Source organism: Delphinus delphis, chromosome 11 (assembly GCF_949987515.2).
Source record: "Delphinus delphis chromosome 11, mDelDel1.2, whole genome shotgun sequence".
Classification (NCBI taxonomy): Eukaryota; Metazoa; Chordata; class Mammalia; order Artiodactyla; family Delphinidae; genus Delphinus; species Delphinus delphis.
The window spans coordinates 95,749,364-95,819,654 of NC_082693.1; the positions used below are offsets into that span (position 1 = coordinate 95,749,364).

Below are 70,291 nucleotides of genomic sequence, written 5' to 3' on the forward strand. Positions count from 1 at the left end.
TTTTTTTTTTTTTTTTTTGCGGTACGCGGGCCTCTCACTATAGTGGCCTCTCCCGCTGTGGAGCACAGGCTCCGGACGCGCAGGCTCAGCGGCCATGGCTCACGGGCCCAGCCGCTCCGCGGCATGTGGGATCTTCCCGGACCGGGGCACGAACCCGTGTCCCCTGCATCGGCAGGCGGACTCCCAACCACTGCGCCACCAGGGAAGCCCCAGACTGACTTTTCCTGTTTGTGGGTTTGTATACATGTTGCCTCTCCTCTCCATACCCTATCACCCTGCCCCCAATTTTGACTGCAGCCGCAACTATTTTTTTTTTTATCAGTAAGTCTTTTTACAATGCAGTTGCCTAGCAGACTGAATGCAGTTTAAATCCTCCAGATACCTCCTTTCAGGTCCATTTCTCTCTGTAAAGTGCTTGTCTTAGAAAATCTGGGAAGAATCTGAGTTTGCTCTTTATATCAACTAATTAGTATATACAGGCTCACCCTCCTATATGGTTACAGCTATCCTGAGCTGCTGACTGACTTCAGGCCACAGTACAAAGGAGACTTGTGCCAAAGAGGCTCAGGGAAGGAAGAGCTGAGTGACACTGTAGTCAGAATGCTGTTCTCCATCATCTCCCAGTGGACACTCACTGCTGCATCCTGTTACTCAGATGGTCGTAGAACCCAAGGAGGCCACTAGCCATCCTCCATTTGGTAAAGGAGGAAACTGGGGTTTTGGAGGTTTACAGGACTTCCTCAAAGCCACAGCAAGTATGTGATAAAAGGAAGGCTCTGGAGTGAAATTGATAAGTGGTTTCTTAATATGATAAAATATATATACTTTGTTCCTAAAGCTAGAATCTAACTTAATGGGTAAATACTAAGGGCATTTCCATAAGATCAGCAATAAACCAAAGAGGCCCTCTACTATTCCACACTGTACTGGAGGCATCAGGCAAAGCAGTGAGAGAAGAGAAATCAATAAGAGGTACAAGAATTGGGGAGAAAAGGAGTAAATCTATCACTTGCAGGTGATATGACTGTGTACCTGGAAAGCCCTAAAAGTATTTTGCATTTGTCTTCATTGTTACATTTCTGGAGTTGTTCATTTCTTGGTGTAAATCCAGGCTTTTATCTGGTATCATACACCTTCTACCTGAAAAACCTCCCCTGATGTTTCTTCTAGCACAAGCCTGCTGGGAATTCATTCTCTTGGCTTTTGTTTTTCTAAAAACATCTGTATTTTTGCCTTAATTTTTGAAAGATATTTTCACTGGGTATAGCCTTTTTAAAAATATATATTTTAAAAATATTTATTTATTTATTTGGCTGCGTCAGGTCTCAGTTGTGGCATGCTGGATCTTCCTTGAGGAATGCGGGATCTTTCGTTGCAGTACTCGGGCTTCTCTGTAGTTGCAGCGCACAGGCTCAGTAGCTGCAGCGCGGGCTTAGTTGCCCTGCACCACATGGGATGTTAGTTCCCCAACCAGGGATCGAACCCGCGTCACCTGCATTGGAAGGCGGATTCTTAACCACTGGACCACCAGGGAAGTCCCTGGGTATAGCCTTTGGAGTTGACAATATTTTCTTTCAGCTCTTTAAAGATGCAATTCTTATCTTTGTTCCTCTGAATGTAATGTATCTTTTTCTCTGGCTGCCTTCAAGATTCTCACTTTACCTTTGGTTTTCAGAAGTTTTAATATAATATGTCTAGATTAAAAAAAAAAAAAAAAAGGAAGGCTCTGGAATCATGCCTCCACTTCTCTACCCAATCCCCCACCTGTTGGCATCCAAGCCTTGGAAGGACTTGCCACCAACTGGTCTTGTAAGATGACAGCAGCTACCCTTGGTGCTTGTAATAGCCAAGGGTCCCACCTCCAGCTAGCTCAGGTCCTAGAAAATGTGCCAGCTACACTGTGCCACACGGGGCCACAGCCGAAGGGACGTGGGATATTACTGCCTCTGGGGTGGGTAGTGGAAACTAAGAGGAAGAACTTACCAGCTGTTTAAACCCTGTTGCATTCACCCTTCAAACACTCTGGTGGCTCTGGTTCAGTGACCCCCCGTTAGTTGGTTCCCATCTTTCAGGTTTTCTGAACATGCAAATGAACTGCGCAGTAAATCCCCCCACAGGCAAAGCCACGATTTCCTCAGCAGGTGGACGCGGAACGCTCAATGACCTAGAATAATCGACGCTTTGCAACAAGCACTTTTTCTTCCTACTCACTATCGCTGCGCTTTAAGAGGAGAAAGGAGTAACCGCTCTCGCACGGTTACAAAGAGACACTTGGAAACATGCTGCTGGGGGCCGCTCTGTCACCAGGAAAGACAACGGAATACGTTTTAAATGTCTTTTCCCCTTGCTCTGTCAAGCAAAAGCATCGGAACCCTTCTGGGAATTCACCGGCCCAGGAAAGAAAATGAGGCCCCGCGGTTGGCGCCACTTGCGCGCCCTCCGCTCAGCCCCCGCCGAAGGTCGGTGGCCGCCGCCCGAGGTCGCAGGGGCGGGGTCGCCAGCGCGGGCTCCCAGCGGTCGTGTAGTTGGGACGCGCTCGCTAAACGCAGTCGTTCTCTGCAATGGCTCACGGCCCTTTCTGTTTTGAAGGCGCCTCTGTTCATTCCCATTGAACCGCCTTCTGCAGAGGGCGACCCCGATTGCAAAGTCCCCAAGCGCTGTTTTCCTCTTTTTCTGTCCCCACTGGACAGACCCTTAAGGCTCCGCGTACGTTTGGTGCCCAACAGAGGACCTGGCGCGCGTCGACCCCCGCTAATGCTTGAGGGATGGATCCCTACCTACCCTGTCGCCAACGTGCGATCCCAAAGGAACACCCATTTCTCAGGCTTTAAAAAATTCCTCTTGAAAAAAAAATTTAAAGTCACCAAAGATTCTAGCCAGTAGGAACTTCAAAGATGGAGAGCTTGAAATTACTTGCTCCGAACGTCTTGCTGAACCAGCAGAGTCCTTCTGACCATTGATCTGCAAACCTGCTGGGTCAGGAATCAATGCTGGTCCTGGTGCTGGTGACAATGGTGTGTGACAATGTGGCCAATTTGGCCCACTTGAGGGAAAGGCCAATCCGAATCAGTGGAAGTTCTGAATTAGACAAAGTGTAATAAAATTTAAGCATTTTAAATGACTGATTTACAATCTTATTTATAAATTATTCATGCATACTATAAAGAAAGGGTTTATTAAGGTAAATTTGGGGCAGGCCCCTATCAGTCATACTTGAATGAAATAATGTTTTGACTCTTGCTGTAAATACAATTGAGGACCAAAGTAAATCATTTCAACTTTTGTCACTACCCAGGAGGAATGAAGATTCAGTATTTATCACCAAACAAGACACCCAAGTAAAGAAAGTTTTTCTTTCGTTAACTAAACTTATAAAACAGTATAATAAAATCAACAATACTTAAATAAAAGTATAATAAAATATCTGCGAAAAACATGACCAAATGATCATTTTTTTAAAAAATCAATATTTGCTATTTAGGAGCCAACATATCCTTACCCAGAATATAAGGTTCCTAATACCAGAAAAATCATTTTAACCATGATCTTTGACCATCTTTGCAGCTAGGACTTTAAGAATGTTTAGATCTGGACCTAACTTGTGTTATTCAGAGTTCTGTAGGAAGGTTCACTAGGCAAAAATCAACTCTGAGTTAATGGGAAGTCCCTGGCGGTCCAGTGGTTAAGACTCTGCTCTTCCACTGCAGGGGGCGCGAGTTTGATTCCCTAGTTGGGGAATTAAGATCCCGCATGCCAGGTGGCCAAAAAAATTTCAAAAAAAATTTAAATCCTGAATTAAGACCAAGACTGAGCTTGGACTCCCCCCTCGAGTTGCAAAATATTTATTAAATACCTTTAAGCGAAAAAAATATATTTTTTTGGCTGCACTGTTCAGCTTGTGGAATCTTATTTCCCCCACGAGGGACTGAACCTGGGTCCTTGGCAGTGAGAGCACGGAGTCCTAACCACTAGACCAGCAGGGAATTCCCATAAGGGAAAATCATTAAGTCCACTAAACTATGCATCACAGACAACCTCTGTGGGGCATATGTTTCTGTTTTTTTAATTTAAAACATATTCATACACACAAAAAACATTTTCCAGAATCCTTGTGCCTAATAATTGTGTGCTTACAGAAAATGTGGGCCAAATGGCTTAAAATTATTACCTTCAAGAGACATTTCAGGGGACTTCCCTGATGGTCCAGTGGGTAAGACTCCGCACTCCCAATGCAGGGGGCCTGGGTTCCATCCCTAGTCAGGGAACTAGATCCCGCATGCATGCCACAACTAAGAGTCCACATGCCACAACCAAGAAGTCCATATGCTGCAAGTAAAGATCCCTCATGCCGCAACCAAGACCCAGAGGAGTCAAAATAAACAAACAAACAAAAAAAAATTTTTAAGACATTTTGGATAAAGATTATGGAATAATTCATCCCTCAATACCTAACTTCCCCATGGTGTGTTTTTTGTCCCTTTTATTTTCTATTTGCAAGCTTCTTTGGTCAACACCCACTTTATAGACAAAAGAACTGGAGCACAGAGGCCACACACTGAACCAGTGACAGAATTGATCACAGACACATGAGCTGTCCTCTTCCACCAGAAGCCACGGTCCTCGAGGGCTCCACACCCACCCACTTGTCTATCTGTAGGACTGAGTATTTTAGAGATGCATAGAGTTGAACAATTCAGTATTGAAGTGCAAACTTGTTTTAAAAGGCTGCCTACAGTTCCAATAAGTTTTTAAAATCTGATTTGATGTTTAATATAAAATAAATATTGAATATCAACCATATATTGAGGTTTTAATGAAAAATATAATCCAGAAACCAGAAGTCAGGTTTACAGGTGCCTAAAGGACATACAAAGTGTTGAGATGATAAATGATGCCCATGCGTGAGATCCATACTACAAGATTCAGCATGCAATTCATTTATCAGGTGATCTTTTGTGCTGTTTCTATTTCCTTGCATTTTAGGGTTTGGACCCTAAACCTATAATTTTAGAAAAAGTACTGCTAACAATTTTTTAAATCGGGAATACATAATAATATCTCATAGAACTACTATTCCATGAAATAGTTTGGGAAATGGTGTTTTCATATAAATCCAACCAGTTTTAAGAGGATGAAAAAAATTTTTTTTGAGGATGAAAATTTTTTCCTTTACCTCCAAAATTTTAAAAAATCAAATCAAGAATACAATGGCTGGGCTTCCCTGGTGGTGCAGTGGTTAAGTAATCCACCTGCCAGTGCAGGGGACACGGGTTCGATCCCTGGTCCAGGAAGATCCCACATGCCGTGGAGCAACTGAGCCCGTGCACCACAACTACTGAGCCTGTGCTCTAGAGCCCACATGCTACAACTACTGAAGCATGCATGCCCTAGAACCCGTGCTCCGCAACAAGAGAAGCCACCGCAATGAGAAGCCTGCGCACCGCAACGAAGAGTAGCCCCCACTCGCCGCAATTAGAGAAAGCCCGCACGCAGCAATGAAGACCCAATGCAGCCAAAAATAAAAAATTAATTAATTTAAAAAAGAAGAATACAATGGGCATAGTCTAGAAGAAAAACCTACAAGCTGAAGTCAGGAGGTCCTGGGAAAATCATTTCATTTCTCCAGGTCTTAATCTCTTGTTCCCCAAGGTCCAGGGTTCAGCTTACACCAGACTCTGTGACCTGGCCCTACACCTCATGCCATGGGCCTCCTACGCAGCTATCAATACAAGGCTGCTCCACAAGGGCTCAACATATTTTTGCTAAATGAATCAATGACCCTATAAAAACACATACAAATTACGATGGTATGGCGGTGTTGTGAGGAAAATTGAACAGCCATCTCCCTATAAAGCACTGTCATTAAAGAGGACATTTATCGGGCTTTTAAATTAATTCGGCTTTCCCATCTTTTATCTACGCATTAATATATTTTTGTAATATCCTATTTGGGGCTCACTTGCAGAGTTTGCCAGGAGAAACAGAGAGAGGAATAGTGGGAGGTGAAAAACCCATACTGCTTTCTGTGTGCTTCTACTGACACCAAAGGTTTATCGTGAAACTGACACTCTGAGCCCAATCTCGCTTGCCACAAAGACTGTCGAGTATATACCTGCTCTGGTTGTCCAAGAAAGGCACACGAGGAGCTGTCTGTAGTAGGAAAACGAGGTATACCTACTGACTGAGTCTTTTTTTTTTTTTTTTTTTTGGCTGCGTTGCGTCTTCGTTGCTGTGCGCGGGCTTTCTCTAGTTGTGTCGAGCGGGGGCTACTCTTTGTTGCGGTGTGTGGGCTTCTCATTGCGGTGGCTTCTCTTGTGGAGCACGGGCTCTAGGGCACTTGGGCTTCAGTAGTTGTGGCGTGCAGGCTCAGTAGTTGCGGTGTGGCATGTGGGATCTTAGTTACCCAACCAGGGATCGAACCCACATCCCTTGCATTGGAAGGCAGATTCTTAACCACTGGACCACCAGGGAAGTCCCCAAAAGTATTTCTTGATCAATGTAAACATTCTAAAAATCACTGAAAAGGGTATAAAGTACATTGTCTATATCATTGGGGAAAAGTATGTTGTACTTCCTATTTTACACATATTTCTACCTAATTTTTAAAAGGCTTTCAGGAACCAAATCTTCTGACTCAGATTTTGACTGAAGTCTGAACTCCCAGAGTCACAACACTGGCACAGTACAGTCCCCTGTGACACGAACAGGATTAATTGTAAAGTTTCCAGAACCGAGGCGCACCCTGCTGAGGAGGCCCTTCACCCCTCATGCTATAATGCAATATTCAGTTATCTTCCACGTTGAAATACAAATCCTTCCTACAGGATATTTTGCCCCAGTATCACATCATTAGTGATGACAGCCCTATTGTATATTCAAGCTCACCATGAGCCATAGAACAGTGTGCGCCTTTGTGTGAATTACCTTGTTCAGCAATGACTTATCCCCGCTCTGCGATGAGGAACCGAGGCTCGGAGAGGTGAAGTAACAGTCCAGAGTCACACAGCAGGGACTGCCTGGACCAGTATTCAAACCCAGGCCATCAGCTTCCTGAGCCTGAGCGCATACCCTTTGCTGCACCTCCTCACAAAATTAGTCTTGAGAAAGTTACTGCACCATTTTTTGTTTTTATTTTTATAAATTTATTTATTTATTTTTGGCTGCATTGGGTCTTTGTTGCTGTGCGCGGGCTTTCTCTAGTTGGCGGCGAGCAGGGGCCATTCTTCGTTGCAGCGCGCGGGCCTCTCACTGCAGTGGCTTCTCTTGTTGCGGAGCACAGGCTCTAGGGTGCACAGGCTTCAGTAGTTGTGGCGCACGGGCTCAGTAGTTGTGGCTCGCGTCCTCTAGAGCACAGGCTCAGTAGTTGTGGCGCACGGGCTTAGCTGCTCTGCGGCATGTGGTATCTTCCCGGACCAGGGCTCGAACCTGTGTCCCCTGCATTGGCAGGCGGATTCTTAACCACTGCACCACTAGGGAAGTCCCATGCACCATTTTAAAGTGGGGAACCGGAGGCAGAAAGGGCCAACAGCAACTCTCACAGGCATCCAGGTGGCAGGAAGTCAGCAGCATTCAGCAGACACATTTGGGGCTGTCCTGAGCCAGGGGCCCCTAACTTTTTGTGTCCAAGACTTCAGTGAGGGCTCTGGCACACTCTCCACAAACATGCACAAGATGCACACACACAAAACTTCACATAGTCCGTGGGATCATCTAAAGTGCATGGGATCCCAATTAGGAATACGCCTTGCTCCCCTCCCCAATCCTAAAGGAATTTCTGTTTATCTGAAGTTTTAGAATTTTTGATTTACTAATTCCAATAACTGAAATGTCGGGAAAAATAAATCACTTTTTTTCTTCAAGACCAAATGTCGGGACTTGCCTGCTGACACAGACTTCCCTGGTGACACAGCTAAGCCCCTGCGGTGCCACAACTGCTGAGCCTGCGCTCTAGAGCCCTCGAGCCACAACTACTGAAGCCCACGTGCCTAGAGCCTGTGTTCCGCAACAAAGAGAAGCCACCACAATGAGAAGCCCGCGCACCGCAACGAAGAGTAGCCCCCGCTCGCCGCAACTAGAGAAAGCCCGCATGCAGCAGCGAAAACCCAACGCAGCCAAAAATAAATAAATAAATTTATTTTTAAAAAAAGACCAAATGTCCCACACATCCTTGCCTCCTTCTATTTCCCCCCTCTATCTCCCCTGCCAATAAATCTGTCTAAAGCCCACCGGTTAGTTGTGGCATGCATATGGGATCTAGTTCCCTGAACTGGGATCGAACCCAGGCCCCCTGCAGTGGGAGCACTGAGTCTTATCCACTGTGGCACAAAGGGAGTCCCCACTTGCGACTTTAGAATCCATTGTAAGGATGCTGGCTTTAACGGAGGGAAAGGAGGAGCCATTGCAAGGTAGGGACAGGGCATCACTCCGGCTGCTGTGTTGAGAATAGATTTTAGGAAACAAAAGGTTATATAGGGTGAGGCACTCTGGCAGTATTTCAGATGCGAGATGAGGGTGGCTCCAACTGTCTGGCAGCAATAGAGGTGGTGAGGAGAGACGGATTCTGCATTTATTTTAACGCAGAGCCAACGGCATCTCGTGATAGATGGGTTCTGGGGTGAAAGAAGAAGAGAAAGAAAGGATGATTGTAAGGGTTTGGGCCTGAGTGACAGGGGCTGGAGTTGCACTCAACAGAGAGAGCGGGACTGAAAGGCAAGATGAGACATGCGGATTGGGATGGCCCGAGACAGATGTGGACACAGGGATGCTGAGAAGGCAGCGGGGTGCCCGAGAGGAGAGGTTCCAGCCAGAGATAGAAAGGTGGGAGCTGTCAGCCATCACCAAAGCCATGAGAAATTACTGCCAAAGGAGAGAAAAGGTAAAATTTAAAAATTAATTTCTGGTTCATTTATAAATGTTCACTCAAAGAAACAGAAGATCCTAAGTATATTAATTCGGATTTTTACAGAAAATCAAGTTATCACATATAAATTTAGTACAAGCTACAGTGGAGTAGATGACACTTTCAGCTCTTTGTTGGGCCTCTTTCCCTTGATGCTACTCCTGTCGGTTTTTTAAAAGCGTAAAACATTACATGACATCTTAGGTTGTGTCAGCTGTCGGGGTTATGTGTCTATTTTATTCAGCTCAGGATTATGCTGGCCTTTCCAAATGGCCAAAAAGCTTGTAAACTTTTTGACGTCAAATCAGGGAAGGTGCATATAATCTATTTTAAGATAAAAATTAGGTTCTGAATATGTGACTAGTATCTTATTTCAGAACTGCCACTGCTGCATCATTTAATAGTTTTCACCCATGATCTGATCTGATGCTGGAAACACCCATGAGGTGCGTTAGGAAAGCACCCTCCCCGATGGCTGAGGATCACGGAATGCCTGACAATCTTCCAGGCTCTGAATGTGAAGCCTGTGGATTCCAGGACCTGCCCAGGCTCCAGTCAGACCCTCTGGCTCCAGGCCCAGTTCTCACTCTACTTCTCATGGCTCTTCTTGATTAAAAAAGGAGAAACCCATCAACTTGAGGAGAGTCAGAAAACATGGAGCAAAGGGAAGCATAAAGAGAAAAGAGAAAACATTCCCAGATAAGTAAGCATGAAGGCAGCAACAAAACAAGGGCAAGACAGTAGCTCTTAAACTCCCACTATTCACTTAAGACCCCAAATTCAACCATCAGTATTGCAGTTTGGCACATACTAAAAAGATTCTACATTTTAAAGGGTAAAATTCATCCCCTGTCCTACTGCGCAGTAATCCAGAGCCCTTGACCAGATGAGACCAGCTGCTGTCGAGTTTCTTCAAGTGCGAGGAATCACGTGGGACCTGGCCACGCCTTCAGCTTCCAGGAAGCCTTCGTATCGGTGTCCTTGACCCCATTTCCCTCTCCTTAAAAATTAGCCTCCATTTTTACCTCTGAGGAATACTAGTTTATGAATATATAAATAGCCAAGAAGCCTCTATGACCTATTTTAAGACTCCAGAGAGAGCAGCCTCCACCTTTGAACTATTCTCCTACTCACCTCAAAGCTGGATGCTATCTTAGAATGGATCCCCAACTAGAAGGGGAAGAAAGGCTGTAATTTCTTACGTGGTTACTTGGTCAGACACAGAGGCGCGTCACAGGAGCTGGATTTGGAATGTGTCCTCACAAGAGTCAGAAGACCTGGGTTATGGTCCTGGGTCTGCCCTTCATTAGCAGGGTGACCTTGGAAAAGCCCTTCATCCCCATCAGATGGTGATGTGGTTTTGCTGGCCTGTCTCAAAAGGATGCTGTGATCCAATGAGAAAATTCACTCACTCAGTAAATATTTGGTAAATCATGCATGAAGAAATGTGGTGTAAATTGTAAAATGCTAACAATGAAAGATATTGTTACTTTTCAACAGAAGGCAATGAACATCGTATTCTATTGGTATACAAGATCCCAAATGCCCATGGCAACCCTCTGAGCTGTCAGTGGAGGAGGGAACAGTTATGAACAAAATCCTACTCGTGACTTTAGGTGCATACTCGCCAGTCTTTTTGTTTTTGTTTTGTTTTTTCTATTAGTATTTAATGCATGCCTACTTTTTTTAAAAATTAATTAATTTATTTAGGCTGTGTTGGGTCTTCATTTCTGTGCGAGGGCTTTCTCTAGTTGCGGCGAGCGGGGGCCACTCTTCATCGCAGTGCGCGGGGCTCTCACTGTCGCGGCCTCTCTTGTTACAGAGCACAGGCTCCAGACGCGCAGGCTCAGTAGCTGTGGCTCACGGGCCCAGTTGCTCCGCGGCATGTGGGATCTTCCCAGACCAGGGCTCGAACCCGTGTCTTCTGCATTGGCAGGCAGATTCTCAACCACTGCACCACCAGGGGAGCCCATGCCTACTTTTTTATATAAATTTATTTTTATTTATTTTTGGCTGCGTTGGGTCTTTGTTGCTGCCCACGGGCTTTCTCTAGTTGCAGCGAGCGGGGGCTTCTCTTCATTGCACGGGCTTCTCATTGCGGTGGCTTCTCTTGTTGCGGAGCACAGGCTCTAGGCACGCGAGCTTCAGTAGTTGCGGCTCGTGGGCTCAGTAGTTGTGGCTCGCGGGCTCTAGAGCGCAGGCTCTGTAGTCGTGGCTCATGGGCTTAGTTGTTCCATGGCATGTGGTATCTTCCGGTACCAGGACTCAAACCGGTGTCCCCTGAACTGGCAGGCGGATTCTTAACCACCGCGCCACCGGGGAAGCCTTGGGGGGCTGTTTAGATGGGATGGCGCAGGAGCAATAAGGGCAAGCGCCCTCGGGGCCCTGGAGGTCTCGGTGGGGAGCTGGACTTAATTCTGAGTGGCTGGGAAGCCGGTGAAGGATTCTGAGGTGAGGCGTAGCCTGGTCTCACTTACATTTTAAAGGGATCATTCCATTTGCTCTGGGGACTGTTTCCCTAGTGCAGGGGCGGGAGGGGGTCGAGATCAGGATGGGCTTTGGGGTGGGGGGAGGAAGAAACGGACCGACTCTGGATTAATTCTGAAGATAAAGCCAGTGGGATTTGCTGATGAACTAGAACACTTTTACCCATTTTTAAACTTCCTGCTACTACCTTATCTGCCGTGCCAGGTCCTACTGGTTCTACTGCATATGCCTCACTCCAGTCAAGGCCCATTTTTCTGCCCAAATGTAAGTGGTCAGGGCAGCCCCTGTTGGCCGCACTGGCCTCCTGCCCTAACCCAGCAGCGCCGAGCAAACTGTACAGGCAAACCCGAGCCCGAGATCCCACTGCGAGGGTTCACGCGCATTCACTGTGTGTGTGCTGTGGCCTTATCTAAAAGCCTAGATGGACGGCAACAACGTGAACGCCCATCCACAGATAAATTATGGTACATCCATGCTCCGAAAACTGACAAAATTGTTAAAAAGAACGTGGTAGATATATACGTGCTGACAGCAGAGATGTCTGCAACATAGATATTTTCAGTAAAAGTAAATTGCATAAAAATATGTACGCTTTCCCTTTTTATTTAAGAAGACATGATCTATATGTTTGCATGAGCATAGAACAGAGAGCTGGGGAGGACACGTACCCCATTGTGAACGGTTACTCCCCCCAGGTGTGGGAGGAGAGAGGTCCAGAGGGAGGACCGTATGGATCTCTGCACTGTTTTACTTTTTTACAGTTATTAAGTGTTGTTTTTATAAGAAAAAATGAGATCTTTTCCCCAAAGGTCCTGTCCGGCTCTTGCAGGAACTAGTGGACCATCTCTGCCCGTTCCCACCCCCTCCATCTCTCGGTCTCATCTCTCCCAATACCTTGCCCCCCTAGTCCTGCCAGGCAGTGCCTTCCAGGCTGTTTCTGGCTCTCAGCGTTTGGCTTCGCTCCCTGGACTCCATTAAAGCCTCTTTTCCATCTGGCAGTGCCCACAACCCACCATCTGGGGATGGCCCACACTCCCGGATCCTACCCAGCCTGCCTATAACCCGACCACTAAATGCTCCTGGGCCCCCTTCTCTAACCTGGCCCCCATGCCCCTGCCCTGGAATGTCTAAAACACTGATACGCTTTGAATCACTTCTCTGCTGGGAAACTTCCAAGGTTTCCACTGCCTATGAAATAAAACCCAAACGCTCTGGCATGGCAATAAAGGCCCTTCACAAAACTTGGCCCAATTTCTCTGCCCGCTTCGGGCCAGTCTCCTGCTTCCTGTTACCCAAGCTCAAGCCACAGCAAACCGGTCAAGGTTCCGAATACGCCAGGCCCTGTAGGCCTTGTTGTCCTTATGCCTTTGCTCAAGGAGCCTGGAATCAGCTCCCCACTGGTCCTTCTCCTCCACCCCCTTCAACTGACCCCAGGCAAACAAATACTTAACTGTCAAAGCCTCTGTCAAATTCCCCTCCTCCTGGAAGCATTCTCAATCCTACCTCCGTCCTGCAGAAATAGTTAATCCCTGCCTGCTCTGTATTCTGTAGCATTTTGTACGTACGAGGTCTGTCATAGCCTACTCCAGGAGTTGACTCCAGGAGTCAACGAAACGGGGCCCGTGGGCCAAATCTAGCCTGCCACTGATTTTTGTATGGCCTGCAAACTAGGTGTATCTTTTACATTGTTAAGCAGTGAGCAAAAATCAAAAGGAGAATACTTCATGACACATGAAAATTATCTGAAATTTAAATTTCAGTCCATAAGTAAATTTGATTGGAACACAGCAACACTAGTGTACTTAGTTAGCTAGGGTCCACGGGTGCTTTTCACGCTACAGTGACAGAGTTGAATAGACTGTATGACCACAAAGTCTAAAATATTTACTATCTGGCTTTTTATAGAAAAAGTTTGCCAACCCCTGGGCTACTCTTTTTTTTGTTGTTTTAATTTTTGGCTGCCTCAGGTCTTAGTTGTGGCATGCAGGATCTCTTGTTGCCGCGCGCAGGCTCTTGTTGCCGCTCGCGGACTTCTCTCTCATTGAGGTGTGTGGGCTCAGTAGTTGTGGCGTGTGGGCTTAGTTGCCCCACGGCATGTGGGATCTTAGTTCCCCGACCAGGGATTGAACCCACATCCCCTGCACTGGAAGGCAGATTCTTTACCACTGGACCACCAGGGAAGTCCCTGGGCTACTCTATGTTTGTATTTATATAGATGTCAATTTTCAACAAGACAGTAAACCCACAAAAACAAGAATTTATTGTATTTCTCTGTTTATTTGTAGCCCTTAATACTGTATCCAGCATGTAGCAGAATTTCAATATTTAGTGAACAAACGCATTGCTGTGTTCTTGAAAGGGAGAATGTACTGGGTTCCTAATTCACAGAGGGAATGTCACCATGAAAGAAAGATCAATGCCAGGTGCCATTGGGATTGGAGGTTAGCATTTTTTTCATGAGGTAGAGAGAGAATAAAACGTGTCACAAGTTCAATTCCACTTACAATTCCTACTGATTAAGGACAAAAACTGAGATGTTAATAAACACTTAAAAGTTGCTTTTCAGGAAAAATTCCCGGGCTGTATTGATTCCACTGATTTTATTATCCTAACGCAGGCTCTTTTAGTAGGGGCCGTATTTACCTACGACTTTGTTTAAAATACACAGGGCTAGGACTTCCCTGGTGGCACAGTGGTTAAGAATCCTCCTGCCGGGGCTTCCCTGGTGGCGCAGTGGTTGGGAATCCACCTGCCAATGCAGGGGACATGGGTTCGAGCCCTGGTCTGGGAAGATCCCACATGCCACGGAGCAACTAAGCCCGTGAGCCACAACTACTGGGCCCATGTGCTGCAACTACTGAAGCCCATGCGCCTAGAGCCTGTGCTCCACAACAAGAGAAGCCACTGCAATGAGAAGCCCACACACCGCAACGAAGACCCAACACAGCCAAAAATAAATAAATGAATAAATTAAAAAAAAAAAAAAAGAATCCTCCTGCCAACGCAGGGGACACAGGCTGGAGCCCCTAGCTGGGGAAGAGCCCACATGCCACGAAGCAACTGAGCCCGCGCACCACAACTACTGAAGCCCGCACGCCTAGAGCCCGCACTCCGCAACAAGAGAAGCCACCGCAGTGAGAAGCCCGCGCACTGCAACGAAGAGTAGCCCCCGCTCTCCGCAACTAGAGAAAACCCATGCGCAGCAACGAAGACCCACTGCAGCCAAAAATTAATTAATTAATTAATTAATTTAAAAAAGAAAAGATACACAGGGCCTCTCCATTTCCTCTCTTATCACATCTAAAGACATGATTAGTTTCCAAAGTCCACCATAATTTGGTCCCGCCCTACCCATCCAACCCCAAATCGGAATTCTCTCCCCACAGGCAAGGCTGGCTCTCCAGTCTCCCCAGGCACCTGTCTCCTGCCAAGGCCACCTATCAAACTCTAAGCATCCTTGAAGACTTACCTCAAGCCCACTCCTCCTTCCCTGAAGATTCTGACTCCTCTAGGTTTCCAGGACGTGTATTAAAAACAAAGCAATTACCTCTGCTAGACCTTTTGGCACTTGATAGAGCTTGGAAAGCTAGTAGCCATAATGGAACTGTATATTCTCTGTGAAAGAAAACTTCATCTCACCCCGCTTGTGTATCCCACATGAGGTGAGACCCTCAGCAAATGCTTAAAGGTTTACTGAGTTGGTGGGGGTCAAAAGATGAGTAGCCAAGATTAGACAAGAACCCAAAGCTGTAATGAATGGAGAGCTAAAGTTAATTCTATAATGGAAAATACACATAGGATGCTAATGGCAAGTCAGTGGGATCAGCAAGGGGTTTAGGGAATAGGTACCTGTGAAATCATCAGTGAATGCTGGAGAACTTTTTAAGATACAGAAATAGGACAGATATTGCACACTAAAGGTACAAAAGCACATAGTCATCCTTGGTCCTTCCCAAGACTTCTCTAGGCCTGGGTGTGGGAGGTGAGAAAAAGTTGGATTAAACTAGTTAACAGTTATTAAGGGCTTTACATGGACTCATTAGCTTAAATTTCACAACAACCCTATGAGATTATCATCCCATTTTACAGATGCAGACAAAGAGACACAGAGTCATCTGGCACTGATAACTTACATGTCACAACCATGTAGGTTATCAGTGTCAGAACCAGGATTGAAACGCAAGCATCAGGCCATGGCATCTTAGGTAATAAACATACTATATCACATACTATATCAAAACTGTGCTAAGTATTACGTATTTTATAAAATTATTTATATAAAAATAAAGTTAAATTAAATATAAGTATTTTCTTTAATCCTACAATAAGTTTTAAGTATGTAGCTCAATTTTTTAAAACACTTATGCATTTTAAATCAGTAATGCCAAAATATAAACATTCAAATGAAATGTATGCAGCTTACAATAACTTGACACATTCTTAAACTTAAAATACATCACACCAAGAAGCTTAAAAAGCAGTTAAAATTGCAACCTTTGAACATTATATGTCAGTTTTCACACAGTAAAACAGAGGAGTTTTGACTGTGTACATTAATTGCATTTCCAATAGGCTAAAGAAGCATTAAGAAGTTTTCTATCTATAGTCTCTTTTCTCACTGAATAAATTTTTCATGCTATTTTTATCTACCATTTATTTTGTGTAGGACGCCGAGCCAGGCACCCTACTGGCATTATCTCATTGATTAAATGATTCAGTGCACAAAGTTCTAAGACCCATGCTGGGCATAGCTAGTGCTCAATAAATGTTGGCCATTATGATCTCACTTAATCTTCACATGCCGCGTCATTCCTAACGAGGGAAGGAGTATTGTGCTCCACCACAAATCTGGACACTGTGTTCAGTCCAGAGTGACCCATCTAGTACGCGGCAGAGCCCAGCCGAGGTCAGGTTTGTCCCTTCTTGCACTGCCACTTCTCACTTCGTACTTGATTTCAGAACATTCTTGGAAAGGATTTGGTGGCTTGTCAAAAAATATAGTCCATTTCAGACACATGGCATAACGTAGATTACATGTGGACTGGAGACTACTGACTCATTCCCTGTGGGAATTGGAGGAGATCCGTGGAAGAGGGAACACAGGGTGCAGAGACTGCCAGAAGAACAAATGAGACCTGGTCCTACCCTGAACACAGCTTCTGAGAGGGCTCTGCCTCTGTGCCAGGCAGAGGACTGATGCTGAGGTGCTGACTGCCCTGGGGAGCTAACTGACTAGCAGCAAAACAGCCCAAAGACAAAGAGAAAATAGCTGCAAACGGGGATGAATGACGAAAGCAAACAGGGTGCTGAGCTGGGGACCAGAGTTACAACTTTAGATGTTCAGGTAGCAGTTTCTTATACTTTTCCTACCAAATGTTTTATAATCAAATGCTATGGACAAGGGAAGCTATATACTCTCCTTCTTCCCTATCCACCTGGCACTTTCCATAATGGTAAACTGAATGGATACCTTTTCTTTTCTTTTTTTTTTTTGACTTCATAGGACAAAATTCTACTCTTGGGTGACAAGTGCCAGAGTATCAAGAAAGTTTTGTACGTGCCTTGACAACGAAACGTCTAGAACGGGGCAGGGAGGGGGGGAGGCGGCGGTGGCGGCGCATTTGCTAGATTAAATACCTTTTTTTTTTTTTTTCATGTTTGCTTTCAGGATCCTCCAACTGGGAGTTTCTGGGGCAAAGGGTAGATGCCCAGACATTCTTCTTTGGAGCTGTCTCCACAGACAGCGATTGATAAGAGGCAAAGGAAAACACAAAGACCTCAAGGCAGATTTAGACACTGAGTAGGTGTGTGCTGCCCCATGAATTAGTAATGAACTACAAACCTCCCAGGATGAACCGAACAGATGAGGGCTTTTTTTTTTTTTTTTTTTTTTTGGTGTTATAAACTTCAGTTACTCTCCAACTATGTATCTAAAGCATAAGGCTCCAAAAAAACAAAAAAAAAGCATAAAGCTCCCTTGGGTAAAGCCCACAGCATTTGCCTCATTGTCTTAGTAAAATCCCAAGTGAGGAAAGCAGAGTTTTATTTCAACTGAAGACATTATTTGACCTGAAAACAGTTTTGAGAAACAGCTATATAAACAATATCCAATCTATTTCCAAGCTGAAGGCAGGGGGTAGCGTAGTGGGTGCTGGGAGTGGTTGGGTGGCTATTTCCACATATACTTGGTCTAAAACTTAGGACTATGAATTCTTCCAATAGGAGCTGGTCTCCCACTGTCTCCAAGGATATGAAGACATATATGCAATGTATAAAGATGGCATTTGGGATGCTTAATTTACATATTCTTTGTGAGCATTATTATTATAATTATTATGTATCATTGTACAGTTTCATGTTTGAAGATGGATGAAAAAAGCTAGAGAGAGAAGAGACAGAAAATACATGATATGAAGATAGGTTAAAGACTTTCATTATTTAACCTGGAGGAAAGAAGGTTGAAGCGCATACAATTAATAATTGTCTTCAATTATTTGGAAATTTATCATGTAGAAGTTGATAAATTGCCCTCCATTTCCAAAAGCAACAAGAGATGGTGTGCTAAAAGTGTAACAGAAAGTGTTTAAGTTAGAACTTCGGAAAAATAAATGTTATGAGACCAAGGAAGAAGGTGAAATCTATTTCTTTCTAGCCCTGTATCGATGGACCAATAAGTACGTTCTTCTAAATGATGCAGGTACGGTGGGTCTTATCACTCAATCGGTTACATTCGGAAGCCCTTTCTGTCTTACACTACTTTGATAAACCGTACTCTATCAACCGCTAGCCCAACGTGGGCACAGTTCTAGAATACTCCGAGGTCCCAGAATGTCCCTGGTACCATCGATTCAACCTAAAACAAACTGACGATCCTTACAATTCCTGCCTGGTGAATCAGAAGTATTCTCCAATACTGGTTCTGAGTTGACCCCGAAGGTCCTCCCGGCAGTTTAAGAAGCAACGTTCAAAGAATCAAATCACAAACGAATCAACAATTTGTAAAAACATTATTCTGTTTTCTGTACATATCTGAAACCCCATTCCCAAGTGCCAAATCTAACTTTTCAGTGACTGTCCAATTAAAAGCGCCCTAAGACTTTGTACGGCGGCAGCAGGAGATGTGCTTTAGAATCTTTGACCCCGAAGTGGTCCTTGAACCAAAAACGTCTAGAGAACCCCACCGGAGTGTATGTGTATTCCTCTCCATTTTCTCACACAGGGGTCGGAAGGAAGACCCTTCCTCCCTTTTCTCTTTAAATTAAGGCCAGATCAGTAGCAGCCTAAGCGCGAAGGGACTGCAGGCCTTGGTAGGAAGCTGCTGGACGCTCTCGCGGCGCCTGCCCGGGTCCCCGCGTCCGCCCGGGGAGGACGCGGGCAAGGGCTGCAATAAGGAGGGAGGCCGCCAGGGCGCGCTCCAGTCCCGCCCGGGAAGCGCCGCACGGCTTCCTGGGGGTTGACCCGCGCACGAGGTCCTCACCGCCCGAGGTCCGCGCGGCGCTGCGTGTTTGGCGTCCCGCGGCGGCCGGGGCCTCCGTGGACCGTCCAGTGCCCCCTCATGCGTCTCCCCCTTTCTGCTCGCGCTCACCCTAAACCCCGCAGCGCCCACCTGCGTCCTCGCACCGGCCGGGTGCCGGTGCGGCCCGAGCCGCTCTCGAGGGGTCGAATTCCGGGTCTGCAGGAGGCGGGTCTTCTTCGAACTCTATGTCCCGGTAAGGATGAAATGCCTCTCTCCCCTTCCATTCGGCCTGTCACCCCACTGCCCTCAATTAAGGAAGCTTTCTTTCTCCAAAAAAGTGTCGCGTAAGTCGCGGCCGGGATGGAGACTCGCCCCGCCCCCGAAGGGGTTCTAGAAGGAAGGAGAACGGGGGTGGGGGGGGCGGTGAGGACCCCACACACAAACACACACTCGCTCTCTCCCTCCCTCCTGCACCCCTTCACCCCACCCCCCAGCCACGCAGGCAGACCCCGGCCCCAGAACGGCTCCTCTGGCCCCCACCCGCCCCCGCTCCCCTCCCCCACGGTACCCGCCCGCGCCCCGCCTTCCCCGCGCCCCTTGCGCACCTGGAAGCAAATTCACGCCTGGAAACCATCCAAAGGGCGGGAGGCGGCTGGTGCTGGGTGGTGAGAGAATCAAATTGAAACGAACCTCTCAGTCGTTGGAAAAGCATTTCCCCACCCGCCTGTCCCGACCTGCAGGATTGGTTAAAATACTTCTGTTTACTCAGTGGCAATACGAGAGGTTTGGATGAAATTTTTTTCTGGAGCCCATCTGAGGGCCTCTGAGCGTCTATACCGCCTTCAGCCTGGAGACTTTTCCAGATTTTAAATGGGGACTGAGCTGCTGTCTCACCAGAGGAGGAAATTCCTTGAGACCAGGAACAGGAACCCAAGGGAAAGCACCGTGGTAAAAATGCAGCTGGTGGGAATTAATGCACATGTGTGTCGCCTACTGCAGGCATCAGAGATGGGACCTGGTCTAGGGCACTGTGATGGTGAGATGGGTAAGGGAAGGAGCCCCGCACCTTGTGGGCCCTCAGTCCTTGTTGAAAGAGAGAAGCCGGCTGGGCTGGGGGAAGCACCTCACATCTCCGCCCTAGGACGGTGGGGGGACCTGATGGGCTGTGTGAGGGAGGTTCAGAAAAAGGATGAAGTGCCAAGGCCAGACTTTACCTCCCTTGCAAAGTTTTCCCCCGGCCTACTCTGCTATGCTGGAGGCTGAAATGATTACCACCCTGACCTCCCTCAAACTATGTTCCATTTAGTAAACATTAATCTAGGAAGACACAACACTAGAGCCAGCAAGGAAGCAGAGATGCTTATTGGGAGGAACTACGGCATCGTCATAGCAACCATCAGTTATACCACCAGTCCCTTTCAACTGTAAGCCTCTTATCTTAGGTTGGGTGCCCTGGGAAACAAAGCTGGAGTCTCTTATTCGTGCATGCAGACAGCTTATTGGGCAGCCTCTGAGTAAATCAGAGAAGCTGCGCTGGACAAAAGTTGAACTTCGATGCAGCTGGGAGCCTGACCCAATTCCATAGGGAGCTCAGAAGCTGGGATGGTCCTTCAGAGTTGTCCTGAATCAAGGTAGGGGGCCAGCCCTTTGTACCCCTGCATGGACCAGTCGTTGGTGGTGGACTGCGCTAGGGAGGTCATATCCTTGGTCATGGCTGGTCCCTTCAGTAAAGGGCAAGTCTCAGGGAAGAACTCAGCTGTGAGCTGTCACAGCCGATGGCTGGAGGAATGGCACCCCGGCCCTCGGAGGATCTGGCTGGCACACCACAGCACCCCCTCCACGCCTTGAGGGCATCCTGTTTCATTCTCTGCTGCTCTACGCACATCTGATTTTTTTTTTTCCCCCACCGCTTAGGTTGCAGGGATAGATGATGGTCATACTACAGCTCCTAATTTTTTAAAAAAATGTGTTCCATTCTGAAGAGAGGCCTAGAGTAAGGCTGGAATATCAAACCCAATTCCAGATTTGCGGGACAACTTGGCCCAACTTGGATCAGGTTGCCCACCCCAGTAACTGGTTAGGGACCCGGGTTCGATCCCTGGTCAGGGAACTAAGATCCCACATGCCACGGGGCAACTGAGCCCACGTGCCGTGACTACTGAGCCTGTGCACTCTGGAGCCCTCACGCCACAACTAGAGAGAAGCCTGTGCGCTGCAACGAAAGATCCCGTGTGCCGCAACTAAGACCTGATGCAGCCAAATAAATAAATAAATATCTTTTAAAAAATAAAATAATGTAGTGTAGGCAGAGTTGACCCTTGTCACAGTTATTGAGCAAAAAGAAAGAAAGAAAAGCCCACTTATTCTGTTATATGGTAGGAGTTGAAGAATTCTAGTCTGTGTTGCTCTGGTTGCTTAATCAACTAGGAAGAACCTACCCCCTTTTACTGTAGAGACCATGGCGGGCAGGATGCAGGATTCAGGGCAAGGACGTTCCCTGAAGCTGACTGGGGGGTGCTAACACGTTAGAACTAGGAGACACGGAGACCATACACTGCTTCATTTTACAGCAAGAAAACGTGTTGCATACATGACTTGGAGCCAGAAGAACTAAACGCAGTTGGGCTCCCTGTTCTGTGCTCCTTTCATAACTCAGGGAAGCTTTGGGTCCTGGGCTCCTCTGTCTGACTCTGGCAATAACTACATTGACAATCTGTCAGCCCTCCTCACTCCTGTCCCTCTCCCCGAGCTCCCCCCTGTGGCTTGAGGATAATGATATTGCCTATTATTGAATACTGACCGAGTGCCATGCATCGGGCTAGGAGCTTTCTCTGCGTTTTCTAGTCTACCCTGTGAATCAGGTGTTAGGGATCTACTGGATTGCTTCTCTTCTCTTCCCCTGCCTCTTATAAGACAATCGATTTAATAAAAGGTAATCCATACTATGAATTTTTATAACAAGGATTTATTCATTTTGTGATTAAAAAGGTAAAGCAGTTATCCATATGTGTGACCATACGTGAGCCCAAGCTGTAACGACATTTTAAGGAAGGAAGGACACCCTAGAATGCAGTTCCCTTAATTGTAACCTTTGAAAAAAAGAGAAGCCCAAAGTGAGAGAATCTCTGACTGCCTGTCAGGATCGTATTTCCTGGGCAACAGCAAAGGTCTGTGGGTTATGCAGTCCTAGGCAACTCAAGGGTCTATGGCTAATGCCCAGGTGGCAGCAAGGGTCTCTGGGTAATGCCCGGGAGGCAGCAAGGGTCTCTGGGTAATGCCCAGGCGGCAGCAAGGGTCTATGGGTAATGCCCGGGTGGCAGCAAGGGTCTCTGTGTCATTTAGTCCTGGAAAGCGCAAGGGTCTTTGGGGCATGTGTTTCTGGGTAACAGCCAGTGTCTGTAGGTAACGCAGTCTGTCGCTGGGATGTGACGTGAATGACATGGTTTTACTTAAACACCCAGAACATGTTTCTGGTGCATTTGGCTACACCCCCTCTTCCTCGTGGAAGGACTCTGTTTGGGTCAGCCCCTCACCCACTTTGCACTTGCTCATTGTCAGGATGGGTAACGGGAAGCCCTTCTGGAGGCTCACACCACGTGGACTTCACCGTAGAGGCCCAGGCGGCTATCATCCTGTCCCAAAATGTCCGTGACCAGGCTCCAAAACCAGAGATGCCTATGTATCGTGTTGTGTATAATTTTTGGTTATTAATTTACTTTTAAACATTCAGTAATTCTCATCCCAGCATTCTTCCGCCTTTGTTTCATTTACGGGGGTACCGTGTTCTTGTGCCAGCCGGGGCCTCACGTCAGAAATCTGAACCTCAGCCTTGTGGAGCCTCGTGCCCTAAGCTTCCCAATCCTTCCTCATTCACGTTTACCTCAGCCCCAGAGGTGCTCGCCTCTGCTGGGTTGCTACCTCAGTTACGCCTTCTCTTTTATTCCACCCAGTAGTTAACCATCTTTTACCTCGTTAATAATTCTTTGTATTGAAATTTTCCCTGTTCAAATCACTTGTATGATTTTTGCCCCCTGCCTGGACCCTGACAGATAGATACTGGTAGAAATTCCCTGTTTGACTCACAGACTTAGAGAACAAACTTATGGTTACCAGAGGGGAAGGGATAGTCAGGGAGTTTGGGATTGACGTGTATACACTGCTTTATTTATTTATTTTTGGCTGCATTGGGTCTTCATTGCTGTGCGCGGGCTTTCTCTAGTTGTGGCGAGGGAGGGCTCCTCTTCATTGCAGTGCAAGGGCTTCTCATTGCAGTGGCTTCTCTTGTTGCTCAGCACGGGCTCTAGGCGCATGGGCTTCAGTGGTTGTGGCACGCAGGCATCAGTAGTTGTGGCATGCAGGCTTCAGTAGTTGTGGCTCGCGGGCTCTAGCGCTCAGGCTCAGTAGTTGTGGCGCCTGGGCTTAGTTGCTCCACGGCACGTGGGATCTTCCTGGACCAGGGCTCGAACCCGTGTCCCCCGCATTAGCAGGTGGATTCTTAACCACTGCGCCACCAGGGAAGTCCCTACATTGCTATATTTAAAACGGTTAACCAACAAGGACCTACTGTATAGCACAGGGAACTCTGCTCAATGTTATGTGGCAGCCTGGATGGGAGGGGAGTTTGGGGGAGAATGGATACATGTATATGTATGGCCGAGTCCTTTTGCTATGCACCTGAAACTATCACAACATTGCTAATCAGCTATACTCTAATATAAAATAAAATGGTTTTTTTTAAAAAAAAAGCCTGTTTGAAGTAGGTTCAAGACAGCTGGGCAGAGAGGGGGCAAGTCAGCGGGAGGAGACATCTCTGAAGGAATTTTGATATGAAGCTGAATTGAGAAATGGGGCCAAAGTTGAAAGGGGATTGGGGGGGGTTGTTTTGTTTTGTTTTGCTTATTTAACATTTTATTATGGAAAATTTCAAACGTATACCAAAGTAGAGAGCATACACCCCATATATAAAAAGAGTATAACAAACCCCCATATACCCACGTTATGGGTTGAAATGTGTCCCCCCAAAAATATGTTGGCATTCTAATCCTCAGTACCTGTGAATGTGACCTTATTTGGAAATAAGGCCTTTACAGAGATAATCAAGCTAAAATGAAGTCCTAAGTGTGGGTCCTAATCCAATATGACAGGTGTCCTCATCAAAAGGGGAAATCTGGACACAGAGACAGGCACACACAGAAGAAAGAAGATGTGAAGACACAGAAATCACCATGTGAAGATGGAGGCAGAGATCGGAGTGATGTATCTACAAGCCCAGGAACACCAGAGATCGCCAGCAACCCCCAAAGCTGAGAGAGAGGCCTGAAGAGATTCTCCCTCAGGACCAGCCTTGCTGACACCTTGATCTTGGACTTCTAGCCTCTAGAACTGTGAGACAATAAATGTCTGTTGTTTAAGTCCCCCAGTTTGTGGTACTTTGTCCCGGTGGTACTTTTGTACCCAGGTGGGTTGGGTACAACCCATCACCAAATTTCCTCTCCACCCACACCCACTTCTCCTTCTCAGATGCTTTAAAGGCAACAGTAAGGGGGAGGAGACATCCCAAATGGAAGGCCATCCTGGGCCAGGGCCTATGCTGGGGTGGGGATGGGTGCCATGGTGGTCCCAGGAGCCCTCTGGAAGGAACATGCAGAGGAACTGCAAGCATTCAGTTGTTTTAGTGATGGGGAGACAGGCTTGGACGGGCCTTTCCTTGTGGAGTGCAGTCCTCTCCACTGCAGAGGCCAGGCCGAGCCTTACTAACTTTTCCCTGAGCCTTTGCACCACTCACTCCAGACAGGTGGCCGGGATGTATGAATACATAATTATAACACAAGTATACAAATTCAACAAAGATGCTTCCTCTTCCTTCTCCATTCCAATCTCTAGACAAACCCTAATCAGTTTCAGTTGGCAGGGATGTCACTTCACCCTTTTTTGTGACACTTGTCTTTCCTCTTCTACTGTTTTGATTTGAGCTTTACTACATTTTCTTTGAAATACTCCCAGGTGCCTATGTACCTTGTCCTGCCCTTGAGATGGAGCCTGGCCTTGTTGCCTTCCCACCTCACCTTCTGTTCACTCCTCAATGCACTGTATCAGGATACTGACCCCATCTCACCAGTGAACCGAGTGATAACCATCCCCTAACCTTACACTCCCATGAGCACAGCTCCAGCTTCAGCTTGTGCTGTTCTCTCTGCAGTGCTTGATTCTGTTGACCACTCCCTTCTTTTTTTTTTTTTTTTTTTGGCTCTGTAGATTAGACCACTCCCTTCTTGACAGTCTCCTCCTTTGGCTTCCCGGAGATGGCACACTTCTATGGGTGGCAGACCACTTCTCCTCCCAAGGGTCTGACTGCACTGCGTAAGACTCCCTTTGTGGGCCCCCCTCCCCTTGCCTGTCCAGGAAATGCCAGGGCTCCTCAGGATCTCCCAGACCTTTCCCCTTCCTGCACTGCACGCCCTCCAAGTAGACCTCATTCATCTCCATGGCATCACCTGCCAGCTGTAGGCCCATGGTTCCAATTCTATATCTCCGTCGTTAAAGACACTAAACATTGTATTTTAAATTGTATGTCATATATAGAAGAGTATGTAAGATATCTGTAACACTTTGAAGATTTATGAAAATAAGGCAAACACTTATATAACCACCAAACAGTTTTGGAGCTAGAACATTGCCATCATTTTAGATGGTCCCTATGTGTCTCTCCCTGATCACATTCCCAAGACTAATATTCCTCCCCTTGTTATACCTTATAGTTTACCACTATGTATTAATCCGTAAGCTATATTTTTTAGATATTCCACTTCTATTGAACCAAGCTTCCTCAGGTAACAATTGTAAATTCTGGGGAAAAATATAAAAAACAATGACCTGAAGGCACCAGAAAGCAACGGAAACAAAAAGATACTGGATGGGGGTTGACACGTGGAAAAGAAAGGAACCGAGTGAGTTTCCCACTTCTTAAAATAGATTTAGGCTAAAAGCAGGCCCCAATCCTCACAGCTAAAAGAGGTATACAGACAGCTAAAACCTGAATAGAGCCCCACAGTCTTCCTAGTTTGAAAACTGAAAAACAGATTGTGGCAAAAGCTGGCAAGTTAAGTAGGGGAGTTCCAAAGGAGAGAACGAGAGTTGAGGAGCCCCAAAATCTGTATATATATCCTGTCCAGACCTCTGATTGACCACTGAATTATGTAGGCATGGGGTAGACTCCAAGAAGCCCAGCTGAGGCTAAAAGAGCAACACTGAAATTTGAGCTGCTTTTTACTAAAAGGGAGACCAAATTTGCAGAAGGAGTTCAACCAAGTTAATTGCTAAAATAGATAAATCAATATTCTGTGGAAGAGCTGTATCCAGACTCTATATCATGTATTATTCACAATAACCAGAACAGAATCCAAATTACTCAACATATAAACAGGAAAATGTGACCAAGAGAAAAAAAAAAAAAAGCAATGGAAACTGACCCCAAGAGAACCCAGATGTTGGAATTAGCAAAGATATTTAAAGTAGTTGTTATAAGTGTGCTTAAGGACATAAAAGAAAATACACTAATGACTACTGGAAAGACAGTAAATTTGAGCAGAGTAATAGAAGCTAGAAAGAAGACCCAAATGGAAATTCTAGAACTGAAAAGTACAATATCTGAAATTTAAAATTCATTGAATGGGCTTAGCTACAGATTGAAGATGACAGAAGAAATAAAGAACCTGAAGACAGATCAATAAAAATTATCCAATCTGAAAAACAGAAAAAGATTGAACAATATATATGTATTAGTTTCCTATCACTGCTGTAACAAACTTAGTGGCTTAAAAACAACACAAATGTATTATCTCAGAGTTCTGTAGGTCAGAAGCCTGACACAGGTCTCACTGAGCTGAAAATCGATGTGTCCACAGAGCTGTGTTTCTTTCTGAGGCTCTAGAGGAGAATCCATTGCTGGCCCTTTCCAGCGTCTCGAGGCCACCCACATTGCTCGGCTCATGACCGCTTCCTCCTTCTTCTAAGCCAGCAACATTTCACATCGCTGTGCCTTTCTTCTGTAATCACATGTTCCGCTCTGACTTTTCTATTTTGCCCCCTTTTCTGCTTTCAAGGACCTTTGTGATTTCTTTGAGCCCACTTAGATAATCCACATTAATCTCCCCATCTCAAGGTCCTTATTATTGCATCTGCAAGGTCTCTTTTGCCACGTGAAGTAACACATTCACAGGTTCCAGGTATTAGGACACGAGCGTCTTTGGGAGGCTTTTTTCTGCCTACTACAATGTACTTTATAGTTTTTCTCCTTTTTGAACTCCTTGTAAAGTGTATTACACTGTCATTCTCTCTCTTTTTTAAAAAAAAATAAGTTTATTTATTTTTGGCTGCGTTGGGTCTTCGTTGCTGTGCAGGCTTTCTCTAGTTATGTCGAGCATGCGCTGCTCTTCGTTGCGGTGCACGGGCTTCTCATTGCGGTGGCTTCTCGTTGCGGGGCACGGACTGTAGGCACGCAGGCTTCAGTAGTTGCAGCATGTGGACTCAGTAGTTGTGGCGTACAGGCTTAGTTGCTCTGCGGCATGTGGGATCTTCCTGGACCAGGGCTCGAACCCGTGTCCCCTGCATTGGCAGGCGGATTCTTAACCACTGCGCCACCAGGGAAGTCCCTGTCATTCTCTTTTGTGTACTGCTGCTTTCACTCACCATGATGTTTGTAACTTGCATGTCTGGTAATGTGTGTAGCGCTCATTCATTTTTTTGTCATTGCTATATCGTAGTCCATCGAATTTCATATACCACAATTTATTCATCTTTGTTGATGGACATTTAGATCATTCATCTTTTGGCTTTCACAAGCAATACTACTTGTACATATATCTTAATGCATATGTATACCATTTTCTCTACGTTTTATACCTAAAAGATAAACTGTTGGGTCATAGAGTATCAATCTTCAACTTTAATAGCTGATGTCAAACTGCTTTTCAAAGTGCCTCAATTTATACACACACACACACACCCCACCCCTGCCACCAGCAGCTTCAGTTGCTCCACATCCTACCCAATACTTGGTATTATCAAACTTTAAAAATGTTGCCAGACTTCCCTGGTGGTGCAGTGGCTAAGAATATGCCTGCCAATGCAGGGGACACGTGTTCGAGCCCTGGCCCAGGAAGATCCCACATGCCACGGAGCAACTAAGCCCATGCGCCACAACTACTGAGGCTGTGCTCTAGAGCCCGCGAGCCACAGCTACTGAGCCCTCGCACCACAACTACTGAAGCCCACGCGCCTAGAGCCCGTGCTCTGCAATAAGAGAAGCCACCTCACTGAGAAGCACGCATACCGCAACGAAGAGTAGCCCCCACTCGCCGCAACTAGAGAAAGCCCGCGTGCAGCAACAAGGACCCAACGCAGCCAAAAATAAATAAATAAATTGATAAAATTAAAAAAAAAATTTTTTTGCTGATCTGGTGGGTATGTAATCACAGCAACCAGTGTCTAGTTAAGTCAACAGAAAAACTAGGTATTTCAACAGAAGGAATTTAATGAGGGAAATTGTTTACAAAAATGTTGATACAGAAGGAAGGGCAAACTAAGAAAGATTGCAAGATTAGTAATTGCAAGAAGCTGACACAGCTCCTAGGGCTGATGCAACAGGAGGAAGGTTGACACATCCTCCAACACTGGCTGCTCAGAACTGATAGAGGCGCACTTGACATTCTCTGGGAACACAGAAGGGGCTCCTCCTATGATGCTGTTCCTGCAGTTCTGCAAGGACAGTCACTATTTCTGGTACATTCACTGTAGCTTGTGAGAGCACCTCTTTGTAGCCGATGGCTCAATCCCGTATCCACCCGGTCACCCTGGTCAGAATCCTTGGAGCCATCCTGATGCCCTCCTCTTCCAGTCTCTTCCCCACTCCTCAGCCACCCCAAACCCTGTCTGTTCTACCTTCCAAATCTCTCTAACCTGGGCTGTCTCCTCTCTCCTGTCATCGCGGACTGCAGGGACTCCTGACACATCTCTCTACTCCAGCTCCCAGCACTGGGTCTGGCGAAAAGTGCCTGCCCACAAAATGTTTCTTTGATGATCTGAAAACAGAAGGGTTGGGGGCAGATGAACCATAAGATCCCCTCCAGTTAGACATTCTGGGATAAAGAGAGAAAGCGGCTTCCCTTTCTAACCTGAGTCAACAGGAGGACAGTGGTGGCCACACTGATGGTGCAGCTGGACCAGTTGTTGAGCTACTGAGATGTTCTCACACCTGCTAGTGAGGAGCCTCCACGAGCCCCTCCAGGGACGCCCTGCAGACCTCCCCAGCACTGAGGGGTTAAGGTGGACCCCAGCCTGGCGAGTGCTTAAACATTTGAACATCGCTCTGGAAGGGTGAGTCTGGGAGGAGAGTTAGTTTCACTGAGTCAAGATCTGTTGGTTTGGGTGAACTCTATTCTGTGACTTTTAAAATTAATTAATTGATTGATTAATTAATTATACAGTAGGTCCTTGGTTATCTATTTTAAATATAGCAGTGTGTCTTTTGTGACTTTTTGTTTTGTTTTGTTTTAATAGAGGTATAACTGACATTCAATAATAGTTTTAGTTTCAGGTGTATAACATAGCGATTCAACGTGTGTACACATTGTGAAGTGGTCACTACAATAAGCTTAGTTACCATGTGTCACCTTACAAAGTTAATACAATATTACTGACTATATTCCCCATGCTGTACATTGTATCCCTGTAATTTTATTTTATTAACATCTTTATTGGAGTATAATTGCTTTACAATGGTGTGTTAGTTTCTGCTGTATAACAAAGTGAATCAGCTATACATATACATATATCCCCATATCCCCTCCCTCGCACCCTCCCTATCCCACCCCTCTAGGTGGTCACAAAGCACCGAGCTGATCTCCCTGTGCTATGCAGCTGCTTCCCACTAGCTATCTATTTTACATTTGGTAGTGGATATATGTCATTTTGTGACTTTTAAAGTCTAAATGAAATGAGGTGAAAACCCAGACTCCCTGGGCAAAAGGGAAGCTGTGGGTATTCTCAGAAGGGGCTTGCTATTTAGCCCCTCAAAGAAGGGGCTTAGGCTTAGTTGCTCCGTAGCATGTGGGATCTTCCCGGACCAGGGCTTCCCTGGTGGCGCAGCGGTTGAGAGTCCGCCTGCCGATTCAGGGGACACAGGTTCGTGCCCCGGTCCGGGAGGGTCCCGCATCCCGCGGAGCGGCTGGGCCCATGAGCCATGGCCGCTGAGCCTGCGCCTCCGGAGCCTGTGCTCCGCAACGGGAGAGGCCACGACAGTGAGAGGCCCGCGTACTGCAAAAAATAAAAATAAAAAAAATAATGTTTCCTTGCCTTGTTTGTGGCAAGGAAACAGAGAGCAGAGTCAATTCCCTCCATCTCATCAGTCACCTTGGGGCTCTAAGGAAACAGGTCAGGCCCTGCCTCAGGGCAGGAAGGGGAGGGGAGGAGGGAACAGCTGGCTTGGCAGACGGTGCTTAGGCCTCTGTGCTTCAGGCCAGTAGGATAGGGCAGGCTGGCAGCCAACTCAGCCTAAGGACAGCAGGGCAGACGCAGCTCTTGTGACTACACGTAGTGGAGTGACAGAGTGTATTACCCGCCCTGAGCTCAGGTTTCAGCAAAGGCTTTTAATAGCTCCGGAGGGTTTGCCAAGCTGCCCTGGACTATGTCACTTACTCTGAAGCTACTTGCCCAGGGCCAGGCACACCACAGGGACCCAGCATTTCTGTCCATCCCCACCTTCAGGCATTCAAGTACCCCTCGCCGAGACCCCGGGCACACCAGCCCCTCAGTCCGACCAGGTTGGGCCAACACCCGTCACTGTTTCAGTTGGCTCTGGCTATACCCTATGTCCCCTAAGTTACAACCAGCATCCCTGAATCCGTGCCCAAACCAAAGAGGATCTGCTGCCCTGAAGCCTCAGGAGTGTGCGGGCGCTCCCTCCACGCAGAGCCCCGTCTTCAGGGGGTGGAGGGGGGAACTGCCCTGAGCCCATGAGGGTCACCCTCTGTCAGGGCCCCCGTGACAGGGTGTGTATTTGTGTAGAGTAGGGAACTCCCTAACGTTTTTTTCTAACGGTGTGAAACTACCTGACCCACAGGGGACTGAAAATGAGATATGCGCAACGTCCCACACAGAGACTGACCCACAAAACTGGAGACCAGAGGCCCACTCTCCGGGCACTCTAAGGAACTAAAAAGAAAAATACAATTTTTGAGGTGCACTGGTTTTCCAAGGTTATGTATCATTCCTTATTCTTTCATTTATTAATTCATTTAACAAACAAACTTCCAAGCTCCTTTCACGTGCCATAGCTGTTCCAGTAAACCTACTGCTGTGTAACCATCCACCCAAGACTTAATGACAAAGGCCTTTCTGCGGATGACTCAAATCTACAAGTGAAATAAGAAAAGATGGCTGATTTGACTACATAAAAATTTAAAAACTTCTGTGTGGCAACAGATTCAAATGACAAGCATTTAGGAAAAAAATATGCAGCTCATATCACAAAAAAAGAACTAATCTCTCAAATAATTAAGAGTTCTAAGAAATGGGGGGGTGGGAATAGCAAAAATAGAGACAGCACATTCTAAAAACACAAATGGCCCTTAAGTTCGTAAAGAGATCAAGCCCATTAACCCAAAAAGAGAACTTCTAATTATAAGTACCCTGTGATACAATTTCTCATCTATCAGACTGACATAAATTCAAAAGCTGGATACTGGCCCCCTCTGTCAAGGCCACAGGGGAGTAGGCAGGCTTGTCCAGCACAGGTAGAGGGCAGAATGAGACAGTCTGGCGATGTGGAAGCATCCAGCAACATCACGGTTGTGTTAGCCTTTGCTCCAGTTCTCCCTCCTCTGGGAGATTAACTTACAGTGATCCCTGACCGCGGTATACTATGCAGCATTGCTGTGAAGCAAAAAAATGGGAAACATTTCTTTTGAGAGTCAATTTTCTCTCCGTAAGGGAGAGATAAATAAAACTGTGGCTTATTCACACAGTTGAAGACTACATAAGTATAAAAATAGCATGAGGAAACATGTTTTTTTTTTAATGAATGTGGACAAAGCTCAAGGATATACTGCTAAGGCACAGAATAGTGGGTATAGCAAGCTAGTGCCAGAAAAGTGGGAAGATTTGCCCACACGTACATTACAAACAAAAAACAAAAAACCCCACGGGGCTTCCCTGGTGGCACAGTGGTTGAGAGTCCGCCTGCCGATGCAGGGGACACGGGTTCGTGCCCCGGTCCGGGAAGATCCCACATGCCGCGGAGCCTGCGCGTCCGGAGCCTGTGCTCCGCAACGGGAGAGGCCACAACAGTGAGAGGCCCGCGTGCCGCAAAAAAAAAAAAAACCCACGAAGAATACTAAGAAATTAATAGAAGTTTCCTGAAGTGAGTGGTGGGAGTGGGTTGGCCAGGGATGGGGTGAAAACAAGATACCCCACTGCACACCTTCTTGTGTGTTTCTTCTTTGAACTACATGAGTGTGTTATCTCTTTAAAAAATTAAATATGCATAACTCAATGAGAAGGAAATATACCATGTCGAGTTATATGGGACACAGCTAAAATCGTCTTTAGAAGTTTAAAGCTTTAAATACATTGAATAGGATACAAGGGGGAAACTTTTTTTTTAGTTAAAGAAAGTTGGAACAGAGCAAAACAAGCTTGTTAATAATGGCTGTGCATTTCACAGTGCAACACACAGGCTATATTATATTTAATCAAATTAAACTATAAGTCAAGTTTCTTGTCAGGGTTGTTTTTTTTTTAATGAAACTCTTAAGTGTTGGTATAATTTTAACTCACAGAAAAAGTTGCAGAGGTACTACAGAATTTCCTCTACGCCCTTCACCTAGTTTCCTGTGATGTTAATGCCTTGCATAACCATGATACAAAGCTAGAAATTAACATTGGTACATTACTGTGAACTAAACTCTAGATTTTAGATTTTTCCAAGAATGTCCCTTTCCTGTTCCAGGATCCAATCCAGGATACCACACTGCATTTAGTATCAAGGATTGCTTTTATTTCATAAACTTAGCCGAGGGACTTTCCTCTTGCTGATGAAGGAGGAACTCCTGGGCACATTTCTGGCTCTCACTTATTAATCCCTTCCCACCTCTCTGGATGTGGTCACTATTTTAACCGGAGGAACACAGCAAGGTAGTAAGGACGTAAGACCTTAAGACTTACTCCCTGACTTCCCGCACTGTGTGCTGCTGCTTTCGCGAGCCCAGAGGGACAGGCTGGGAGGGAATGTTCTTTGTAATTCTTAGCCAATTCAATCGGCAGAAGTTGACTGAGCCTCAACTGTGTGCAAGGCACTCTGGTAGATGCTAAGGGGGAAAACAGAGTTGAGTAAGACCTTTTCCTAATTTTAGGAGCTGACCCACCCAAGAAGTGGACCCAGTTGAATACAACACCAGACAGGGGGTCAGAGGCAGCATACCAGCAGCAAAAACAAGAGATGGGGAGATGCATCCCACCTGAGAGGACTGAAGAGGGCTTCCTGGAGCAGGTGACTTTCGAACCATGCCTTGAAAGAAGGGTAGGGTTTCAAGGGTTGGCAAAGGGGAACGGAATTCTGGACCGAAGAAATGGTGTAAGCAAAGGTGCAGCAGCGTGAAAATGTGGGCACATGCAGAGAACCAGTAGCCCGGGATTCCTGGTGCTGGATATGTGTGTTAAAAGGAGGGAGACTGACCTCAGGGAGGGCCTCCAGTGCTGGGCGGGAGATCCACCTCCCTCCAGAGGGTAGTGATGCCAAAGGTCAGAGCTGCAGCCATGCTGTAGGGTGAGCTGGTGGCAATGGGATACGTGGGGTGGAGCAGGGGGCCTGGGGGAAGGGATTTCTCTTGTCTTCCTGGGGTGATGGGCACCCAGCCCGGGGGGGGTCAGTGGAATGGAAGGGGGCAGAGGCAGGCAGGGAAAGGCCGCGGTGGGATCACGGTCAGGATGTGAATGTGAGGATGAGGAAGGAGGCGGAGGTGGGTGACTGAGGCGAGCCTGAGGGACAGATGAGGTAGCGGATATGGTCTGTTCTGAAGGGGCCGGTTGGGCTGAGGGAATTTGAGGTCAAATGTGCTAGAAGTCCCCACTCAGAGGTCAGGCTGGAGCCTGGTGCCAGGTATAAATGTGGCATCGTCCATGAAGAGGTGGCAGTGTGTCCCCAGGGCAGAGGAGGAAGGAGCCTCTTCACAGGGGCCATGTCCCCATTACTTCTGTCAGCTAAAAAAATATATTCACAACCTAAAAGTTGAGAGTTATGTTTTATTCGGTGGGAATTTTTTAGGACTTCAAGCCTGGGAGGCAGCATCTCAAGTAACCCTGAGAGAACTGCTCCGAGGAGGTGAGGGGTGGGGGGACCCAGGATAGATGGGAGTTTTGCAACAAAGGGCAGGTAGTCTGAACATCAAAAGATTATTGTTAATTAAAGAAAACCAGGGACTTCCCTGGTGTTCCAGTGGCTAGGGCTCCGCGCTCCCAATGCAGGGGGCCCGGGTTTGATCCCAGGTCGGGGAACTAGATCCCGCATGCTGCAAGGAAGATCACACATGACGCAACTTGAAAAAAAAAAAAAAAGATCCCGCATGCTGCAAGGAAGATCCCACATGTGGCAACGCAGATCCCTCGTGCTGCAACTAAGACGCAGCGCAGCCAAATAAATACATAAATATTAAAAAAAAATAAAATAAAAAATAAAATCAGATATCTCAAGTTAAGGAATTCAGTACTTTTCTGTGTATGGGAAGATGCAAGAGTCTGGGCTCACTGAAATTATTCCTTTGATACACAACCTCAGCTATCTGGGGCCAGTATCCCGTGTTTTCACATCCTGAGTTTCCTCAGGGCTCACCGTAGGGAGTGGCTGCAGTCTGATGGCTGCTAGATGGCAGGTGTTCTTTCCTTCCTAAGTCTGCTTAGGACTCTCCAGCTCACCACTGGCTGTGGCTGCAACTGCTGATGAACTGTGACATCCTTTGTTCACTGATATGGCGGTCAATATTCCATTGATCACTTCTGTCACCTCAGGATCTGTGACCCCCTGCATAACTTGTCAAGGAAGCCAAAGCATTTCTGGAACTCATGGACACCACTGTGCATGTAACCACCTAGAGATGGTCTCGTCAACCCCAGCTCCCAGCCTCCCCAGACCCCCACCATTCAGTAAGGTCCAAACTCCTTAGCTCCACACTCAGACCCATCCTCACCCTTATCCACATTTTCCAGCCACCAACTTTCCCTGCATTGTGACCCGCCCCCCAGCATGTCCACCAGCCCTGTCTTCAGGACCAGGGTCTCTGATCACCTCCCCCCCCCCCCGCCCCCGGCACACACACACCCCAGGGAGAATTTACTGTACAGCTCTCTCTCCAGCCCTCAGCCGGCTGGATTCTGGTTCCAGTTAGGAGCTCTGCTGGACTGTGACCCCTCAGGGACCACATGGATTCTCTCCTAGGCCTTCCAACTAGCAAATGGTGCTGAGTGAATAGGAAATATTTTCCCTTACTTGTCCTAGACTAGCCACTTTCAGAGACTCAAAGGATGCACACTACAGTGCCTTTATTATAGGATTTAGCACCCCAAACACCCCCTTGGGGTACGTGATCCTCTCCAGGCTCAATGTCATCGTCTATAACCCTTCCTCACCTGGGGGGTTCCTCATGTTCCCAATTTATACATTCATTCCTTCACCCATACAACAACTATTAAGGCTGGCTCATGCCAGGCAGGGTGAGGACCCCAGGACACAGTGAGAATACGGTGGACGCAGCCCCTCCTTCCAGGAGGACATTAAACCACTAAAAGAGAGTCACCCCACCTTTAGGCCTACGGTACTGGTCAGTGAGGACCCACGGGGTGCCCCGCTCGCTGGGGCAGCTCCTGGGCCTTCGCCAGCTCCTGGTCCCGCGCAGGGGCAGGGGTGGCCATGTGGACTGTCCAAGGGTCGCGGTTCCACCACCCACGTGTCAAGCAGGGCCGGCTCTGCTCCCTGCGACGCGGCCCCGGGTGTAGCCCGAGATATTGAAGGTCGTTTGGCCACAGCCCCCGGGTTCCCCAGCGGCTCGGCTCACAGCCTGCGCCGGGCGGGCGGGGACGGCTTTCTCCGTGCGGGCGGCGGCGGGAGCTGAAGGTCAAATCCGACCACCTTCGGGATCCAGCCAGCCCGCCGGAAGTCCTGCGGGCGGGGCGGGCGGGGCGGGGCGGGGGTCTGGCCGCTGAAGGGCGGAACCCGGAACTCTGGCGTCCCTAGGCTCCGGCGCGACATAGCTGGATGGAGAGACGGCCGCCTTGAGACCGCGGGACGCGAGCGATGGGTGAAGGTTCCCAGTCCGGGGCCCCCGAGACCGGAGTGTGATGGGGGAGGCCACGTGGGCGCTTCCATCCGCCCACCCACTTACTTGGGACCGCGGTGGGGGGGTGCTCGCCGCCCTCCTGGCGGTAGCAAGTCCTGCGTCCGCAGCCTCTGGAGCAGGCCGAGCCACACCGGCGGTGGGGGGCGCGGGGGGACGGGGGGGCGGGGACCTGGCCTCACTTGACCTCCCAGGGTTCCGGGAGCCCCAGGTCAGAGAGGCAAATTCGCGGGCGTCTGGGGGTAGGCAGGTCTCAGGCCCGGCCGGGAGAGCCTGAAGGGCGAAAATGTTAGCCCTGGGCGACGGAGGAAGCAGCCCTGACTTGAGCAGGCCGGAGACAGTGTAGTGCCCGGTGGTCGGGACTGGGGCCTGGGGTCGTGCCGCCCGCGCTAAATCCTCGCTCCGCCCCATTCTCTCTGTGTGACCTGGAGAATGGCCTGCACCTCCCTGTGCCTCAGTTTCTGGGTTTGCGAAGGGACAGAAAAGGAAACTGAGGGTTGAGAGGTTTTACTAACTTGCTCAAGGTCACACAGCCAGCAAGTGGCAGAGCCCAGGCCTAGCTAACCCCCCAACCTATTCTAGAAAGTTCTGCTGTGAAGCCCTCCCAAGGTTTTCCTCACCCAGTGGACCCCGCTTAGCTTTCCTCATCTGGCTCTCTCCCCATAACCCCCGGGGGCAGCGCAGGCAGCTGAGCCCCCTGGGTACTGCCAATGCTCTGGACACCTTGGGTGTGGATGAGGGGCTCCGGAAGTTCAGGCTCCATGAATGGTCACTCTGTGTTTCAGGTCTAATCTCAGAGCTGAAGCTCGCTATGCCCTGGGGCCACATTGCTGCCAAAGCCTGGGGCTCCCATAAGAGCCCCCCAGTTCTCTGCCTTCACGGGTGGCTGGACAATGCCAACTCCTTTGACAGACTCATCCCTCTTCTCCCGAAAGGTGGGCGTGAGGCTGAATGGAAGCCAAGGGGTGAGGCAGTGGGACTGCAGGAGAATCAGGAAGGGGAGGTGGCTGACCTAGACGCCTTCCCCTACCCTTTCCCTCTGTCTCAGACTTTTATTACGTTGCCATGGATTTCGGGGGTCATGGGCTGTCATCCCATTATAGCCCAGGTTTCCCGTATGACCACCAAAACTTTGTGAGTGAGGTCCGAAGGGTCGCAGCAGGTGAGTAAGAGACAGAGCCTGTATGTTCATCTCTGTGTGTTGTGGGGGTGTGTGTGTGGGGGGGTGCTCTGGGACATGCCCTCATCCTTGGAGTTGGTTGTGGTGGCCAGGAAGCAACGCTGGCTTGGGCGTGACTTGAGGTCTGGCCCCAGTTCTGCCAGGAATTCATGGGTGACTTTGGGAAAGCTGGAGAGAGCTGGCAAGAAGAGCACACTTCTTCCTGCGAGTTCCACCCCTGCTGTGGAACTGGGACTCCTTTAAGTGGGTTTCCTGAGTGGGGCATCCCAGATGCTGGGGAGGGATTTCCAGAGCACAGCGACTGCAGGACAGAGGGTGCGGGGAGGCTGGGCCCATCCAGACCTGGCTCCGTGTGTTTTCAGCCCTGAAATGGAACCGTTTTTCCCTCCTGGGCCACAGTTTTGGTGAGTACGCTTTGGCCAAGACCTGACTGGTCTTGGGCTGTGGGGCTGTGAGGAAGGGAGGGGAGTTGGTACACAGGTATCTTTCCCTTGCACTTCTGGAACCGCAAGGGGAGATGGAGGGGGTTCATCAGACATTGACCCTTGGGCACCATGCCCTCTGGCCTCAGGTAGCTCCCCAAGGACACGTGGCCCCGTAGATAGCAGTCCCCGGATCTGACGAGGGAAACAGGGTCATGTCTGATGCAGGGACCCCGTGGCCCCAGAGAGGGAGCCTCAAGTTTGATAGTGAATGCAGAGCCCGGCCTGCTGGTGGGGGCCAGGAGCCTGGCCCCTGGCTCGGGGCTGGCTCGACCCCTGGGAAGGAGTTTTAGAAGGACTTTGAGAGCTGGGGAATATCAGCTAACTACTCTTTCGTCCCCCCAGGTGGCACTGTGGGTGGAATGGTGAGTAGCTTACAGTGACCGTCCCTGCTCGTGCTCCAGGTGGGTGGGGAGAGCAGGACGACGAAGGGGAACTTGCCTGGAGAGGGGGGTGCCTCCTCGCATCGGGGGTTCCAGGCGCGTTTTAGTGACTGTGCCAGCTTCCTTTGTAGGCCCGTGATAATCACTGTTGTGAGGGCATTCCTGATGGAGTTAAGTGTTCCAACAGTGCCCGTCTCCTCCGTCACAGAGAACCCTGGAGTCCAGCCCCAGGGTCGGGAGCTTGATGCTGAATGCAGATGGGAGTAGGGGAGAGAAGGGTGCCCTGAAGGGACAGGAGATTCTTGCTGGCCTCTTGGGCAGCACCCTTTCCCCAGCCTAAAACACCGGTGTCCCCACAGGAAAGTGAGTCCCTTTCCCTGCCTACTCTCCCCTTCATCTTTCCCCTTTTGTGTCACATTATAGTTTTCCTGTATCTTCCCTGAGATGGTGGATAAACTTGTCTTGCTGGAATCCTCGCCATTTATCCTGGAAACTAACGTAAGGACAGGGCTTTTCATGCATGCTGTCGCTGGGGAAGACCTGGGTCCGGTCCCAGGTAGTGCCCTCAGCCCTGCCTCCCTCAGTGGGGCGGGAGGAGGTGGCAGAGGGTAGACAAAGGGCCTTAGGCCCCCCCCCCCCAGAGGACAGGGTTATGCTACTTACACCCTAGGAGTGGGCAAGGAACAGGGCGTGTGGGCCTGGGTCATCCTTGGGAACCCTGTGTGTGGCCTGGAGTCTGCAGGATGCCAGGTGGGTCACGAGGCGGCAGGGGTGAGAGAGGGTAGAAGCAGTGGGCTGAGGAAGCTCTGGGGGCGCACGGTTGGGTGCGCCCACCTGCACTTGTGCTCAGTCAAGTACCTTTGAGCTGTGCACACACTGCACAACTGCACACAGTAGACCTGAGTGTGGACCCGTGGGAAAAGTGCTGACCCCTCTCGCCACCACCACCAATGACAACAACCAGAGCTAACTCTGCATCTGAGGGCTGGCTCTGCCGTTTCCCTGCTCTGTGACCCTAGGCAGGTCACTTTGCCTCTCTGGGCCTCAGTTTCCTCACCTGTAAAATGAGGAGGTTGGAGTAGAGGACTGTGGAGGTGCCCTCCAGCTATGACAGGTGGTCATTCTGTTCCCGAGGGCTCAGCCTCACATGGGTCCTTCATCAGTTTCAGTTTTCTTGTCCATAAAATGATCACAGATTCCATAAGGGCAAGAACCATAGCTGTCTCTTTACCACCACTTGCCGAGTCCCGGCACACAGTAAGTGCTTGATAAACGTGCGTTGCATGAGCAGAGAGCTCGTAGGTTACTGTGAGGATTCACTGAGACAGCGGTGGCTGCCACTCTTGCTTCTTTACCGGTTTCACCCACTGAGTTGACACACACAGTGCCCCCAGGGGCTTCCTCCATCTTCAACCTGATCCGTCCAGCTGTCCCGGGCCTCAGGCAGGGCTGGGATGGCTGTGACCGAGGCAGTCACAGGGCTAACTGGCAAGGACTGATCCCATGCCGCCGCCCGCTGGGTCAGAATGCATCTTGGGCCAGGCGGGTGTGCAGCTGAGGGGCTCTTGAGGGTGGAGGGTGGGGCTGGGCGAGGGAGCAGGCCCCTTTGCGTGCGTGCAGCTGGGAGCCCCACCCTGCCCACCCAGCAGAACCCATGAATCCTTAGGAACTGGAGAACATGCTGAGCTACAAGCGGAAAGCCATAGAGAACATGCTGCAGGTGGAGGCCTCCAAGAAGCCCTCCCAAGTGGTCAGCCCGGAGGAGATGCTGCAGGGGTGGGTGCCGGCGGGTGAGACCGGTAGCGTCAGAGGCCTGGGGGAGCTCTGGACCACGGAGGGAAGAGATCTCTGGGGCACGGAGGAAGCTTCCTTCTCCTACTGGCAAATCCACAGCAAGCCTGCTTCTCCCTGTGCTCACCTGGCGCTCCTTAGCCGCCCCAGCTGGGGCTTGAGCTGCGTTCTCCCCACCCCTCCGCATGCTCTCTGCCCCCCTCTCCACACACACACACCCCCACACCGATGCGAACATCCCCATCGGTACAGGCCTGTGTCCTAGTGGGGTAGCCTTTTCCCTGCCCTCCTCTCCTTTCATCTGGCCTCCCCTGCCCCAAGGCATCCAGTGTCCTCCTTGTCTCCCCCAGGTTCCTGAAGAACAACAGTCATGTGGGAGAAGAGTGTGGGAAACTCCTACTGCAGAGAGGAACCACACAGGTGGCCACAGGTAAGGGACTCGCTGTCCAAGGCCGTTGCTTATTGGCACTGTGCTTACTGAGGAATGATGATGGCTGGGCTTTATGGCTGCTTGCTCGGGCCCAGGCATGATACTTAGTGCTTTACAAAAAGTATCTCCTTTAGCGCTCCTACTGCCCTATTTTCATCCCGTTTAAAGCAGGGGAAACTGAGGCTCAGAAGGGCCAAGCGGCTTGTGCCAGGTCAGGCGGCTACTGCCTATCCTGGAAAGCCACGTCCTGTGGGGAGCTTGGTCAGGGGTCTTGGGACTAAATGTTGGGGTACAGCACAGCCCTGCTCTGCTGATCCTGTGTGGTGGGTGCCTGGTGTCCGAGGCTAGGCTTTGAGGACTCCCGTGGGGCAAGCGACTTTGAAGGTGGTTTTCCGAATGGAGAAGCGGAGGTGGGGGCACCTCGGCTTTGAAGGTGGTTTTCCGAATGGAGAAGTGGAGGTGGGGGCACCTTGGCTTTGAAGGTGGTTTTCAGAATGGAGAAGCGGAGGTGGGGGCACCTTGGCTTCAGGGCAGCATCAGGCCTGTGTTTTCTACACTTTATCTCCCAACATATTCATTGAAGAAACCTTTTACTCGGAGTCCGCTCTGTGCCCTGCCCCTTTCGAGGCTGCAGGAGCATGGTGAACCAGAACAGACACCCGCCCTCTCCTGGTGGCCCAGTACCCGGCCAGCACAACTCCAGGGGGCGCCACCCACAAGCGCCCTTGCTGGCAGCGACTGCCCCAGGAACTCAGAGATTGTGGGCAAGCTCCTTCCCACAGTCAGACTCCCTGGTCTTCTTAGGTGACTTCAGTTTGTAAAGAACCAAACGAGGCAGGGGTCAAAACCCCAAATGCCTGTGGGAGCTGAACAAGTTGTGAAATTATGCCGGCTGCTGGGAGTGGGGCCGTGAGAAGTGGTGGGGATTGTGGCACTGAGACCGTGCGCCCTGCAGGAGGGCGGCTCCCAGGGCTTATCACATGGGAACTCGGGGCTCCTGTGGCCAGAATTTCTAGCTGCTCAAAAGGAGCCAGAGGTCTGCTGTGCTGTAATATTTTTTTTGGCCGCACCACGTGGCACGCAGGATCTTAGTTCCCCAACCAGGGATCAAACTCGTGCCCCCTGCAGTGGCAGCGCGGAGTCTTAACCACTGGACCGCCAGGGAAGTCCCTGCTGTGTTGTAATGTTTCTCAGAAGTTGCCAGCACACCATTAGGTCAAGTGCAATATACCTAAGGAGGTTGGAGACCCGTTCTTGTCTTGGTTACCGTCTCTGAGCGTTTGTCTGGCCCTTCCTGCAAATCCATCATGGAGGAGGGAGGTCGATGGCAGAGGGCGTGGGCCCCAGCTTCCCTGATGTGCTGGTACAGATGGCGGGCCAGAGGGGCCCCCGTGCAGAAGTGGGCTAATCCGGAATTAGACGTGCACCTGGCCTGGGAAGCCGATTTGGCCAGCCCAGGGTCACATGAAACAGTGAGCAGAGGTCCGCTGAGCCACTTGTCAAGGGGGTGGGCAGAGGGGGTGGGAGGGGTGGGCAGTGGGCAGGCGGCTGGATCGTTGTGTCGGGCCCAGCCCCTCAGCAGCAGTGTGGCCCTTTGAGGCCCGGGGTTAACCTAAAAGAAGACCAAGCAGCCTCCCAGACCCAAGTGGGCGGGGTGACAGCGGGGGAGCTGGCATTCCAGGACCCTCCTGAGCCCGTTCCCTCAGGCCCCAGAGCCTCCGAGAGCCCCCATTCCGTTCTGGAGCCGCACACACCTCCGTCATCCAACCCCATACCCCCCAACTCTGAATTCCTTCCCTAGGGCTGCCGTCACAAAGTCCCACAGATGGGGCAGCTTCAACAGCAGACGTTTACGTTTACTGTCTCACTGTTTCAGAGGCCAGAAGCCAAGGCCAGAGCGCTGGCAGGGCTGTGACAGGCTGTCCGTGCCTGTCTCCTGGCTTCTGGTGGCCTCAGGTGTTCCTTGGCTCATGTGTGACCCTCTCCCCACGTCTTCACAGGGTGTGAGGTGAGAGCGCTTTGGAAAAAACGGGGTAAGGGGCTCAGGATGTTCAGTAGAAGGGCCTGGGTTGGCCTTGTGGAGAAGGTGACTCCTGAACCCCGTGATGCAGATGAGCTGCCGGCAAGGGCTTGGTGCACGAGCTCCATCAGGCTTGTGGGAGAAACGAGGCCGTGAGCCAGGGCGAGGAGGGAGGCCAGCTCCTATCTTATCTGCCTCTTATCTGCGTTCCCATCACAGCCCTGGCCCAGGCCTTCGGAATGAGGTCAACGTGTTAGCGTTAGCGTGAAGGAGGGAAGGTCCAGCTCCGGGTGGGGTTAATGACCAAGGACTGTCTGTTGTCAGTATCCACCGCCTGCAGCCGGCCCACCATGGGGGTGCTCAGACCCTGTCACAGGCTGGGCTGCCCTGGGGCTGTGGGCATGATTTCTTTTGACTTGCGCAGTTAGGTTGTTCATATTTAGAATGGAGAGAGTTTATGTAAAAATGGAGATTTCCGGTTTCTTTTGAAAAATGGCAACACCTGGCAGCACATTCTGCCTTCCGCATAGGCAAGAACAGCTGCGCGGAGACCCTGCTGTGTGCGAGCGGGCGCTGCACCCACTCTGCCCAGCCTCTGCGGTGAGTCCGTGACCTTGGCAGGCCCCAGCAGAGGAAGCGGGTGGTGCACCCACCATCCTGATACCTCCCGGTATCCACCAACACAGAGGCTCTCCAAACTCAGAGATTTTTATGGGAGCTTTATCACATAGGCGTGAATGATGGTTAACCCAGGCTCTAGCCGCTCTCCCTTCCCCGAAGGGCCGGGCTGGAAGTTCCACGTTCCTAATCATGGCTTGATCTTTCTAGTGACCAGCCCCCATCCTGAAGCCATCAAGAACCCACCAAGGGTCACCTCATTAGAACAAAAGACACTCCTATCGCTCAGGAAATTCCAAGGCATTTAGGAGCTCTGTGTCAGAGATCAAATGTTCGGACAAAAGATGCTTCTTGCACTTTCACCACTTTAGGAAACAACAACAGTTTTTAGGAGCTCTGGCTAGGAGCCAAGGACCAGGACTAAAATATATGTTTTGTTATATCACAGTGTCACAGTCCCTAACTGTTGGCAGGGAAGCGGGGAGTCTATGGTCCTGATAATATCTCCTGCATTCAAGACCATTTCATTTTTTAAAATTATTTAATTATTTGTTTAATTATTTATTTATTAATTTTTGGCTGCGTTGGGTCTTCGTTGCTGCGCACCGGCTTTCTCTAGTTGCGGCCAGCCGGGGCTACTCTTCGTTGCGGTGTGCGGGCTTCTCATTGCGGTGGCTTCTCTTGTCGTGGAGCACGGGCTCTAGGCGCACAGGCTTCAGCAGTTGTGGCACGAGGGCTCAATAGTTGTGGCTCGCAGGCTCTAGAGCACAGGCTCAGTAGTTGTGGTGCACGGGCTTAGTTGTTCCACGGCATGTCGAATCTTCCTGGACCAGGGCTCAAACCCGTGTCCCCTGCATTGGCAGGCGGATTCTTAACCACTGTGCCACCAGGGAAGCCCCTGGACTCCTTATTTAAGTGACATCTGTGCTGGCCCACTGGTCTGAGAAACACCATTCCTGCCCTCACAAAGGTCATTGTCACAGGAGAGGCAGACAGAAAAGCAGCCGGCTGCGGGAGTGCCTGGGGCCACGTCAGGATGTGTCAGGTGGAAGCAGGCTTGAAAAGAGCTGGAGGACTTGACCACAGGGAGGAGCAATTCTTAGGGCAGAGAAAACAGCACGATGGGGGTCCCCAATACCTGGGGGGTCACCCCACCCCCAAGAAAACCCCCTTTTTAAGTCTTTTCACATCCTCTCAGCACCTGAAACCCAGGCCTGGAGGAAGGAGGAGGGCAGTGAGCCTGGGGGCAGGGGCACCCAGGGGTCACCCCTGGTCCTGCACATGCAGCAGGGCCAGTCATCTGTGCAGGGAGGTCGTGGCTGGAGCTGAAGGCAGCCCAGAAGCCTCAGCCGTGGTTTGATCAGGCTGAGATGATCTAGTAGTGTGGAAACCAGGAAACCTTCCAACGACATGGTCCTTCTAAGTATTTTGAGTCACAGATGTCTAAGAACCTCTATCAACAATTAGCTGTGGGGCTTCCCTGGTAACGCAGTGGTTAAGAATCCGCCTGCCAGTGCAGGGGACACAGGTTCGAGCCCTGGTCCGGGAAGATCCCACATGCCGCGGAGCAACTAAGCCCGTGAGCCACAGCTACTGAGCCTGTGCTCTAGAGCCCACGAGCCATAACTACTAAGCCCGTACGCCACAACTACTGGATCCCACGTGCCTGGTGCCCGTGCTCCACAATAAGAGAAGCCACTGAAACAACGAAGAGTAGCCCCCGCTCGCCGCAACTAGAGAAAGCCCGCGCACAGCAGCAAAGACCCAACGCAGCCAAAAATAAATAAATAAATAAATTTTAAAAAAGAAACAGCTGTGAGTTAAAAAGAGCCCAAACCCCTTGTTGTCCTGGAAGATATGATCTAGCAGAGGGTAAATGATAGAGTGCATTAGAAAGTGCCGGGAGGGACTTCCCTGGTGGTCCAGTGGTTAAGAATCCACCTTCCAGTGCAGGGGATGCGGGTTTGATCCCTCGTCGGGGAACTAATATCCTACATGCCACGGGGCAGCTAAGCCTGCGCCACAACTACTGAGCCAACATGCTCTGGAGCCCGTGAGTCACAACTAGAGAGAAGCCTGCGCACCACGATGAAGATCCCAGGTGCAGCAGCTGAGACCCGATGCAGCCAAATAATAAATACTAAAGAAAGAAAGAAAGTGCTGGGAGTTACGGAGAGAAATAAATCAGCGGGGGATGGAGGGGCTCTGGTAAGATGTTTGTGGGTGTAAAGGGGAGGTCCAGGAGGCCTGGCTGGGATGGTGGCATTTGAGCAAAGGTGTGTAGGGAGGAGGGAGCAGCCTTGCTTCTCCTGGCCGGCGCGTTCTCCTGGGGTGACCCACGTCACCGTATCATCTCCCTTTCTCACTCCCTGCGCTGCTCACATCAGGCAGCCTCCAGGGTCTGAGATTCTGTGACCTCCCTGAGACCCTGCAGCCCTTTTTTTTGTTTTTTTTTAGTATTTATGCATGCATGCATGCTGCGCCGGCTCTTAGTTGCGGCACGTGGGAGTTTCGTTGTGGCACACGGGCTTCTTAGTTGCCGTATGTGGACTCTTAGTTGCGGTACGTGGACTCTTAGTTGCAGCATGCAGACTTTTAGTTGTGGCAGGCATGCGGGATCTAGTTCTCCGACCAGGGATCGAACCCGGGCCCCTTGCATTGGGAGCACGGAGTCTTATCCACTGAACCACCAGGGAAGTCCCCTGGCAGCCCTTCCTTGAGGAGACATTGCCCAGGCGGGAACTGCTGGGTGTCCATCCTCATTAGGTGAGGCCAAGTTGCCCCCACTGGGACCGTGGCAGAGAACCCAGCTGGAGCTGGGACGACCCAGGCCTCTCAACCCCTCCAGCCTTTCTTTTTTGGCTCGATTTCTCTCCAACAAGTGAGGATGCAATCCTTAGCTCTTAGGCACTTCCTGGTGCTTAAAGATCCGAGTGAACATTTTAAGGTTCTCAGAGATGAGACTACGATGCCGGGTGGGTAATTGTCCCACCACCATCATTCTGTGCTGCCCTCTGGGATGGCCGGGGAGGCACCTGCATGGGCGTTCCTGTCCGTGGCAGGGTAGCTGTGGGCAAGCTCTGCTCTGGCTGAACCCCAAGAGGATATTGGGGGTGGTCTCTGCAGGTCCAGGCTGAAGAAATGAGCCCCGGCTGCACGGGGCCCAGGGTCCCAGGGGAGCCGAGCTGAGTTCCCCCCGCCCCCCGCACCCTAACAGGCGGCGCTGAGGCCATGTCTCCATGCTTCCTTCCAGGTCTGTTTCTGAACAGAGATCGGAGGATCACTAGGGTGAGTGCTGCTGTCTTCCCACCCTTCACAGTGTGCCTGTCAGCTTCTTTCTTTTTCTTTTTTTATGGTAGTAAAATATACATAGTATGATATTTATGCTATATGTATATTCTGTGCCCAGTAATCCCAGCCCTAGATATGTGCCCGGCAACAGTGTGTGCTGTGCGCTCCATAAGACATGTATGAGAGCATTCCTGGCAGCTTTATTCATCATAGCCCCAAAGGAGAAATCACCCAAATGTCCATCAACAATAGAATGCATAAACTGTTACACAGTCATACAGTGGAACACCACACAGGAATGAAAAAAGCACAGTTACAGAGCAAAAGAAGCCCAAACCAAAGAACACAATGATTCTATGTATATGAAGTTCAAAAAGTGGCAAAATTGACCTAGGGGGGTGCCCTTGGAGAAAACCCCTGAAGGGAGCCTGCTGGGTGCTGAGGGGTTCCAGGCCTTCATCCGGGTCATGGCTGCACGGCCGCATCCGTATGTCAAAGGCCATAATGGGCTGACACCCAGGTCTGTGGACTTCGCTGTAAGTTATACTTGAATTACAAAAGAAAAATACAGATCTGAGGATGTAAGTGGACTAGGAAAAGGAGGTCAAAGGAGAGATGGAGAGGAAGAGAAAAAAGAAGCCAGAGGGACTTCCCTGGTGGTGCAGTGGTTAAGAATCCACCTGCCAATGCAGAGGACACGGGTTTGAGCCCTGGTCCGGGAAGATCCCACATGCCACGGAGCAACTAAGTCCGTGCACCACAACTACTGAGCCTGCCCTCTAGAGCCCGCGAGCCACAACTACTGAGCCCACGTGCCACAACAGCTGAAGCCTGCGCGCCTAGAGCCCGTGCTCTGCAGCAAGAGAAGCCACCGCAATGAGAAGCCCGCACACCTCGATGAAGAGTAGCCCCCGCTCGCCGCAACTAGAGAAAGCCCGCGCGCAGCAACGAAGACCCAGTGCAGCCAAAACATAAATTAATTAAAAAAACGAGGCTGAGAAGCTGGGGTAGGAGGAGGTGAGGGGCAGTTCACGCCTGAGCTGAGTCCTGGCACCACCTCCTGTTAGCTGTTGACTGTGACATAAGGACTTAGCGTTTCTGATCCTTCGGGGAGGAGATAATGTGTGACGTGTCTGGGTCCTCAGTAAATGCTCATGCATTAGGCCTCGTGGTTGATAGGGGAGCCTCTGCTTCTGGAAAAGCCCCTGAGGTCACTGTGGCCCGAGGAGCAGGAGGTGGCTGGGAGGGGTTAGTGCAGAACGACGACAGTAAGTGGCTGAGCAGGCAGCTGTGTGCCTGTGTCTTCACAGGAGTCGTAGCTTCATCGTGATGCTGTAGCACAGCGCGACAGTCGGTCCGTATGGGAGCTCTCTTGAATTAACCCGCTCAGTACACGCTCACTGAGCCCGCCTCTGTCGCGCCGTGTGCCGAGAGCTGTGAACACAGAGAAAATCCTGAGAGCTGCTGCCCTCAGAGGCTTCTTGGCCTAGAGCGGCACAGTCCAATAGAAGTATAATGTGAGCTCGTGTTAATGTCACGTCTTCTAGCGGCCGTATGAACAGTGAAAACAGGTGAAATCAACTTTAATAATATTTTCTAACTCAGTGTATCCAAGGTGTTACCACTTCAGCATGTAATCAACATAAAAAATTATTGAGATATTTGACATATTGTTTTCTTATACTAAGTCTTCGAAATCCAGCGTGCAGTTTACACCTACAGTGTGTCTCAGGCTGGACTAGCCCCATTTCAAGCTCTCAGTAGCCACAGATGGCGGATGGTTACCGTGTGGACAGTATAGACCTAGACCTCTTAAATGGTCCTAAGATGGGGAGGTCAGGGCTGTGATGGAGGCCAGCAGTGGCTGCGGAGACACCAAGGTGCACTCTTTCTGCACTGTGGCCTAAGCAGGTTTCTTTCTCATGGAAACAGTCGGTGGAGGTAAGTGGGCTGTGCTTGCCGAGAGTCCAGAGCCCAGGCTGGCTGGGCAGCGTTACAGGGCAGCCCGTGGACCGGGAAAGGAGGTGTGGAGGGGCCACGCCTCAGTCCCAAACCTAAGCCCAGAAGTAGCCCAGGTCACTTGTCTGCATTTAGTTGCATGGCCACACCTGGCTGAGGGGAGTCTGGGACATGCCTAGCTGGGCAACCATGAGCCCAGGAAGAGGGAGAACAGATTTGGAGGTGGAGGGGGGAAGTCTCTGGCCTGAGGGAGTTAAAGCCCTCTGTTGAGGCAGTGATACGGTTGGGCAGTGGGCTTGGTCCTGGTTAGGTGGCCAAAGGGGCCCCCACTGTTCCCAAGGGAGACCGGTTTCTGCCCCCGGCAATGCCAGAGCCTTGTGGTGAGAATTCTCTGGGGTTTTGTCTCTGCAGCCAGAGTATTACTTCAATTTCATCAGCAGGGAGCTGTTTGTGCATTCCATCAGGAAGCTGCAGGCCCGCGTCCTCTTCATCAAGTAAGTCTGAACCAAGCGCCCCAGACAGACGTGAGTGCCAGGAATCTCCAGGTCTCCTGGTGTGAGACCTCTTCGCCATCTTTCTTGGGCAGCCCCCCGGCCGCTGGTGTGTGGAAGGCAGGCAAGGCAGTGGGAGGGCTTGGGCAGCTGGGGATGGGAAAGGACTGCACCGCACTTTTCAGCAGGTGTCTGTATCTGTGGGGGGCACGCCCAGGTAAGGCAGAGAGACTGGCAGACACTGGAGTCTGGCCCTTGCCCTCCCCAGTCCTCCAGCCACCCTGGGCCCCTGACATCCCCAGACCTACACTGCTCCTGTCTGCTGTCCTCCCTTCCCCCACCTGCTAGCCAGAAGCCATCCACTGCCTCTGGGTGCCACGGCACAGTGAACATCCTTTGGTGTGGCTTAGGTGCCACCACCCACTCCACTGCAGCCATCCTGGACTGGCAGGAACTGTGACTTCCAGGGACACATCTGCCGAGCACAGGGGTTTAGAAGGCATGGACTCGATAGGGGCAGATCCAGACCACAGTGAGATACACTGCACACCCCTAGGATGGCCAGACTCTAAAAGTGAGATAACAAGTGTTGGTGAGGATGCGGAGAAACTAGAACCCTTGCATGCTGCTGTAGGATTGTAAACTTTTTTTGTTGTTTTTAAATGGCTGCATTGGGTCTTTGTTGCTGCGCACGGGCTTCCTGTAGTTGTGGTGAGCGGGGGCTACTCTTCGTGGCGGTGCGTGGGCTTCTCATTGTGGTGGCTTCTCTTGTTGCAGAGCACGGGCTCTAGGTGCGCGGGCTTCAGTAGTTGCAGCGCGTGGGCTCTAGGGCGTGCGGGCTTCAGTAGTTGTGGCGCACGGGCTTAGTTGCTCCACGGCATGCGGGATCTTCCCGGACCAGGGCTCAAACCCATGTCCCCTGCATTGGCAGGCGGATTCTTAACCACTGTGCCACCAGGGAAGCCCCTGGTATTGTAAAATGGTGCAGCCGCTTTGGAAAAGTCTGGCAGTTTCTCAAGCCATTAAATTACCATGACCCCGCAGTTCCACTCCCAGGTGTGTTTCCAGCGTCTGTGCACACAACAGCTTGTACTGATGGCACACAGCAGCGTCTTTCCTGATCGAATGAATAGTGTTGGAGGCAACCCAGATGTCCATCAATGGACAGATAAGCAAAACATGCTCCATCCGTACAACGGACTCTTGTTCAGTGACAAGCGGAATGAAGCACTGATACACACTGTGACGTGGACGGACCTTGACAACATTAGGCTAATTGAAAGGAGCCAGGCACAGGAGTCCAGGGAGCATGAGTCCATTCACATGCAAGTCCAGATAGGGAAACATACAGAGACAAGGCCGATCAGTGGTTGTGTAAGACCGGGAGCTCTATGTGGAAACTGTAGGTGCGGGATTGTTTGTTGTTGTTGAGGTGATTAATTATGTTCTAAGATTGACAGTGGTGATGCTTGCACAACTCTGAATATACCAAAACCCATGGAACTGCGCACTTTAAAGGGGTGAAATTATCTCCATAAGGCTGCTAACAGAGAAGGAACGCACGGACTCTGAGCCCGTTCAGATCCCAGCTCCGCCATTCAGTGGCTGTGACCATGGCCAGGTCCCCTGAGATAAACCTGAATTGCTTCACTTGAGCAGGCCTCAGTGAGCTGTGAGTGCCTGCGGGGACTGAATAACTCAATCCTGAATTAAACCTGGGCTCCAAGGGACCCAGCTGTGGGAAGATTGGAGGGACGCCCAGGCTGGTCTCAGTCTCAGAGCCTGGAGCCCAGGGCTAGGGGAGAGCATGCAAGGAGGTGGTCCCAGATGAACCTTTCTTCTCGTTTCCCAGAGCAACCCAAGGGTTTTACGATCTGAGGAGAGAGAATGATGCCAACACGGAGCTCGTGCTATTCGTGACCAGCTCACTGAGATCCACCCTGAAAGAGGTGGGTATGTAGGGCTCAGGGCAGCTGGGCTGCAGGAGGGGCTGCCAGGCCACCCCGGGCTCCAGCTCACCCATCTCTTTTCTTGCACTGGGACCTCTGGTCTGGCCCTAGGTCTAACAGGTGACCCCCCAGGAGCTACCAGGCCTCACTCCCTGCTGCGGTCCCTGGAGACCTGGGGTCACATATAAATCAGCACAGAAAGCAGACTTCTCATTGGCAGAATCTCCTGGCTTTATTGTCCTCACATATTCCCTACGCCACACCCAACTCGGCACTGCCACGATTTCCTAGGGTCCCACATGGGAACAGATGACCAGTCTCGTCAGTGGGTGCTGGCCTCCCAGTTGGAGGGCTGGGACATGTGCTGTGACTTTGCCCTTTGCCTGGGTTCCTGGGAGCACCTGGCATTTTATGACCATCATCCACCATAAACACCTGACCCTGGGGCCTGTGCAGACGACTGGGTGTCACTAGAGGGAAGCCCGTGTGGCTGGCTGGCCAACTGCAGTGCCTTCCTGCCTTGTCGGCCTTTCTCCCGGGCAAGGGCGAGTTTGAAAGGCTGATGGTCTATTCCTTTTGCAAGCGGACCTTATAAGATGCTCAGAACCAGCAGCAGCCCCGACTACCAGCCCCCTCCCCAGCCTAGCTCTACAACTTCAGCTCAGAATGGCCTAGAACCCCAGGGTTTGGGCTCCTCCCTCCCAGACAGGCCTTTCTCACTGGTTTTGAGCCAGGCCCTGACACCCCCCAGGGGGTGCTGTGACTGACTGGGGCCCGCGAGGCTACGGGTCAGGCACTGCCAAGGCTCCTGTGGTGGACACTTGGAACCACTGGGAGGCAGCAGGCCGTGGGAAAGCCCCAGTGCGCCAGAGGGGCCCGCAGAGCCCTCCACTGGATCATCTCACCACGTGTCCCCTCCCTTCCCCAGAGGTTCCAGTACGAGCAAGTCCCCGGCAACCACTACGTCCACATGAACCAACCCCAGCACATGGCTGGTATCATCAGCTCCTTTTTACAGAGCAAGGAGAGGATCCCAGCCCACCTGTAGCCCTGGGCCAGGGGCTACAGACGCCTGCTCAGCCCACGACTCCCAGCTCCCAAGCCCAGGCCAGGCGTGGTGGGGACAGGGCCCCCTGGTCCTGAAGACCAGCGTGGCCGGAAGAGAATCCTGTGGCAGAGCTGGGGGGGGGAGGGGATACAAGATTCTGACACTAACATCTGTGACTTCAAGGGGGAGACGGTGTCTGGGTGTGGGAGTTACCTGTTTTGTGACTGGGTAGCAGGCAGAGGGAGGGGCTGGGATAGGCCCACCGGCCTTTTGTAGCCTTCTCTTGCCGCCCAGCTGGATGAAAAATAAAATGTTCTTGTATTCTTTCTGCGTTTGAGGCTGTCTCACTGCCCATGGGGCTTCTCCGTTAGGCAGAAGGGGAGAACACAGCAGACACTCAGCCCTGAGAGGAGAGTCCAGAGACAGGCTGGGGACAGAGCCCATGACAGGGAAGGAGCCACTTTCTGGGCCAGTGGCTTCCGGAGTCCAGGTCCTTGCGCCGGGCCCCAGGACTGCCGAAGCACAGGAGCCAAGGGGTGACACTGTCCTTTACCCCACATCACGTGGGCTCAGATCTCTGGGGCTGACGTGTGGTCCCTCAGCCTGGGCACGGCCGCTGAGATGAGTGCTGCAGGCCCTGTGTCCTCGCTGGCCACGCACTGCCACCCAGTCCCCACCCCTCTCCACGGGGCCCGCGGGGGGTGAGGCTCAGTAGGGTCGGAACTTGCGCTGGGCCCGCATCAGCTCGATCCTCTGCTTGTCCTCCTGGAACTTCTTGCGCAGCTGCGCGAGATCTGGGGTGAGAGGGGGTAAGACGAGACAGGGCCGGGATCAGACAGGCCGAGCGGAAGCTGCCCCCGCTGCCCCCCACTCACGAGGGCAGCAGCCCCTCCCTCAGTCCCCACTCCCCGCTGGGGGCACTCCGCACAGCCGCCCCCCTCCCCCGTCGCCTCTGCGGTGGGAACCGGAACCAGACTGCAGCCCAGTTGGAGGGCAAAGGCTGAAGTGGAGCAGAAGGGACACCCGAGGTTTCAGGCGGAAAATTCACCAGGTCGAAGAGAAAGCAGAGAAAGCCACAAGGCACTTGCTCCCTTACTACCCCGCCTCCAACACGCCCCCCAAGGTGAAGGAAGAAGGTTCTGGGGCTGCTGGGAGACCCCCGGGACATCTCTCCCAGCCCCTCCTCACGGCAGCTATCAGGCCGGGGGCGCGCGTCAGGAATAAGGGGCCTCCACCCCGAGACTGCCACAGAATTCACGCGGCGACTCCGGTCACCAAGGGTGACCGGGTCGGGACACCGGGTGTGGGGTTTTGAGCCCAAGGGAGGGGAGGCTGGTGGAGGCCCGTCAGGCGGGGCCAGAGGAGCGCAGAGCGAAGGAGCGGTGGGAACGGTGTGGGCAGGAGCAGTGAGGCAGGTGAGGGCGCGGTGTGACCAGGTGGCGGGGTCAGGGCCTCCCCCGTGCAAGGCCAGGACCCTCTCCCGGGTCCACGGGGAAGCCGTCCTGCCAGCAGGAGACCAGGCAGCCCGGGCTGCGAGCTCAGCGTCATAGCCCCCAAGAGCAGCCACAGGTGGTCAGGGGCTCCCTCTGCGTGTGGCCACCCTCTGCGTGTGGCTCCTTGCCGGAGGCTGACAAGGGCCTGGAGGTGGGGCCTACATCCCAGGTGCCTGTGCAGCCTCAATACCCAGAAGCACCCGCAGCTGCCTCGGGAGCAACAGGGAGCCCACGACACGGGGACGCTGCCAGGCTGGGACCGTAACCCCAGAGCCTGTTAGGAAGTCTGCGCCCAAGAACGCCCTACCCGCCCGCAGGCCTGGCGCCTGCCGTCAGGAGCTCCGTGTCTGGCCAGGGCTGGCAGAGCGGCCACAAGACCGCGTCCACAGCCTGGGCGCCCAGGGCAGGGGGCCGAAGGACAGGGGCCTGGGGCGCGCCCTTACGCTCCATCTTGGTCTCGCGGTGCTGCCAGGCATAGAAGTTGAGCAGCTCCTTGCGTGCACGCTTCCGCTTCTCCCTCTCCAGCACCCGCAGGCTGGCCGCCTCTGTCCTCGGGAGCACCGGCCGCCGGCCGCGGCGGGTCACCTTCACCCAGCCCTCCTCGTCAGGGACCCCTTCCTCCTCCTTGGCCTTAGCCTCCTCCTGCAAAGAACGTGGCCCTGGGATGGGCAGGTGCCTGGGAGCCACCCTGCGGCCCCAGGAGCACCTCACCTCCCCCTCTCCGCTCTCCCTCCCGTGCCCAGGACCGCCCTGGCGCCGCACCCAGCACCGTGTGAGCGGCTGAGTGTGGGGGAAGGGCGGGGGGCAGACGTGCCAACGCTGCCTCCTCCTCCACCCTCGACCGTCCTTTCCCTAGAGACCATTCCGAGACTAGATGTTACCCAGCCAGGAGGCCCAGGGCTCAGCAGAGAGAGAGGAGCCTGGACTCCACCAGCTGCCCGTGTGGAAGCCCCACCTCAGCCATCTTCTCGTCGTACGTCTCCATGAACGTGTCCACCTCGACTCTCAGGGCCTCCGGGTCCGGCACCGAGTCTGCGTAGTCTCTGATCCACTCTGAGGGAGGAGGGAGCGAGAGAGAGACGGATTCCAGGCCCGCCCCTCGGGGCCCCGCCCAGGACCTTGCAGGCCAGGTGGGGTCTTCTTGCACAGGCCGCAGGGAGGGAGACTCGTGGGCCAGGGTTTGGGGCGTGAGGAAGAGCCTAGTGGTGGCAAGCTGGGCCCTCACCTATGCCCACCCCGAGTGCCAAGCTCAAGCCTCCCACACCTGCTCTGAGGGCGAGGGGACACGGCAGACGCCAGCCCACAAAGCTCCCCTCCCCAACCCAGGGCCCAGGAAGAAGGCGCCCGCTGGCACCCGAGGTACTGACTGTGAACGCCGCTCTTCACAGGGTGACTCTCTGTCGAGACCAGCAGAGGGCCCTTCAGGGCCAAGGCAGCTGACACCCCACGTGGCTTCTGGAACACCACGTAGGCCACCTGGAACCCCTGGGAGGAGAAGAGATGTCAGTGCCAGGAGCCTTCCCATCCTCCCCGCCATCCCAGGCCTGGCCCAAGGGCTCCCCCCTGCCCTCAGCCTGACTTGTCGCGGGGCCGGGGGAGATGTGCTGGGCTGTTCCTGAACGTGAAGGTAACCAGGAGGTTGTTCTAATCCAGGGGAGGGGCGGCCACACTCCTAGTTATGCAACTTCTGCTAAAAATGACCCGATCCCACCTCTTCATCAGGGAGAGGTGAGACACTCAGGACTTTTGTTCCAGGTGTGGGAGGGACTCAGGGAAGAGCGTGTCTCCCTGGGCCAGGAGTGGACAGACAGATGGGGCGCTCACTAGTTCAAACTCCACTAAACAGGAGGAGGTGTGGACTCAAGGCACACAGGGAAACGAGGCCCAGGCCACCAAGCCTAAGAAAGAATTGACCTCAATGCGGGACGCAGCGGGTGGCTCAGGGAGGCCCCTTGGGCAGTGAGCAGAGATACCCCTGAGCTTTCACCCAGGACAATGGAAAGAGCCAGACAGGACACGGCAAATCTGGGAAAGGAGTGGAGCTGTTTACCTGACAGCCCTCCTAGACCACACAGGCCAGGACTGGCCTGAGCACAGGGAACGCTTGCAAGTCCCACTGCCACCCCTGACACCACCTTCCCCTTACACACTGGGGACACTGCCCTAGCCCGACCCACATCATCCTTCAAGCAGACCCCAGTGGTGGAGGCTCACAGGAACTGGCTTGGGGTGAAAGAACTTTGACTTTGGCTCCTTTGGGCTCTCAGCAAGATCCGGCTTCTCCTGTAACTCCACCGACTGGACAGGGCCGCAGGGGGACAGCAGGCGGGACAGGCACTCCTGCCGTGGCCGGAGAGAAGCACAGTATGAGCGGCTACAGGGCCTTTCTGGAGCCTCCCTCTGCCCTGGGCGGCACTGCCAGGGGACCGGGGCCCAGAAGGTCTCGGAGTCCAACCTGGGGGCGTGCACAGAAGGCCTGGGCAAGCCACCACCTCCTCAACACAGAGGTCACAACCCTGGCCCCCCCACGGCCCCAGACAGCAACCTTGTGAATTTTCATGTTCAAAGCTGTGGGTAAAAAGTCCACTGGCCGGGGACTCGGGAGGGAGGACACAGAGGTGAGACAAAATTCAGGTATAAGCTTTTTGGTTTTATGACAGGACCCTGCTAGAAGCACGTGCCCAGGATACGCTTGGTCTGTTCCTGAAAGGGATTTCTCCGTTTGAAAGTGAATGATCCGGGACTTCCCTGGTGGCGCAGTGGTTAAGAATCCGCCTGCCAATGCAGGGGACACGGGTTCAAGCCCTGGTTTGGAAAGATCCTACATGCTGCGGAGCAACTAAGCCCATGCACCACAACTACTGAGCCTGCGCTCTAGAGCCTGCGAGCCACAACTACTAAAGCCCACGTGCCTAGAGCCCGTGCTCCGCAACAAGAGAAGCCACCGTGATGAGAAGCCCGCTCACCGCAACTAGAGAAAGCCTGCGCGCATCAACAAAGACCCAATGCAGCCAAAAATAAATAAATAATAAAATAAATTTAAAAAAAAAAAGTGAATGACCCCTAAAGTAGGAGTGGGTTCTCAACTTTTAAAAAAAATTATTACAAGAACAGGTGGGACATTTTTACTTTTATTCTGAGTACTCTGATTTTATACAAAAACCAACTAAGTTTTACTACCTGAATCAGCCATTTAAAAAGAGTTAAATCTGGGAATTCCCTGGCTGTCTAGTGATTAGGGCTCCATGCTTCCACTGCAGGGGGCACGGGTTCAATCCCTGGTTGGGGAACTAAGATCCCACATGCCGCGAGGCACAGCTGGAAAAAAAAAAAAAAAAGAGTTAAATCTACTCCGCTGGAATCAGGATGCTGGTTATCCTTGGTGGGGGGAGGGGCATGACAGGACTTCTGGGGGTGCGGGTGATGTTCTGTTTCTCCACCTGGGTACTGATGCCACAGGTTCACTCAGTTTGTGAAATGCAGTGAGTGCTACACTTGGGTCCAGGCCCTTCTCCATACATACACTAGTCTTCAGGAAAAGTTAAAAATGACACCCTCTCCTCTCACTGTTACTTTTTCTCTTTAACTGTAGAGGAATCTTTTAGAAATTAGTATTTCTTTTCTGTAAAAAAACATCGAAAATCCAGCAATTCCTTTAGTTTCTCTTCTGTAAAATAATGAAATACTAAATTTAACAGCTTTTTTTTTTTTTAACAGCTTTTGTGAAAAAAAATTAACAGACATGTCTGCATAGTAGACTCAGAGGTAATTTTATTTTCTTCTACTTTTCCTATTTTTTACTATGGACATGTATCAGATTTTTATTTTTTTTAACATTTATTTACCTATTTGGCTGTGCTGGGTCTTAGCTGCGGCACGAGGGATCTTCGTTGTGGCATGCAGACTCTTAGTTGCGGCATGCGGGATCTAGTTCCCCAACCAGAGATCGAACCTGGGCCCCCTGCGCTGGGAGCACGGAGTCTTAACCACTGGACCACCAGGGAAGTCCCGTCCCTCAATTTTTTTAAAAAAAGACAATGATTATGTTGTCAGATGTCACACAAGTAGTTGGCACAACTTTCACAATACTCAAGAAGAATGTTTGAGAACATGTGTCTCTGTCTTCGTATGGAATTATGGTAGACAGAGACAGTTATGCACCGATCGCTTTAAGCAACAGAACATTTCAGCGGTATTATTAACAGTACCTGCAATGGACATGTATCAATTTTATAATCAGGGGAAAAAAATACATAACTCAAACAATTCTGGGTAACATACAAAAAGCTCTGGGTTCCCTAGGGAATTATATTTTTTACCACACACCTTTAAAAGGCCAATCTCCTGTCACAAGAGAGGCAGCCTTACAGATACCACCCCTCAGGGCTTCAGTTAGCTGTTTCCACTGCACCACTAAGGACTTGGCGGGGGGCCCATAGGAGCCCAGCTCTGCCTGGAGCCCCCGCCCCAGGCTCAGGTTCCCTCCCAGGCACCAGTTTACCTCTGTGCAGTATGGGGGCACATTGAGGACAAAAAGGGTCCGTTTCTGAGGCCAGGAAGACTTGGTGCCTTCTCGAACTTTGTGCTCTCTCACATAGAGGTAATGAGAAGACTGCTGCTTTTCAGAGAATTTGATGGGAATGGCTGGAAGGAAAATGGGGACGGGGAGGGACAGCATGAAAGTCAGGTTCAGGCTGTCCGCTTCCAGTCCTGTGTGTCTGTCTGTCCATCCATCCTTCACTGAGCCCTTCCCCTAGGCAAGGCCTGTGCAGGGTATTATGCAGGCTGGGAGGGTGAACAGATAATCTGCCCAGAAAGGGCTCCCAAGCTTGCGGGAGAGAGAATGTGAACAGGATGCGTAAGGAGAGAAGTTCCAACTCCGCTGCTCTTGGGGTAAACAGCCAAGTCCTTACCGTGGCCGCCTCTGCAGCCTCTCCTCACCCCACCCTCCCCCCTCCACACCACATGCTGGCCCCTCCGGCCTCCTCTCTGTTCCTCCAATAAGCCAGGGCCTCACACATGCTCTCCCTTTCCTGAAACATCAACCCTCGTCCTTCCACCCATCCTTCAGGTTTTCACTTCACTTCCTCAGGAGAGCCTTACACGCCAGGTTAGATCCACCTGCTCTGCGCCTTCTTACCTTCTCTCACGGTCTCTATGTCTCTATTTGTGTGATTTTTTTTTGGCCACACCATGGCATGCGGTATCTTAGTTCCGCGACCAGGGATCGAACCCGTGCCCCCTGCAGTGGAAGCACGGAGTCCTAACCACTGGACCGCCAGGGGAGTCCCTTGTGCGATGATCAGGCCGATAGCTGGCATTGCCATAAACTTTAACCCTCATCAAGCTAAGGAATGTTCTGCTTTTCTCACCACCTTCTTCAGAGCACAGTGAGGATACAGTTGCAACCCCTGCGCTCAGGAAGCTCACATGGCGAAGGGAGAAAAGGACAAGAAGTAAGCATGTAACAAGGTCGTATCAAATAGGAAGGAAACACACAGAGTGAAGTAGTGCAGGGTGATGGGTGGCAGAAGCCTGAGGACAGGCCATCGATCGGGACCAGCTCTTCGAGCAAGAAACATTAAAGCTTAGACCAGAATGACAGGAAGCCGTGGAACAGCGCAGAGCCGTCTGAGGAAGAAGACCCAGTAAGTTACAAAAACGCTGAGGGTGTAAAGAGCTTGTTGCCTCAGAGGAACAGAAAGAGCTGTAGGTTAGCAGGAGCCAGGCTATGCGGGGCCACGCAGGTCAATGGTGGGAAGTGTGGATCTTGTTTTAGGTGCTAACTTTCGCCTCTGGAGGGAGTTCAGTGGGTATGGGCGTGTGAGGCAAGCTCTGATTTAAATCTGACTTTAGAAAGAACATTCTGGCTCCTGGGTGGAAAACGGAAGGCAGGAGAACCAGTGCGGAGGGCACAGGCCAGGTGAGCGCTGAGGGGGCTGGACTAGGAACTGCAAAGGGGAGCTGGTAAGCGGACGAGCGCACCTCAGGGGGAGAGTGTAGACGGACGCGGGTTCGCCCTGAGAGAGCGTAGACAGAGGTGGCTTCACTCAAGGAAAGCGTTAACCAAACTAGGCTCGTCCCGGGCGAGTGGAGCCAGATGGGAACAGGGCGCCGCGCGGGTCTTGGGGGGCCCCGGGCCTCACAACCTTCCGGGCCTCATGTCCAACTGTGTGGCTGCTCCTGGGGGCCCAGAGCCACTGCCGACCCCGAGCCTCCTGCCGACGAAGCCTGGCCGTCCCCCGGCCCCGCGTCCCGCAGCCCCTCACCTGAGTAACCCGGCGGGCTCAGAATCCCCTTCTCAGACTCCCGCGCCGCACGCTTCCTCCCGCGCGCCACCATCTTGCCAACCGGAAGCCGCGGCGGTCGCTGGGAGTTGTAGTTCGGCTCAGGGAGCCGTTTCCGTGACGACGGCCGCGCCTGGGGGCCCCGCCCCTCGGTTCCAGGCCCGCCTATCCCGGCCCCTACTCCCCGACCCCCCCCGCCCACTCCCTCCCGCCGTGCTCCCAGGGCGCCACCTTCATTTGCTCGGATTAAAGTCTGACCGTGAATGTGGGGGTAAATTCCGTAGAGCTGGGCCGCTCACGGGTGCGACCTCTACTTTCCGTTCATTCATTAATCCATTCCACAAATAGCAGTGAATACTCCTGGCACTGTCCTCAGCGCTAGAGATACAGGGGTGAAATAAAATAGAGCCTTCCCAGAGTTTATTTTCTAATGAGGGAAAGAAACTATGACCACTGGGACTTCTCTGGTGGTTCAGTGAGTAAAACTCTGCGCCCCCAATGCAGCAGGCCCAGGTTCAATCCCTGGTCGGGGAACTAGATCCCGCATGCATGTCACAACTAAAGATCTCGCATGCCGTAATGAAGACCCGGCACACCCAAAAATAAACAAATAATTTGAAAAATTATAATAATAAAAAAGAAACCAGTAAACATCTAAGAAGCAACATATAAAGCACACGCATCAGTGCAAAGTGCGGGGAGTGTGGTGAGAGAAGGTGTTGTCATTTTAAATAAGACGAAGCCCTCATTGAAGTGACATTGAACAAAATACTGAAGGAGGTGGGGGAGCAGGGCGTTCAGGTGAAGAGATTCTGGGCAGAGGGAACTGGCGAGGGGCCCTGAGGCTGGAGCCTACCTGGTGTGGTAGAGAAATAGCAGAGAGCACAGGGAGCCAGAGGAAGAATCGGTCAGGGGGCAGGGGCCTTGGTGGGTCAGGTAGGATCGGGTAGGCCACTGGAAGCACTTTAACTGTTACTCTAAGTGTGATGGGGGCCACTGTGGGATTTTGAGCAGAGAGGAGTCACTGTATTACAGTTAGACTGTGGGGGGCAAGGGCAGCAGCGGGGTTGTTTAGGACACCATCGCAATAATCTGGGGGAAAGATGATGGCTTGGTCACCAAGGAAGTAGTAGTGGAGGTGGTGAGAAGTAGTTGGATTCTGGGTATGTTCTGAATAATTCCAATGGGATTTGATGACCGATCGGGTATGCAGTGTGAGAAAAAAGAGAGATCCAGGACTACTGCCAGGTTTCAGTGTCTGAGCAACTAGAAGAATGGTGTTGTCATTTACTGAGATGGGAAGACTGTAGGAGAGGTGGGCTTGGAGCAGGAAAAGGTGGGCAGATCTGGACTTTGCCGTGGACCACGTTGAGATGCCCATTAGACATCCCAGGGGAGAGGTCAGGTGGGCAGAGAGATATGAAACTGAAGATCACAGAAGAGGTCTGACTTGGGAAATACATGTGGGAGCTGGTGATGTACAGATGTTATTGAAAGCTATGAGAGAGGGTGTCATCACCCAGGGAGTGAATGTAGACAGAGGAGAGAAGTCCAAGGACTCTATTTATCTGATGACCAAAGGCCCACTCAGACCATGTACCCAACTCCCCTTGAAATTTCCAGTATTCCCCTTGTCCCAGTGTACAGTTACTTCTTGGAAGTGGCTGTGGGTCCCTTTGGGGAAGGCCTGGTGGAACTGCTACTACAAATGTTTGCTCTGGCATTATAGCATTCTTCTCAAGGGAACCCAGCCTCCCTTTCAATCAGTGACCTCTGGGTCTGAGGACTGACTTGGGTCTGGAAACTGGGTGAGGGGTTGAGATTTTTTCCATTAGCAGCTGGCGTTAGCCTCCTGTTTACTTGTTTTCCTTCTTTCTTTGATGATAAAAGTCAAGAAATATCATGGTTGCCATAGTCCCTGGGAATACCATGGTCTGCGAGCCATCAGCACAGAACCCTGCAGGCCCACGCTCCCTGGCTGCCGCTTGGCCTTGCTCCCGTTCTGGTAGTTACATCAACCCCAGCCTCTGCTCTCTGGAATCCTGTCATCCCCACTGACCTCTGGGAGCCCAGCTCCAAGGTACTGTCCACCCCTCTGGCCTCAGAGGCAGCCGCCCGAGCCCCCTGTGGCATCAGTGATCCTCACTCGTGCATCCCTTGTGCTTGAGTGAAGGCAGCTCCTGTGGGCCCTCTGAGCATGCAGCCAGCTGGGTTCTCTGGTCTTACGTCCACCTCTGAGCCTTTTGGTCCCTTCTCAATACCCTGCCAAGATCGTCCTGTTACCTCCCTCTTATTTAGTGGGGCCACCATTTCTTCCACACTTCAAGGAGCCATCTCAGTGGCATATCAGGACTGGCTCCAGGGCTCTTGCCAGATCACATCCTGAGCCTCGGGGGAGTGGCTCCATGTCTGTGAACCCTCCCTCACCCAACCTAATATTCTGCTCTCTTCCCACCGGAGCCCTCAAGACCCACCTTGGACATGGTCTTGTTCTGCTGGCACATCTCGGCCAGTTTCTGCAGCCAGTGTGGGGAATCATCTCAGTTCTCTCATGGCAGGGGCAGGACTTCCCCAGCTGGGCTGTGGGGAGACGCGATCATAATTATTGGTCCAGAAGCAAAGAGGGAATTTAGGGAGCAGATCTTGAGGAGGGAAAGCATTGCTTCAAGGCTTCTACCTTAGGGGGTGTATTAGTCAGGGCTCTCCAGAGAACAAGAACCAGTAAGATATAGAGATAGATACATAGATAGATAGATAGATAGATAGATAGAAGAGATTTATTATAAAAATTGGCTCATGTGATTATGGAAGCCAAGAAGCTCCATGATCGGCTGTCTGCAAGCTGGTGGTTTGGTTAAGTCTGTGTGTGGAGGTCTGAGAACCAGAAGCGCGGATGTCTGAGGGCAGAAGAAGATGGATGTCCCAGCTCAAGCAAAGGGAGCCAATTTACCCTTCCTTTGTCTTTTTGTTCTGTTTGGGCCCCCAACAGACTAGGTGATGCCCACCCACACTGGTGAGGGCCATGTCTTATCCAGGCTACCACCGATTCAAATGCTGATCTATACTGGACACACCCTCACAGACACACCCAGAAAGAATTTGTTTACCAGTTATCTGGGCTCCCTTATCCCTGTCAAGCTGCCAGACAGAATCAACAATCACAGGGAGCTCCCTGCTGGCCTAGTGGTTGGGATTCTGGGCTTTCATTGCTGGGGTCCAGGTTTGGTCCCAGGTCAGGGAACTGAGGTCCCGCAAGCCTCATGGGAAAAAAAAAAAAAAGAATTAACCATCACAGGGGGGACTTTGCGTGGTCTCCAGGTAAGAGGCTGCTATTCTTAAGCAAGAGGGAATGGGCCACTTCTACTGGCTCAGGGGGTTAATGGGAATCTGGGGTTCAAGATCCTTAAGCCCATCTACCAGATGTCCCCCTGCTAGGTTTCAGTGTCCCACTCCTTCCCTTCTGTGACCATGACTGGAGCACAGGCTTTAGCAGAGTCATCTTTTTGGCCTGCTTCAGAACTCCACTCTTCTCAGGCAGGTTCTGGGCCTTCACCAGTACAGGCTGCAGTAGACAAGAGTCTTTAAACACTGATATTGAAACCTCCTGGCTTTCACACTGGGCCATGGATTGATAAATGTCTGTCCTGAGCCTGTTATTTTCTCCCTCAGCACATCATTGCCACTTAATAATAATCAAGTTCACTTTCCATATAAATTACCATTGCCCCATGTATCTCAAATGTTAGAGACATTACCTAAGCCAGTGTACCCCCTTCCCCAATGTGCCCCATCCCAGGGCAGAAGAGATGAGTCTTAGTAATTATGAGATTCAGCATGCCAAGTGTTATCACAACAAGTTTCAGCTAGCTGTTGCTGCATAACAAATTTCCCCACAACTTAACTGCTCAAAACAATAGCTGTTTTATTACCTCTCATGATTTTGTGGGTTAGGAATTTGGGCCAGGTGATTCCTTTGCTCCATATAGCATTGACTGAGGTCATTCAGTTTGCATATGGTCTGGTCTGAAGGGGCCAAGTCAGGTTCACACATATGTGGCATTTTAGCAGGGATGGCTGGAAGGCTGGGCTCACGTGGGACTGTCAGCTAGAGCACCTACCCATGGCTTTCCCAATATATGGTCTCAGTAGTGAGTCTTCATACGTGGTGGCTCAAGGCCACCAGAGGGTGTTCCGGGGGTAGGAAGTGGGGAAGTGGCCAACGTTTCAAAGTCTGGGGCCAGAAGCTGGCTGAGTCATGTCTGGTCAAAACAGTTACAGAGCCTACTCAGATTCAGGAGGGGCACAGACCCCACCCCTTGAAGGGAAGAGTGTCAAATAATTTGCAGCTATCTTTAATCCACCATAATACCTACTCCAGTTACTGTCACCAACTGGATCTTTGTTGCCATCTAGCTGTTGAGCCTTCCAATTCCAGAATCTAATTCTGAGTATCTATTTCTTAGACTCCCTTCTGGTACCAATTGTTCTAGAGTGGGTTCTCCCAGAAGCAGACCTTGGAACAAGGATTCAGGCGCAAGTAGTTTATTTGGTAGGTGATCCCAGGAGACACCACTAGGGAATTTAGTGCATGGCTGTAAGTTCCAACACTCCACCTTGAGTAGACTGATAGCTTTGTCTCCTCTTCCCTCTTTAGCCTTTGAAATCCAGTATTTAAGTCCCTGTATCAACAAATACCTGTAGGGTAGCTATAGCTTCACTGCTAACTTAACATTCCAATATCTAGATTCTTCATTTTTGTGCCTGGAGATATTCCTTATTTTCACAGGTGTACAGCACTGAAAGGAAGGTTGTTATATGAAGAGTTTCTAGGTGTTTTGTAAGGAGAAGGTTTTCCATGTAACTTAGTTCTGCTTATTGCTGGAAGCAAAGGTCCTATTTTTTCAGCTTCATATGATCTCTGGGAGATTTTTTCTAAAGATGGCTGCCAACAATTCCTCCCACCCCTGCAAATACCTGCCACTCCTTTCATCAAGAGCTGGAGGCTATGTCCCCACTTGAATCTGGCCAGTCTTGTGACTTGCTTTGACGAACAGATTGTGACAGAAGTCATATACTGGGGTTTTCAAGCCCAGGATTTAAGTTTATAGCCTCCAACCTCCTGGAATCTAGCCATATAAAGAAACTTGACCTAGACTTCTGAGAGAGAGAGACCACATGGAGAGAGGGAGGCCGCCAGCTGAGTCGTGTGAATTAAGTTGTATCAGTTGTTCTAGCCCCAGCTGTACTGATGGAATGAAGCTGTAGGAGTGAACCCCACTAACACCATGTGGCGGAGAGACGAGTCATCCCTGCTAAGCCCTGCCCAAGTAGCAGAATACTGAGAACATAAATTATTCTTGCTGTTTTAAGTCACTACGTTTTTCATAACAGCTTTATTGAGATATAATTCACATACCATAAAACTCGCTGTTTCAAAGTATGTAATTCGGTGGGTTTTAGTATATTCACGAGGTTGTGCCACCATCACTGCTATCTAATTCTAGAACATGTTGAGAATCCTAAAAAGAAACCCCATATCCATTACCAGCCACCCAGTCTTCTCCTTCTGCCTTCAGCCCCTGGTAACCACCAGTCGCTGTGGACTTGTTTATTCTGGACATTTCATATATATGGAAACGTACAATATGTGGTCTTTTGTGACTGGCTTCCTTTGCTTAGCATAATTTTTTCAAGGTTCATCCATGTTGCAGCATGTATCAGTACTTCATTCCTTTATTTAAAATTGTGGTAAAATAAACATAAAACTTTACCATTTTAATCACTTTTAAGTGCACAATGTAGTGGCATTTGGTACATTCACATTGTCGTGCAACTGTCCCCATTGTCCACCTCCAGAACTTCCTCACTCTCCCAAATTTAACGTCTGTACCCGCTTTCCCCTTTTCCCAGCCCCTGTTAACCACTATTCTACTTTCTGTTTCTATGAGTTTGACTACATTAGGTACTTCATATAAGTACCTTATTTCATCTTATTTCATGCATCTTATTTCACTTGCCATGTTTTCAAGGTTAATTAATGTTGTAGCATGTATCAGAAGTTCCTGTCTTTTTAAGGCTGAATAATATTTCATTGTATGTATATACCACATTTTCTTTATCCATTCATCTGTCAATGGACATATGGGTGTTCCTACTTTTGGCTGTTATGAATAATGTTGCTATGAATATTCATGTACAAGTTTTGTGCAGACATGTTTTAATTTCTGTTGGGTATATATCTAGGAGTGGAATTTCTTGGTTATATGGTAACTCTATGTTTAACTTTTTGAGGAACAGCCAGACTGTTTTCCAAAGTGACTGTCCCATTTTAAAATCCCACCAGCAATGTATGAGGTTTCCAAGTTCTCCACATCCTTACCATGACTTGTTATTATCTATCTTTCATTAGAAGTATCTTACTGGAAGGTACTGTACTGAAGTGGTATCTTACTGGAGTTTGATTTAATTTCCCTAATGACTAATGGGTTTGAGCATCTTTTCATGTGCTTGTTGGCCATTTGTGTATCTTTTTTTTTTTTTTCTTTTCAGAAATGTCTATTCAAATCCTTTGCTCATTTTGGGAGGTTATTTGTCCTTTTATTTTTATTTTTTAAACTATATATTTATTTATTTGGCTGTGCTGGGTCTTGGCTGCAGCACGCGGGATATAGTTCCCTGACCAGGGATCAAACCTGGGCCCCCTGCATTGGGAGCACAGAGTCTTAACCACTGGACCACCAGGGAAATCCCAGTCCTTTTATTGCTGAGCTTCCGTTATTCATCTTTTCTGAATACAATTCCCTCATCAGATATATGATTTGCAAACATCTTCTCCTATCTCCTGAGTTGTCTTTTCACTTTGTCAAAGGTGTCCTTTAAAGCACAGATTTTAAAATTTTGATGAAATTTATTTTTTGTGGATATCCAGTTGTCTGCACCATTGTTGAAAAGACTATTCTTTTTCCTCACTGAATTGTCTTGGCACCCTTATCAAAAATTGATTGACCAGGGGAATTCCCTGGTGGTCCAGTGGTTAGGACTCCACGCTTCCACTACATGGGGCACGGGTTCGACCCCTGGTCGGGGAACTAAAATCCTGCAAGCCACCGGACGCAGCCAAAAAAAAAAATTAATTTATCGGATATGTGAGGCTTACTTTTGGACTCTCCACTGCATTCCATTGATCTATATGTCTATCCTTATACTAGTACCATACTATTTTTTTTTTTAATTTTCTCTTGGGCTTCCCTGGTGGCTCAGTGGTTAAGAATCCGCCTGCCAATGCAGGGGACATGGGTTCGAGCCCTGGTCCGGGAAGATCCCACATGCCACGGAGCAGCTAAGCCCGTGCGTCACAACTACTGAGCCTGCACTCTAGAGCCCGTGAACCACAACTACTGAGCCCGCGTGCCTAAAGCCTGTGCTCTGCAACAAGAGAAGCCACCTCAGTGAGAAGCCCATGCACCGCAACGAAGACCCAACACAGCCAAAAATAAATAAATAAAATAAATTTTTTTTAAAAAAGAATTTTCTTCCGTTTTCAAGACTTTCTATACTTTAATAGTTGGGGTTTTTTTTTGGGCCACGCCACACGGCACGTGGGATCTTAGTTCCCCGACTAGGGATCAAACCTACATCCCCTGCATTGGTAGTGTGGAGTCTTAACCACTGGACCACCAGGGAAGTCCCATTACCACACTGTCTTGATAGCTTTGTACTTAAATTTTGAAATCAGGAAGTGTGAGTCCTTCAATTCTTTTTCAAGACTCTTTTGGCTACTCAGGGTCCCTTTAAATTCTTTAAAAATATGTTTTATAGTTTTCAGACTATGCGTTTAACCCTTGTTATATTTATGTATAAGTATTCTAACACTTGTTACATTTATGTATAAGTAGTTTATTCTTTTTGATTCTATGCTAAGTGGAATTGTTTATTTTCTTGTGATTTTTAGATTTTTCATTGCAAGTGTATCGATTACCTACTTTTTTGATTGTTTGCATGATATATTTTTCTATCCTTTTACTTTCAACCTTATATTTATATTTGAAGTGAGTTTCTTGTAGATAGCATGTAGTTAAGTCACACTTTTTCATCCACTTTGCCAATCTCTGTCTTTCAATAGATATATTTAGACCACTTGCACTTAATAGAATTAGTGATGTTAGGGCTTGAGTCTCCCATCTTTTTTGTTTTCTGTTCTTTTCTTTTTTCTGCCTTCCTGTGGGTTACTTGAATTTTTTTTTTGAATTCCATTTTGATTTATCTATAGTGTTTTGGGGTGTATTATCTTTTTTTAGAAGTTGTTCTAAGAATTACATTAAATACACATAAGTTACCACAGTATACTGTTGACATTTTATCAATGTTGTTGACATTTCTAAGTGTAGAAACCTTCCTTCTCTTGATATCCCTTAGTACTTTCCCATTTATAAAGTAATTGTTTTAAATATTTCCTTTACATACATTGAGAACATCAATTTTATAATTTTTGCTTCAACCATCAACCATAATTTAGAAAACATAAAAGAAGGAAAATATTTACCCAAGTTTCACTATTTCTTCTGTTCCTTCTTCCTTCCTTTTTGATGCTCCAAGTTTTCTTATTTTCTCCTTTATGTTCAGAGCTCTTTTTGGCCGTGTTGGGTCTTCATTGCTGCGCACGTGCTTTCTCTAGTTGTCACGAGTGGGGGCTACTCTTTGTTGCAGCACACGGGCTTCTCATTGTGGTGGCTTCTCCCGTTGCGGAGCATGGGCTCTAGGCATGCAGGCTTCAGCAGTTGTGGCTCGTGGGCTCAGTAGTTGTGGCTCATGGGCTTCAGTAGTTGAGACGTGGGCTCTAGAGCACAGGCTCAGCAGTTGTGTCGCACGAGCTTAGCTGCTCCGCGGCATGTGGGACCCTCCCGGACCAGGGCTCGAACCCGTGTCCCCTACATTGGCAGGCAGGTTCTCAACCACTGCGCCACCAGGGAAGCCCTAGCCATTCTTTTAGGGTAGGACTGCTGGCAACAAATTCTCCTAGTTTTCCTACATCTAAGAATGTCTAAGTCCCCTCTACGTTCTGAAGGATATTTTTCACTTGATATAGAATTCTCAGTTGACGATACTTTTCTTTCACTACTTGAAGTGTGCCACTTCCTTCTGGCCTCATGTTTTCTGATGAGGAATCTCCTGTCCCTTTATAGGTAAGATATCATTTCTCTTTTGCTGCTTTTGAGATTCTCTTTAGTTTTCAGTTTAGCTGTGAAGTGTCTTGGTGTGCATTTCGTTAGGTTTACCTTGTTTAGGCTTCTCTGAATTTGCAGGGGTATTTTTTCTTTTTTTAATCTTTTGGCCATGCTGCGCGACATGTGGCATCTTATTCCCTGACCAGAGATTGAACCCACGCCCCCTGCCTTGGAAGCGTGGAGTCCTAACCACTGCCAGGGAAGTCCCATGCAGGTTTTCATCTTTTGCCATTTCTGGGAAGCTTGCAGCCATTCTTTCTTTCTTTTTTTTTTTTTTTTGCCATGCCACATGGCTTGTGAGATCTTAGCTCCCCAACCAGGAATTGAACCCAGACCACAGCAGTGAAAGCCCAGAATCCTAACCACTAGGCCACCAGGGAACTCCTGACAGCCATTATTTCTTCAACTGCTTTTCAGTCCCACCCTTACTTTTCTCCTTCTGGGACTCTGATGACACAGACTTTAGACTTTTTGTTTTAGTACCATAGATCCCCATAGTCCTTCATTATTATTTTTTAAGTCTATTTTCTCTGCTGTTCAAGTTGGATAGTTTCTATTGTTTTAACTTCAAGTTCACTGATTCTTCTCCATTTGGGGGGGGCGGTAATTGTATTTTTCAACTTTATTTGGCTGCACCGCACAGCTTGTGGGATCCTAGTTCCCTGACCAGTGATAAAACCCACAGCCCCAGCAGTGAGAGAGCTAAGTCCTAACCACTGGACCTCCAGGGCATTCCCTGTTTTTTTTTTTTAAATACATTTAAAAATTTTATTTATTTTTGGCTGTGTTGGGTCTTTGTTGCTGCACACAGGCTTTCTCTAGTTGCCGCGAGCAGGGACTACTCTTCGTTGCGGTGTGCAGGCTTCTCATTATGGTGGCTTCTCTTGTTGTGGAGCAGAGACTCTAGGTGCGCAGCCTTCAGTAGTTGTGGCACGTGGGCTCAGTAGTTGTGGCTCGCAGGCTCTAGAGCGCAGGCTCAGTAGTTGTGGTGCACGGGCTTAGTTGCTCTGCAGCATGTGGGATCTTCCCAGACCAGGGCTCGTACCCGTGTCCCCTGCATTGGCAGGCGGATTCTTAACCACTGCGCCACCAGGGAAGCCCTGTATTTTTTGACTTTAAATGGTTCTTTACATTTTCTATTTCCTTGCTGAGACTTGTTGCAGTGTTAATTGCTCATCAACACATTTATGATGGCCACTTTTAAATCCCTGTCAATAATTCTAACATCTCTGTCATCGTGGTGTCGATGTCCATTGTCTTTTCTCCTTCAGGGTGTGATTTTCCTGATCTTTGGTATGAGTGACTTTTGACTGAAACATGGACATTTTGGGTATTATGTTAAGAAGACTCTGGATCTTATTTAAATCTTCCTACAGCACACCTCCTCTGACGGGCATGAAAAGGCACTGCTTCATTACTGCC

General features: G+C 50.0%; 2 protein-coding genes across 5 annotated transcripts; one reads left to right on the forward strand and one right to left on the reverse strand.

Moving 5' to 3' along the window:
• The first annotated feature begins 18,848 nt into the window (after nt 1-18,848).
• Nucleotides 18,849-52,147, forward strand: SERHL2 (serine hydrolase like 2). 4 transcript variants are annotated; one of them, XM_060025783.1, is made up of 12 exons: nt 18,849-19,095; nt 33,251-33,387; nt 37,272-37,385; nt 37,766-37,807; nt 38,231-38,250; nt 38,692-38,766; nt 39,935-40,044; nt 40,410-40,489; nt 46,381-46,415; nt 48,789-48,871; nt 50,721-50,817; nt 51,746-52,147. In XM_060025783.1, exons 3-12 carry the CDS (start codon nt 37,289-37,291, stop codon nt 51,863-51,865), a joined length of 759 nt encoding a protein of 252 aa, XP_059881766.1. In that variant the 5' UTR covers nt 18,849-19,095; nt 33,251-33,387; nt 37,272-37,288; the 3' UTR covers nt 51,866-52,147. The 4 variants fall into 4 exon arrangements, with proteins under 4 accessions (XP_059881766.1, XP_059881765.1, XP_059881764.1 ...); XM_060025782.1 differs by lacking the exons at nt 18,849-19,095; nt 33,251-33,387 and adding exons at nt 36,096-36,187; nt 37,009-37,158; XM_060025781.1 differs by lacking the exons at nt 18,849-19,095; nt 33,251-33,387 and adding exons at nt 36,110-36,193; nt 37,009-37,158.
• Nucleotides 52,145-59,709, reverse strand: RRP7A (ribosomal RNA processing 7 homolog A). The gene is made up of 7 exons (XM_060025784.1): nt 59,628-59,709; nt 57,860-58,002; nt 55,573-55,698; nt 54,726-54,843; nt 54,314-54,411; nt 53,802-54,000; nt 52,145-52,659 (listed from the first exon to the last, which is right to left on the reverse strand). Exons 1-7 carry the CDS (start codon nt 59,698-59,700, stop codon nt 52,574-52,576), a joined length of 843 nt encoding a protein of 280 aa, XP_059881767.1. The 5' UTR covers nt 59,701-59,709; the 3' UTR covers nt 52,145-52,573.
• Nucleotides 59,710-70,291: the final 10,582 nt, after the last annotated feature.

Bases quoted from the DNA above. Each gene is read 5' to 3' on its own strand.
- RRP7A (XM_060025784.1), bottom strand. From the start codon at position 59,700: ATGGTGGCGCGCGGGAGGAAGCGTGCGGCGCGGGAGTCTGAGAAGGGG. The intron at 54,412-54,725 runs GTCAGTACCTCG...CTCCTCCCTCAG, and splicing joins TGTGAAGAGCGGCGTTCACA to AGTGGATCAGAGACTACGCA. The intron at 52,660-53,801 runs GTAAGGGCGCGC...CTCTCACCCCAG, and splicing joins CCGCGAGACCAAGATGGAGC to ATCTCGCGCAGCTGCGCAAG.
- SERHL2 (XM_060025781.1), top strand. The intron at 38,251-38,691 runs GTGAGTAGCTTA...GTCACATTATAG, and splicing joins GTGGCACTGTGGGTGGAATG to TTTTCCTGTATCTTCCCTGA. The intron at 48,872-50,720 runs GTAAGTCTGAAC...CTCGTTTCCCAG, and splicing joins GCCCGCGTCCTCTTCATCAA to AGCAACCCAAGGGTTTTACG.